Source organism: Microcebus murinus, chromosome 8 (assembly GCF_040939455.1).
Source record: "Microcebus murinus isolate Inina chromosome 8, M.murinus_Inina_mat1.0, whole genome shotgun sequence".
Lineage (NCBI taxonomy): Eukaryota > Metazoa > Chordata > Mammalia > Primates > Cheirogaleidae > Microcebus > Microcebus murinus.
The window spans coordinates 65,650,436-65,722,524 of NC_134111.1; the positions used below are offsets into that span (position 1 = coordinate 65,650,436).

General features: G+C 38.8%; 2 pseudogenes; both read left to right on the forward strand.

The window, feature by feature from the left end:
- The first annotated feature begins 41,990 nt into the window (after positions 1–41,990).
- Positions 41,991–42,054, forward strand: LOC142872797 (uncharacterized; annotated as a pseudogene).
- Positions 42,055–42,329: 275 nt separating this feature from the next.
- On the forward strand, positions 42,330–42,445 carry LOC142872793 (uncharacterized; annotated as a pseudogene).
- The last annotated feature ends 29,644 nt before the right edge of the window (positions 42,446–72,089 follow it).

A 72,089-nucleotide genomic window follows, 5' to 3' on the forward strand; every position in this document is an offset into this window, starting at 1 on the left:
CATCTCCTCTCCTTCACACAGGTAGACACATTCACACTCCCACTGCTCAGCAGACTAAGCACAAGAATGGTCTAGGGGGAAAAATTTTTTTTTCTAATGACCATTTTGTTTTTCTCCTTAATTAACAAGCTTCATCCACAAATGAGTGGTTGATAAACAGTTATTTTATTCTTAGTTTATTTTTTCAAAACTTCCTCATACACAAGAATTGGATATTCTATTTTTGAAAACTCTACCAAAGTGTGTGTGTGTATATAGATATATACACTTTGAGCATTGCAGCTTTTTTCCAGTGAAAACAGATGTCCAATCTTTTGTCCAAATTGAAATATTTTACTCACATTTTGAAGTGAATGAGTGCACCAATGAGATAATGGGTCATTGGGAGGGTTATTTGTAATGATGGTGTCTGGGCTATAGCTAGAATAAACAGGCCGCCTGACAAGATTAATTGGCTGTGAATTATGCAGGAGCAATTCCAGAGCCAACACCAGAAACAAGGGCCAGCCCACTCATCAAAGCCCTGCCAAGGCAGGCCCACTGTGTGGGGCTGGCCCTGGCGACACCAGCCTCTAGTACTTGTGTTTGTTCTTAAGGCCACTAGAAAGGCCTGCTCCAAATGACCCTCACATTGCTATGCCTAACGTTCTAGAATTAAAGTAATTCCTGAACCCCCTCAGTATGTAAAGTATAGCGAATTAGAAAGATATTGCTGGAGTTTCTTCCCATTCATGGCAACTATTTTTATCTTTTTAAGGAGTTCAGCTCATATGCCACAAAGTATGAACAGAATCTATTCTGCAATATTACAAATCTAATCTCTAAGAGGAAATAGCATAATAGTGGATTTTAAGGAGTATACAATCGATTTTGTATTTATGTGTTTTTTGGTTTTGTTGTTTTGCTTTCTCCATATCATAACTGATGTGAACTCCTTGATGGAAGGCAGGGACCATTTCTCCTCCTCTTTTACCTCTCCAAGGTGTAGCACCATGCCTGACAGGTCATAGCACTCAATCTATGACTAGAGAATTGCTTCATATCCCTGGAAATTTCTCTTGCCAGTACTAAGCTTTGGGGCCAATTTTATTTCACTTTATAGGTACCAGTCTTTTACTCTTTATTTTGAATGTAACTACTCTTTCCTTTAAATTTCCATAAAATTTGATCTGCTCTCTTATGTATTTTATCACTTTTTCTCTTGTATCATTTTCAATTTTAAAACCCTTAAAAGGCTCATAAGGACTTTGAAGGCAGATCTCTACATGATTTAATTTTATATCCTCACCTAAAGCAATGCTTCTCACATAAAATCTCCTCAAATAAAATGGTGCAAGCTGGGTGCAAAAGCAAGAAACCACTGCCTCCTGGCCCATTCCACAGTCACAGTGGTGATATGATAGCCATCAAGTTTCTAGTTGTTGGCTTCTAGCTAAAGGAAGCAGAATGAACACAAGCATATCTCTCTTCTCAGTGGAGAACAGGAGAGGGGTGATGAGTGGATGAGACATTTCATAAATATTTGTTGGGAAGAGAATGGAGGAGGGTTAACTGCCCTAATGGGAGAGGAAGTCACAATGTAAAGTGTGTGCAGTGAGGTGAACTGAAGATAAGTAAGGCATTTCACCTTGAAGAACCTGAAGGAAGCTCAAGACTGGGAGTCACCAGTTTTGGCAGAGAGTGGGGATGAGGTAAGGGGTGCAAGGTTTGAGATAAGTTGAAAGCTTATATATGAAATTGTCAACTACTCTTGGTCCTCAGGCACAGAAAAGCAGCAGCCAGGCCACTTTCTCCTGCCCCAGGAGGAGATGAGAGGCTTATTCTCAGGAGACACTCAGTGGGAAAGGCCTGGGCATCAGGGAAACTAAGACTGATAGAAGAAAGGATAAGGCACGGGGGCATAAAGAGTGAAATGAATTGGAAGTCTGCACTGGGGATGGTGCTATCAAGCACTGTTAGTCACTCTAGGCCAGTGTTTTCCAAACAGTGGGTCATGTACTCAGTTATGATTAGTGGATTATGAAATCAGTTCAATGGGTCATAACCAATATGTTCTTGAGTTGGATTCCTTCAGAAGCAGACTTTGAGATGGAGTTGAGAATTTAAAATGTTTATTAGAGTGTGTCCTTGGGGTCAATCTCTGTAGAAGGATATGGAATTGGACAAAGGAGAAGGGGAGCTGGGATGAGAGCCCACTGACCACCGAGGACAACCTCGTGGGGAGCAATGAAGCTAGAATGGCTCTTCAGAATTGTCCCAAGCCAGGCCTTTATCCTCTGTTATGGGCTAAATTCTGTCCCCCAAAATTCTTATGTTGAAGTCCAAACTTGCAGTGCCTCAAATGTAACCTTGTTTGGAGATAAGCTCTTTGAAGAGATGATTAATTTAAAATGAGGTCATTAGGGTAGGGCCCTAAAACAATAGGATTGGTGTCCTTATAAGAAGAAAAAGACACACTAGGGCACACATGCACAAAGAAAAGGCCATGTGAGAACACAGTGAAGGGTGGCCATCTGCAAGACTAGGATAGAGGCCTCTGAAGAAACCAAATCTGCCAACATCTTAGACTTCCAGCCACCAGAACTGTGAGAAAAGCCCTAGCAAACTAACACATCACCCCTTGTTGGATATGGTCACAGGAAGTGTGACATTGGGCAAGGCAGCTCTGCACTGAAACAATCCCTGGAAAGGATGTCAACTGAAGATTCCCCACTGGCAGCACCCCCAGAGACTGGGGCAACTAGTCCCTTCATTGCAGAGTATTTAGTTGGTACATCACAAGGTCCTTAACAAGCATTAGAGAAAATAAAATTCAGTAGACTAGATAGTAAATATCAGAGTACATCTGTCTTAGTCCATTTGTGTTGCAATAATGGAATGCCTGAGGCTAAGTAATTAATAAAGAAAAGAGGTTTGTTTTGGCTCATGGTTCTGCAAGCTGTATAAGAAGCATGGCACCAGCATCTGCTTTTGGTGCAGGTTTCAGGAAACCTCCACTCATGGTGGAAGGCAAAGGGGAGCTGGTGTGTTACATGATGGGACAGGGAGCAAGAGAGAAAGGAGGAGATGCCAAGCTTATTTCAACAGAATGATACTAGGCCCTTCATGTGGATCTGCCCTGACAACCCAAACACTTCCCACCAGGCCCCACCTCCAACACTGTGGATCAAATTTCAACATGACATTTGGAGGGGACAAATAATCTAAACTATATAAGCATCATATGTAGAAAAACAATAGTGTTTTACAAAACTTTTTACATTTACATACGTGTGTGTGTGCATGCACATGTGTGTGTGTATGTGTGTTGACTGGGACTTGATGGAAAATAAGGAAGGTAATATTTTACTGTCAAAAATGTTCAAAAGCAGTTGAGTACAGTGGCTCACACCTATAATCTCAGTGCTTTGGGAGGCCAAAAAAGGAGGATCACTTGAGGCCAGGAGTTTGAGACTAGCCAAGTCAACATAGTGAGACCTCGTCTCTACTAAAAACATTTTAAAATTAGCTTGGCATGGTGGCATGGGTCCATGGTTCCAAACACTTTAGAACACGAGGCAGGAGGATCACTTGAGCCCAGGAATTGGAGGCTGCAGTGATCTGTGATCATGCCACTGCACTCTAGCCTGGGCAACAGAAAGAGTTCCTGCCTCTTAAATAAAAAAATAAAAATTTAAAAATTAAAAAAAATCATTTAAAAGTCACTTTCCAAGGCAAGAAATTAGAGGATTTTTTTTTTAAAAAAAAGCTGAACAGACCCAGAGAAGAAACAAAATGTTTTCTCTACCATCCAAAAGTGAAGGCCACATAGAGCTTTTTAGCAACTCATTCTTTAATATAAATGGACAAAAAAAGATCACCAGGCATGTAAAGCACAGGCTTTACATGTGCTAAAAAGAGGACTCAATGTGAAAAACAGAAAATAGAACATGAGGGGAAACTATAGAGAATAGAAAAATACTATTTAAATGCTAATTTATAGCCTTAGAAATCATGAGATTTGTATCTATAAAATAAAAGCAGAATGCTTTTATAAAAGAATCATTAACAAAAAGCAAGAGAAGGCTCTTGAAAACTGAAAATATAACTTAATAATCTTCAGGAGAAGGATTAGAAGATAAAGTTAAGGAAATCTGCTGAAAATGGAGTCAAAAGATGAGTAAACAATAAAGAAGAAAAGATATGAGACTTAGAGAACATATCCAGTAGGCACAATATCTGACTACAAGGAGCTCTGGAAAGAGAAGAAATGGAGGAAAAATTATACAAGTTCCCAGAGGCCTGGCAGGGTGGCTCATGCCTATAATCCTAGCACTCTGGGAGGCTGAGGCAGGCGGATCGTTTGAGCTCAGGAGTTCAAGACCAGCCTGAGCAAGAGCGAGACCCTGTCTCCACTAAAAAATAGAAAGAAATTAATTGGCCAACTACAAATATATAGAAAAAATTAGCCAGGCATGATGGCACATGCCTATAGTCCCAGCTACTTGGGAGGCTGAAGCAGGAGGATCGCTTGAGCCCAGGAGTTTGAGGTTGCTGTGAGCTAGGCTGACGCCACGGCACTCTAGCCGGGGCAACAAGAGTGAGACTGTGCCTCCAAAAAAAAAAAGAAAAGTTCCCAGAAAGGGAGACTGTAAGTCTCCATATTGAATGTGCCTACCCAGTATTTAGCACAACAAATAAAAAAGGGCCCACACCAAGATGCATCATTGAGAAGTGTTAGACCATTGGGAATAATGAGAGAATCTCAAACGCTTCCAGAAAAAGAAAAAAGAATGAGTCTTATGTTAGAAGTAAGAATCAGACTGCATCAGACTTATGAACTATAATATTAGACTGCAGAAAGCAAAAAGCAATGTCTTTTATGAGGGATACTATTTTTAAAAAACCTAGACTGTAATACCCAAACTGCCAATAAAATGTGAGGGCAGAATAAAGATAATTTCAGACACAGAAGGATTCACATAATCTACCTCTCATGTGTCCTTTTGTATGAAGCTACTAAAGGGTATGATCTAGGAATATAAGGTAAAAAGATAGGAAAGAGTTAGACATAGATCCAAGAAATAGAGGATCAATTGCACTGCAGAAGAAAAGGGAATCTGATCATTGAGAAGGTGATTTGAGCACAGCAGCTCTTGAAGTACTGTAGAGAACACGTTGAGATTGATAGAGGAGGACAGGGCTCTAGTAAGAGTATCTCCAAGGAAATTTAAAAAATTGTAGAATGCTTCATGGATCTGAATGTAGTGATAGGAGATTTACATTTCTGGTAGAGAATAGGAAATGAATTTGTGATATGTACACAGAAAACTAAGCAAACTAATTAAGATAATCATCAATTCCAGGGAAAATAGAAATTCGTACCAAAAACAGCAGTATAATCATATTATATTATAAGCCTCAGCCTTGAATAATACTTATGTCATCTTAATTATGTAAAAACTGAATAATGATCAGAGAAAAACATAACAGAACTATTGAAAGAATAAGAGGAGAATGTAACAGACTAAATCCAGTTCTTCCACTGAAGGAAGTCCTAGATAATAATATCTAGAAGTGAAAAATCAAGAAATAGCTGCTTGAAATATGGAGATAAATACGAAAAAACAAAACGAAGCAAACAAAAAACTAGCTGAAAGAGTTGAACATGTTCACTTTTGAGTATGAAAATAGAACTAGACTTGCAGGTTGTGTAGGAAACAGAGCTGCTTCTGTCCTTTTAGGCTTTGAAGAGCTATTTGGCTTTTTATACTCTACACATTTACAACTTAGATGAAAATATAAACAATTTTAGAAAGAAAAATGACAATATACTTATTTTCATGACATGGAGGCAAACATCCTAAGAGCTAAAAGGAGAAAAAACTTGAAAGGGGTTTCCTTTGGGGAGCAGGACAGGAGTTGATCTTCACTGTAACCATTATTAAACCATTTTATTTTGTACAGTTGTGAGGACATTACATTGGAGAGAAATTTTAAAACAAAAATAAAAACAAGAAATTACTGGAATGAATTCAGGCATGGGGACATTTAAGAAGGCTTTGAATTTTAGCTCTGTTGCTTGCAGTTTTCCTGATCTTTAAAAGGTTTAACAACTTCCTTATGGGGGTAAGGAGTAAATGAGAAAATACATTTGGGAGCTCTTGGTAGACTCAAAATGATCAAGGAGGAATCCGTTCTTTCCTTTTACAGATAAAACCAGGGCCTTGGTTTTCAGTAATATAGACTCAACCTTTGAAAAACCCCTCTCTTTTGCATGACTCACAAGGACCCTTCTATTACACCTTAGGTAGAAAAGGAATCATTGACGTAGTGTACACGTGAATAATGAAGTCATTTAAAAAAAATGCCCTATGTGAAATAAGAAATGCCCTTTGTGTAATTTGACTAGCCTTGCAATGAGACCCTTTTCCCAACAATAAAGTACAATAAATAGTTTACTCACTTGACTTTTCTCAAGTGTTAATGATTCTTAAAATGAGTTCCAGATTCAACCTCTATCTGATAGTAATTAGAACCAATGCACTCATTGTGGAATGCCATCAGAGCTGGGCTGGGGTTAATGGGTTAGGAGTAGGGAATTGAAAAATTGATCCCCACAGCTCTTGGGGTAGGCAACCCCCTGAATCAGAAGCCTCTGGTTAAGACCAGCCAAACTGTTTTACCAAGCACTGTACAATTAATATTCTTTGGGTATCAGGTTGTGACAAAGGTTGGGAAGCACTGCCTTAAATGGGTGCCATAAAAATCCCTTAAAGGGGCTGATAGTCTTTTAGGTAAAGTCTTGCTTAGCTGTTTACCAGTAAAATTTATAAGAAGAGTAGTTAAATTTGCATGTTTTTAATAGTTTTTTTAATGTTTCCAAATCTGACTGAAAATCATGTAATGTTAGATTTATGAATGTTTGGGTTAAGTTCAGCTATAAGTAATTTAATAGAGACCCCAAGATAGTAATGTAAACAATTAGATCATTATTCTATGCTGTGAAAAAAATTCTGGAGAAAGCCAGTCTAAGGCTAGCTTGGTGAGCACATTGTCTTGAGAGATCCCAGTTACTTTTAGCTTTTGCTCTTACGTGCTACATGTGAGTCTCCTCCTCAGGAGCGAGAGCCAGCACACCCACACCCCAAAGAGTGGGATGCAGGAGAACAGTGTGCCCTTTCCTTTCCAGGGAGACTTCCCAGAAGTCACCATCCAATTTCCATTTAGGTCTCATTGTGTGGAACCCAGTCACATGACCACACATTGTTGCAAGCACGGTGTGCAAAATGTGGTCTTTTAGCTGGGTGGCAACATGTCTAGCTTAAAAATAGGAGTATTAATTTAAGAGAGAAGGAGAGAAGGGCTATTTGGTAGGCAACCAGAAATCTTCATATGTTTTAGTAACTGCCATATAATTCATTTTAAACAAAAACAATCTGTCAATTTGTTATTTTATATATATTGCTAGAAAGGTTAACAGAAGCATTAAGGAAGACCAATTAGCAAATTCATTGTTTGGGGTTCTGATTCCATACTTTCGTAGGATTTAACTTAATAATTAATGATTAAGGCAGTGTAGGTAGATTTTGCCTGGCTTCCATTTATTAGCTGTGTGACCTTGAGAAAGTTACCTCAATGCTCTGTGCCTTACTTTTCTTTTTTGTAAGATCGAGATAAAAATAATAGTATCCATATAATAGGATTTTAGAGGATTAAATAAGTTAATACAGTACATGTAAAGTACTTAAAATAGTGTTAGCTATTACTATATCTTACTCTTGAATTAAAACCTTTTTCATTAGTATCACAGGTACCTCTAACAACCCAATCCTCTGTTAAGAATTTCCAGGTATGCAGTATTTTCCTGGTTTTGCATTTGTAGGCACTTAAAAATGCTGATCCCTGGAGTCAAATCATAGGGCTTTGCTTGCACTAATAAATGTTATGTTTTATAGTAGCATTATGAAAAGGAAAGGAGTTGGCATTGGTAAAATTGAACAATAACTGGTTTGTCTCTTTTTGCTCCCTTTCTCCCACTTCTTCCTTTTAATAGACTGTACTGATGAGATCACCTCCCTGCCCTCTACACACACAGTCTCTCAGCCTCCTGTTGCCCCAGGGCTGCACAGGCTTGGTCTCTCCAACCCCCACTGCACTGCACCCTGCCTTTAGGCCTTCTCAGTCATGCTCCCTAATCATTTCTGGTTGTTTAAAGTGATAAAATTGCACAAATTGGGGCAAAAATGCCATTTCCACGTGCTTCCCTATTATTTTCTGTTTTTCTTTTTTAAGTTTTCTTCAAACATCTCCACAAATAGAGATGGTCTATTTTTCTTTTAGCAAAGCAATATTTAAGATAAATTTTGATGATTAATTGCAGTAAAACTGAAGCTAACATACTTTCTCAGCTTTTTTAAAAATAATAAAAATTGGATTAAGGAAGAAAAAAGAAAAAAAGTTCTTATTTCCATTCACTTGTGACTTTTCTCTTTGGACTTAAGGCAACAGCTTCAGTTATTGCTGTTTCTTTTCTGGGATGAGGGAGTAAATAAAGCATAGAATATGTGCCTCATCATTTGTCTGGGCAAAGCTGAGAAGTTCACATTCCTTCTGCTCATATTCTATTGGCAAGAACTTAGTCATATGGTGATACCTAGATACAAGGGAGGCTGGGAAATGTAGTCCATAGCTTGCATTGCTGTGACCAGCTAAAGCTGGAGGTGGGGGTTCTATGACTAAAAGTGAAAGGGGGGAGGAAATATGGAGATTGTTAGCAGTCTTTCCAGACAAATGTATCACACAGTTGCAATATAGTAAAGCAATTTTATTTTGCTTTTTACGTAAGGTTATATCAAGAGCATTTTTTGCCATGTTACTACATGGTCTTCATAATTATAAAGTACTGGCTTTATGATAATGCATTGAGTGTATAATCAATAAATTATTTAATTCTTCCTATTGTTGAAAGTGTAGATTCTTTCCAGTTCTTTGCTATTATAAACAATGTCATAATAGATCTTTTCATGAGTATATTTTTAAAAAATCTTTTGGGGATGATTCCCTTAGGATGAATTCCCAGAGCTAGGATTACTGGGTCAAAGAGTATGTGAACATTTTATGATTCTTAATGTTTTTGTTCCAAATTGGTTTCTGAGAAGGCAGTTACCAATTTGTTCCCAAAGGAAATATGCACATTTTTCTATAAATGCCGTGGTGGGAGTCATATTCACATATCCTTGTAGGTAGAATATTTTTAGTTTTTAGGGTCTGGCTGGAAGCAACACAGGACAACATAGGACTTGGGTCCAAATTCTCTTATTCTGCCACTTCATAGCTGTATAGCTGTAGGCAAGTATTAATATTTATTCTCCCTGTGCCTTAGATTCCTTATTTTAAAACTGAAGGAACAAATATTTCCTTCATAAGGTTGTGGGTAATTATTAAGGCTGTTGACAAATATTGTTTTCCCCATATTCTATGCATGTGTTAGAAATGCAATTCTCTGCCTCCTTGAAGGTAGATAAGACCTTATGACTTGTTTTATTAGCCAATGAAATGGAAGCAGAACTAACATGAGTTATTTCCAGGCATATGTTTTAAAAGTCTAAGTGTGGCTCTCTACTCTTTTTTTTTCCTTTTCCATATGACTAGAGATGTTCCAGATATTGCCAGCTCTTGATACCCAAGTCCTAGAGTAAAGATGGCACAGAGTGGAGCTCCAAGCCAACCTGCGATGGATGTGTAAATTGAGCTAGAAATAAATCTTTGGGTTTTTTGAAGGAGCTGAGACTTTGGTGTTGTCTGTTATTGCAACACAACCCTAGCATTATTAATGGGATAATATGCATAAGATGTTGGACCAATGGTAAAGCATTAATATATGTCTTTTGTGGTAATAATAACTACCAATCATTCAGTGCCTTCTATGTGTCAGGCATTTCTATACATTATTTCTAATCTTCAGAAAAATCTTGCATATTAGAAAAACTTCCACTTTATAAAGGAGAAAAACAAATCTTGGGATGGTTAGTGTTCTGCCTAAGGTATCCAGCTAGGAAGTTGTAGAGCTGGGATTCAGATCTGGTGTGTTTCTCCTCATCTTCATCTCTTTTCCTTGTCTTTGGAACTTTATGGCCTTATTTTATTGTTGTTTACATCATGGTGTGAATTTCTTTGCAACATTTGTTTATGAAATTCAAATTAATTCTTGTAACAAAATCTCTACCTTCTTGAACTTTTTGCAAGATAAACAGAAATAAATTGAGTTAAATGTACAGTAGCTTACTATATCAAGTCCCTGCTTGTTCTTCAGAAAGCTCATGAACTCAAGTACCTTTTTCATTTTTTCTTGGCTTGAATATGCCTGAGAGCAGTTAAGATTTACATGCTTATGAAAGGAAAAAATTGTTTCAAAATTAGAGTAGAGTGAGTCAGATTAGAATAAGTTAGATTCAGTAAATTCTCAAACCTGCATGTTTACAGTCTCTCCCTCTTTCTTATAACAGCTTTATGGAGTGTTCACGTACCATGCAATTCACCCATTTAAAGTGTATGGTTCAATGACCTTTAGTATATTCACAGAGTTGTGCATCCATCACCACAATCAATTTGAGAACATTTTTACTACCCCAAAAAGAAACCCCATGCATCTTAGCCATAACACCCAACTGCCTCACCCACTCCACCCACCCCCAGCCCTAGGCAACTACTGATCTACTTTCTGGAGTCTGTCTCTTTTTACAATGGCTCCCAAAATGACGGTTTCCCACCATCCCCAACAAATGGTTCTTCCTCCTTCCCACCCAATCCCACCTCCAACTCTGCAAAGCTTTGCTCAATTATGTTTTAATTCAAAGCTCAAATTCTAAAGTATCTGGTATAATAGACTAATTTTTTTTTCTAAATTTTTTTTACTTAAAATTTCCTTGTAGTGTAATACTAAAGGTTAAAAAAAGTACAATTTTTTTTTAAAGCTCTCATCTGTTCATGCTCTGATTATCCAGTTTATGGAGTTTTAAAAATCTTCTCTTTCATTGTTCTCTGTGAAATGAGCCATTTCACAGCTTGTTAGTACCTCTAACTGATAATATAAAGTGGTCAACCAGATGAGATTAAATTAAATTGCTCTCTTATATATAACTCTGGGTTTTAAAAAGTGTTAGGGGAAAGGCAGGAATTGAAATTAATGATTAAAAAAGAGTAAGGATGGCTGGGGGTGGTGGATCACACCTATAATCCCAGCACTTTAGGAGGCCCAGACAGGAAGATCACTTGAAGCCAGGAGTTTGAGACCAGCCTGAGCAACATAGCAAGACAGGAAGATAGCTTGAGGCCAGGAGTTATAGACCAGCCTGGGCAAGACCCTGTGCCAAAAAAAAAAAAAAAAAGGTGTAAGAATCATTTGTGAATTTTAGTGACCTATATTCACAATTACTATGAAGAATTTCTGGTTTATTTTTAATAATGTTCATTGCCATGGAAATTGACAAATTGTTAAATAAGGTTTCATTTGTTACTATGAGACTCAAATTATCTGAATGATATGGTTGGAAACAATAATTTCTAGAACTAGCACCAGCTTTCAAGGTTTGTTGATGGAAGGGAGTTTTTAAGCTAATAAATTTTATTCATGTTAAATAAAACAGGAAGCAACAAACTGCAGCTAAGCATTGAAAGGATGGGAGAGAGAAATTGTTTCCTAGGACAGAAAAAAATTAATGAAACATGAATCTTTGAATGAAACACTGAAGATGGTATTTCTACAGCACATTGAATTGAGGGTGAATTAACTCGTTTATGGGGGGTCTGATTCTAGTCTCTACTTGTGCTGTGCTGACTTGTTTCCTGTGTGTTTTGGATACGTGTGGTGATAGCAACCTGTTAGTCTCTGGTAAAACCCAGTCCAAAGATATGTGAGGCCTGGACATGTGAGGCTGAATAAGCACATCTTAGAGCCATGAAATATATTAACATTGTTGGGCAGTTATGGCAACGGAAAAACAGTGTTAATGAACAAGAATGCTTAAAGGGCGATGGCTTAATATATGGTACAAGCAGGCACCTTTATAGGCAGAGAGGACATGCCTGTTCTTTATTCAGTGAGCTTTGCAAATTCTAATTCTGCCCTAATTATAACTGCCTTGTTCTTGTGAAGCTTACTTTCAGCAAATATTTATTCAGGAACTAGGATATCATGCACTATGCTCTGGGCTAGGAACTGTGAGTGATATAGAATATAGAAATGGCAGGATCCCTGGCCTCAAGATTCTGTTGTTTTCAACAGCACAGATTAGATTATGTTTGGGATTCAATGAACCCATTACGTAGACCACAACGTTAGTGGGGAAAATGGGAGAGTTGAAACGTTCTATTAGAACCAGATTATTAGGTTCTTGAATACCAAATTTATATGTTAGGACTTTATTATTTGGAAAGTAAGGACCCACAGAATTGTTTAACATTAAAAGAAAGTGATTAAAGCTGGTTTTGGCTATCTATTCACATTTTTTGGCCTCACTGATATCTTTTTTTAGATGGTAAGTTTTCAGTGAACAAAAGCAATATGTATCTTGCTTAATGTCCAATGCAATGTTGTAGAATATGACTAATATTTAGTTCATGTAAATAGTAGCTATTACTAAAAATTCCTGTGCTCTTAGTGTGGAAGTCATAAAGGACCCTCTTTGTTCTTAGTATTTATTTAGCTAAACTATCTTCCACTTCATCACAGAATAATAAGAAATCCAGGCAACTGTGGCAAATCATTTGCCCAAAAAGATCACTTTTAAATCCTAGTGAAGCCATCAGGTACTATGAAATGTGAACATGCTATAAATCAATATGTTCTGTATTTTATCAATTCAGCATTTTTTTCAGTGTTATCTCTATGGATAGATTCCAGGGGATTAACATATATTTAAATTATTTAAAGTTCCAGTTAAATCAACAATCATAGCCCCCTCTTTCATTGCCCTTTATATCCTCCGGGTGCAGGGTGGAGTGGGGGGTCTCCTCATACCAGACAGGATGTGAAGGTTGCCACCACAGACTGACTCCGTATTGTAAATCTGAAGAACGGACAGAGGAAAACTTGCAACAGAGTTAGAGGGAAGGAGGAATGCTGGTGACTATTGCAAAGCCTGGAATGGTTCCCTTAGGAATTTAAGGAGGGAAAACAAGAGTTTTTGTAGTTTCCAGAAATAGAACTGCCTGCCAGCTTCCTTCCATCCTCCCTCTTAGCCTAGCTGCAGGAGAAGAACAGGCAGGCACATGCAGGCTGACAACTTTCCTGCTTGTGACAGTTCCAGATTACAAATGTGCAGAACAAGATTACAACGCCAGCATTCCCAGGCCCAAGGAGCAAAGAGGGGCGGGATGGGATGAGGTGAAGGAAAATTAAAATGAGAGGAAATAAGTAGGGGAGATAATGAGCAGAAGAGGAAGCATGGGGTGGTAGATGCGGTGGTAAAGGCCCGGTAGAGGCGAGAGGCAGATGGCATGAGACACAAAGCCCTGTGCTCCCTGGGTGTGTGTCTGAGAGATACGTGGGTGTGTTTGTAGAGGAAGTTGTGGGGGCATGTGTGTGCACAGAATGTATGTTAGGGAGGGGTTTTATGGGTGTAGGAGTGGGAGGGTGTGTGCAGTAGGGTGTGGAGTGCGGGGGTGGAGAGAAAAAAGAGAGTGGAGGGAGGGAGGACTTTTATGGTGCCAGGAACACCCATTTCACAAAAGAAATTTGCCAGCTGCCAGAGACTCAAATCTCCTTTGTGGGAACAAATCAGCTCCCCATGGTGGATTGTGGCCTCCGATCTGACCCCAGGATGTTTGCCAGATGTTTGACCCATGAAGGGAGGAACACAGTTTCTGGATTTTTACCACACCCTGATCCAGGATCTTTCCCAGGGACTGATGTTTTTGCTTACGTATTATCATAGTGCTGGTCACAGAGCAGCAATTCTTGGCAGACAGTCCAGTGAATAGAACTGTAAATTAGAAATAAATACTTTCCAGTCTTGGTTTCTTCATGTACTTTTTGGTGGCCTTTGAAACCCTACTGTACTATTTCTGTGCCTTGGTTCCCAATTTTTCTAGTAACAAGAAAGAATACATCAGCCAGCTAAGGGAAATATGGTATAGAATTAATAATTGCAAAAAATAAATAGTTATAAAGATCCATGGGTGACAAATTTTAATTCAGTATGACAAAGAACTTCTGCTAATTAGGATTGTTCAAAACTAGAAGAGATTAACACAGGAGGTAGTATGTGTCACATTATTATACATATTCAAATGGAGTTGGGATGACCAGTTGTTGGGTGTTAAAGGGCAAATAAAGGTGTACTTAAGATACGCTGAAGAATTATGCAAAAACCCCAAGACATTATGATTCTAGGACTATACAGTGCTTTAAGCAATATAGGATTATTTTGAATATTAAAGTTTCTTAGGTATGAAATAATATATTAAATGATCAACCAATAAAATGTCTACTGAGTGATTAGCACTATTATTGGACAGGCTGTATGTACAGCATATAAATGCAGAGAGAACTTGAGGCCCAAGTTTTCCATAGTAACCCCCAAAGAACTAAATTCAGAGAAAGAAGACTATGCCATGTAGCAGGGAGAAGTATTCAATCAAAACAGGCTAGAACTCTTATCAGTCATTCTGAAATAGCATCTATTTGTGAGAAATCCTGTACAATTCTGTGTAGTACTGAAGAATGCTAGGGACCACTTTCTCTTCGGTGATTAAAAACTTTGAGATGCTTGTTGATCACCCCGTTCAGACACATACTAGTGCTTGTTTGAGAAATGGTACGGAAGGCCTCAGAGCTTCCTTAGCTTTCCAAGCTAAGGAAGTCTTGATAAGACTTCTCAAAGTTATGTGCACTTGAGGCACCCAGGGCTCTATTAAAATGCAGATTCTCATTCAGTAGGCCTGGGGAGTTGCCTAAGAAGATTCCTGTTTCTAAGAGATGCTGATGAAGCTTGTCCACAGGCTACTCAAAGAAGCAAGGCTGGGTGAAAGCAGTGAGGAAACTCTAGGTGCTGACCTGTTTTCCTTGGCAAGGGCACACAATGCATCAGGGGAATGAGATTCAATACAATCCCATCCGTGGAATCACAAAATGTATTTATTTATTTAATTTTTTAGAGATGAGGTCTCACTTGGTCACCTAGGCTGGAGTGTAGTGGTAGGATCATAGCTCACTGTAGCCTCAAACTTCTGGGCTCAAGCAATCCTCCCACCTAAGACTCCCAAGCAGCTGGGACTAGAGGTACACCACCACATCTGGCTAATTTTTAAGTTTTTTGTAGAGACAAGATCTCACTATGTTGCTGGTCTCCACCTCCTGGCCTCAAGCAATCCTTCTCTCTCAGCCTCCCATTACAGGTGTGAGCCACGGCACCTGGCCAGAGTCAAAAAATTAATAGTGTGGAAGGAAAGAAGACTTGTGATGCCATCTAAAAACCATCATTTGGCACTTTCCAGTGGTGTAGGTGAGGGAGTAAGAGATCTGTGTGGGCTGTATTGGGGCCTCCTTAGGGTGATGATAACATGGTCTCTTAGGGTAAATGTCAGGGACTTCTTGGGAATTCCAGGCTACACTGTCAAGCAGATAAAGTTTGTTTTGGTCCCCTCTTCCCCTGCTTGTCTCACACTTCTTAGAACATTCCTTTTTCTAAGAGAGAACTTTGATCTTTACTTTGAAGACTTTGACATCAACTAATTGTCTTAATCTCCTAATCAGATGGTAAAGAATTTAAGGTGTGACCTTTCCCAGGGAACTCTTTAAGACTTTAGACTTTCAAGACACTACAGGATAAAGCTCTATCAGTGAAATGTCAGACTGTGACAAGTAGAAAAAGATATCATGGTTGGAAGACTTGGCTTAAATGGCCTTCTGATTCCTTCACAGACTGACCTTACCCAGGATAACAGGAGTGGGGAGAACTGTCAAGGAGGGGCCTAAGACGGGTCTCAACCTCATTCTAACCGATCAAGATTGAGAGGGTTTCAGGAGGAAAATCTTGGTGCAAAGGAAGGACATTCGAGGACATGGAATAGCTAAGGTTGTTAACCTTTTCCAAATGGTTACTTATTTATTTTGCTTCAGTGACTCAGAAATAATTGGATTCCACCCTGTTTCTCACCTCAGAACAGATAGTAACTAATGTTGTACCATATATTTTAAACTATACTAAGAATATAAGAATTACTTGCTTCAACCATCCACAATTCAGCTCGCCAGCAGTGTTGTCCATCTGGAACATAACTAAAAACCAAGAATTATGCAAAAAGATCCCTGAGTAGGCAAAATACATGTCACTAAACTCATGCACTAAAGCTCACAAGAGCTCAAGGTCTTAGAATTTATATAATCAACATTTCCCACTTAATGTCAGTAATCCATTACTGAAAATCAGATGTTCTACATTAAAAAAAAAAAGCTGACTAGAAGCTTATTTCCCATTATTTAAATGGGAAAAATTATAATGTGTTACACATCAGCCTTAAACCACCAACAAATTTCTTAAAAAGTAAATAAATCACAGTAAAATGCTATATCTGTAAGTAACAAACTACAATGTTATCATATAAAATGACTAAACAATGCTTGCTGATTAACAAAGAGTTGATACAGTTAATAACAGCTATTTTATATGCTGTGGTGTCTCTCTTAGTAGCAGTAAAAGAGAAACTTACCTTTGTTGACAATGCATACTTTTAAAAGTGTGTGCACATGATTCTGATTTTCTATTAATTATATTTCTTTTGTCATGTATTGTTTTATTAAAAATGTTCTATTGAGTTTTTTTTTTTTTTTTTTTTTTTGAGACAGAGTCTCGCTTTGTTGCCCAGGCTAGAGTGAGTGCCGTGGCATCAGCCTAGCTCACAGCAACCTCAAACTCCTGGGCTCGAGCAATCCTCCTGCCTCAGCCTCCCTGGTAGCTGGGACTACAGGCATGTGCCACCATGCCCGGCTAATTTTATATATATATATCAGTTGGCCAATTGATTTCTTTCTATTTATAGTAGAGACGGGGTCTCGCTCTTGCTCAGGCTGGTTTTGAACTCCTGACCTTGAGCAATCCGCCCGCCTCGGCCTCCCAGAGAGCTAGGATTACAGGCGTGAGCCACAGCGCCCGGCCTTTCTATTGAGTTTTGAGTGTGTAAATATATATTTTTCCTATAAAAACATAGTCAAAAATGATATTTTAAGAGACATATATGTTCTATGAAATTGGGTATTAAAAACCAAGAAATGTTCTATGAGAAAAATGTTAACTGGGGAGGTATTTGCAGTGTATGTCTAGTGCTGTGCTGGGGCCCATTTGTACTGGTTCACAAGAACCAGTTAAATTTTTTGGAATTTTGCAATCTGGTTAAAGTCACACTGGTAACTTGAAATTGGCCATAATGGGAGTATTAATACCACAAAAATAGGAAAATTCTACAAATCAGGGACTCCTCTCACTTCCACGAAACCTGGTTGTTATGCATTTACCAGCGCTACTGAGTATACCTATACTTTATCTCATCAAATGTAAGATGTCATGTGTTGTTGGATGGACTATATGATAGTAAGGATATGCTAGAATTGTGTTATATAAAAAGAACTTCCAAACACCAGTGGCTTTCACAATAGAAGTTTATGTCATGCTGCAATGAGAGTCAGCTGGGACTTCTTCTGCTCAGTGCTGATGGAGGCTCCATCATCTCCATAAGAGGCTTCAGGGTTTACCATGGCACGAGAAAAGGCATCTAGAGTCAAGAGCTAGTTTTTCCATGCTTTGATCCAGAAGTAGCACAAATCACTTTACACCCATATCCCTCTGGCCATAACTATAGTTACAGGCCATAACTATAGTTACAGGTAACTATAGTTACCTATAAGAGCACTGAGACATATGAGGAAACAGATGGAATATTGGGTGAGCACCACTGTTCCTATTACCCATACATCTTGATCTTATATGCCACTAAGGAAAAAACCCTACTATCAATTAACCTATCATTGAAGGCTTTTTTTTATAACTTAGAATGACATATTTGGACAGTAATTTTTAAAAAATCATTTTATTTTAAAAATCATTAATTACTCTTTTGTATACCAACTAAGGTAAATTAATCAAAATAAATTGGTTAAAGTGCTTTCTAAACCTGCTGCACATTTGAAAGCTGACTCTTCTGGATCAAGTTTGGATTCAGAGTCACTGGTATCTGTGTCTTTCTGCTGAGTTTTAGACTCTGTGCCACCAAGAGCATGGGCGAGGCAGCATTTCTTAAGAGTGCTCCATTATTGTCTCTAAGACTTTTGTCCAAACCACGAACCCCCAATATGCAAGCTTTGATTGTTGACATTTGTTGATCCAACTGGAAGGTGTTCAAGGAAGGGTTTCAAACGATAACAGACTCTCACTCTTTCCTCAATTGGCCTCAAAAGATTTGTTGTCTGGAACTTTGCAGCTGTCCAGTCAGGCCCTGACAGTAACCACCAAGTCACTACATTTTCAGCAAGCTTGGTTTTTTTCAAGTAGAGATGGGGTCTTGCTCTTGCTCAGGCTGGTCTCGAACTCCTGACCTCAAGTGATCCTCCCACCTCGGCCTCCCGGAATGGTTATGTGTGGTGGCTCACGGATTACACATGTGAGCCACCACACACAGCCCTAAGATTGTTCTTTAATGGACCAAGTTCTCATGTAACTATGAGGCAAATCTGTCATGAATGCTGCTTGGCTGAGTGTGCTTGTGAGAAGCCATAGACTATAAGACCCACCCTGAAGTCAGAGATCTTGAAATGTAAAGATAAATAAAATAAATTGTGTTTTAGAATCTATTAAATATCATACTTAAGGGGGAGTTTGAACTGAAACTCAGCCTTAACAATCTTTTAAAGCTTGATGGGCAGAAGGAGGGGGAAAACCCTGTAATTTAAAAGCTATAGGCAATTTTTATTTTAATCCCTAGAGATCACAGCTGGTAGTTACCTTTAGAGAAGATTATTCTTTCATTTTGGGGAAATGATCAGAATGAGTCATTTAGGCATGCAAACATCAGTGAAGGCCTTGTTCTCAACTGCGATTTTCAATCAGGTGACTTTAAGTTGTTAAACAACTATATTATAACTCAACAACAAATGCCTGTTTTATAATCTATGGGATTATATCTCTGCATGTGTGTTTTCTTTAGGTAAATACTAATTTTCTTCAAAGAGTAAATTTAGACTATACTGGGACTTAAAGTATCACTTATTCATTTGGAGATTTGTGTATCTTCTTGTTTAGAAGCAAAACCCAGAGATTTCATGAAGGATGAACAGGCAAGATTTGCATCTCATGCTAGCAGGCAGACCACACAAAGGAACAGTACTGGACTTAGTAGAGTTCAACGAGGCTTGGACTGTCATCTGTGGGCTGTATCAGGTCGAATAATCTACAGTGTATTGATGTTAGACTATTGTGTTTTGATGTATTGTCCTACTGGGCACCATCGGACAAGTTCATGATTCTGCTGGTCTGTCATCTTAAGAAAAGTAATAAGATGCTGGTAGCAATAAATGATGATTGGAGAAGTGGGCCTTCCTATCTCTGGAGCCTGGCTATGGGCTTGTGCTTGGAGTCATGGATACCTTTGGTCTGCTTCCGAGGTTGAACTGAGCTGGACAGGGATGGGAACCAAACAGAATGGGTCTGAGCCCCCTAGGTTAAGGGGTAGGCTCATCTCTTGCCAAACTAGCAGCAGTACCAAAATGTGCTTCTCTTCTGTTATTCTCCAACTTTCACTTATGAGTGTTAAAACTACACCTGGTCTCTGGGAGCCAGAGTGAAGTAAGGGAAGGTCTGTTTCATGTTGAGATGACATGACAAAGAAGGGAGTTAGGATGCTTTCCTCTGCGATCCAAGAAGTGGGAGCAGCAGGAATAAAAGGTTTTTCATGCACACCTATTCACAATAGGGAACACGGAAGCCTGAAGAACAGGGGAAACAAAACATTTTATTTGAAGGAGACACAAACACTGAAAGAAATGAAAAGAAATATCCACTATAGCTCCCAGGTACCAGGTCATGGTCAAATAGTGCCACATATCTCAGTGGATGCTCTGGTCCCAAGAAATCACTCTCTTACAGGTCAGTACAATGATGGGTGTTCATCATGACAGCTCCAAGTCCTCAAGAAAAGGTTATGTTTGGCAAACTCAGTTTAAGATCACATAAAAGTTCATACCATCATTGAGAAAGATTTTTTTACATAATTTGTTACATATAAAGAAAATCAATATAGTAGTTCAACCCCCAGTTACTTGGAAAACTTGTTATTATGGATATTGATTTCCCCGAGAAACCTGGATAGCCTGAGATTGGCTGTGTTCAATTCATGGCCCTGGCACTGCAGGACATTTTGGAGACAAACACGGTATTTTCCCTGAAAGCATTTGGAGATGTTCCCTGTGTGTTTCTAACAATGCTCTAGCAGCTCATATGAATCTAACAAGCATGAATTTATCTAAATCTTTCTTTATCCTATTTATATTTGTGGACTATGCAACATCTTGAGGATAATGAGTTCCATATGTTTACTACCCACTGTATAAAGTAATGCCATCTTTTATTTATCTTTAAACTACTTTCATAGAATTTCAATGGGTGCCCCTGAGTTTTAGCATTCCAGGATTTGAGGATGTTCTCATTTCAGCTGTAGCTAGTCCATGTAGGCCTTTATGCAGATAAGACACAGCACCCACTCTGGGCACTCAATTTAGCAATGGGCATTCCCTCTTTTGGACAGATCAGTCCTGTGCCAGGCGTATGGCTCAGTGAGTAGAATATGGGCTAGATTTCAACTCCAGCCTGCTGCCCCTGCCTCATGTCCTTGGCTGGGTGCCCTTGCAAGATACAACTGGTACAATGGTGTATAGCAGCTCTGGGCCTCACCATGTAGGTCCTTAAAGATTTTGCAGATTTTGATAATATCCTCTCTCGGGTATCATCTTCCTAAGGGATCTTAGTCTTTCTGGTAATTCCTCATTTAGAGCCATTGACCCTTCTCCACCATTCTTGAGATGTGGGGCTCAGGCTGAAGGTAGCCCAGGCACTGTCTATACTTTCCTTGGGACCCTTTGCACCCAGTGACAATCAGCAGGCTGTTGGGCTCTGTGGGCAGCTACAAAACGGGGGCCAGAGGAATGAATCAATCACAGGTTAAATTTCTAGGGTTTCAAATGGATAATCTGGAGATGATCATCTTATAATTGCAACTTAGGTTAATTTTCCCGAGATTCACTGTCCACTTACTGCCCATGTAGGGAGTTGTCAGAAACTTTTCTATCCATGAGGTCTTCCTTCATTTTTATCTTCATCTGTTCAGAACTGTACCAACTGTACCTGTTACCTTTCAGACTTCATTTTGCACTTCCCTTCCAAAAATATGTTCAAAGCCTAAATAATATAAGAACTAGCACTAATATAAGGACAATACAACTTATGGAAAATACTGAAGGCCATTCCTGTAATCCCAGCACTTTGTGAGGCCAAGGCAAGAGGATCACCTGAGCCCAGGAGTTTGAGGCTGCGGTGAGCTATGACTGCAGTACTGCACTTTAGGCTGAGCAACAGAGCAAGACCCTGTCTGTAAAAAAAAAAAAAAAAAATAGATCATGATTTTTTTTTTTAAAGTCTAATCCTGTTTTCTTTTTGGATACATACACTTACCTAGCACAGTGTCTGACACATGGTTGATACTCACCAAAAGAATGAGTGGCTCGATCCCCTCAAAGTCAGTTTTGTTTTGGTTCTGTTTGTTGTTATATATAGGTGGTGTGTTGTAAACATGTGCAAGATCTACATTCTCCCTGTTCTTTCAGTGAATGTTGAACTTTAGTGATGTGCAGATTATGTATTAGATCATTCCAGCATGTTGCACACAGCAGTTAGTAATCCAGTGAAATTTAATGTGATTATCCAACTTTCTTTCATCCCAGGTCTTTGGTACCATATTTTAAATATACCAAGTATGTCTAAAACTAAAATTTCAAATTCAGTTATATCTATAGAAAGAAATGCTTATATATTTTTCTTCCCTCTTCTATTGTAGAGATTATTGGCGGGAGAACTGTTCCGTACCAACCCCAACTCATAAACGCTTTTATCTCAAGCACCTTCTCTTCAATGGAGAATTCTGCTATTTCAAATTAATTTTACAAATGTTAAATTTTATTATAAAAGATTTTAAATACATAAAATTAGGTTGGAAAATAGTAAAAGGAACCTCCAGATACCTGGCATACTGGTTCAACAATTATCAACATCTCTTAAATTTAATATATTTTTTTTAACCTGCCTTGACTTCTGTTGCCCCTTCAAAGCTGAAATTCTCAGCTTCTTCTTACTCATTTTTTTTTTTTTTTTTTTGAGACAGAGTCTCGCTCTGTTGCCCAGGCTAGAGTGAGTGCCATGGCGTCAGCCTAGCTCACAGCAACCTCAAACTCCTAAGCTCAAGCGATCCTGCTGCCTCAGCCTCCTGAGTAGCTGGGACTACAGGCATGTGCCACCATGCCTGGCTAATTTTTTCTATATATATTAGTTGGCCAATTAATTTATTTCTATTTATAGTAGTGATGGGGTCTCGCTCTTGCTGAGGCTGGTTCCGAACTCCTGACCTCGAGCAATCTGCCCGCCTCGGCCTCTCAGAGTGCTAGGATTACAGGTGTGAGCCACCGCGCCTGGCCTTCTTTTTACCCTTGTGGAGATTTTTATTTTAACTTCTTGTGGAAGGTTGAAAATTGATTTATGCAATCATAAGCTCTTACTACTTCCATGTATATTATACACATAATGAATGATATGAGATCCTGATTCAACTCCATTCACTTGCTGTTTGAGTGTCATACCTATGGTATTGCTAGGTAGTTCTCTGTTCTAATGGAGGCACTTCTCCATGGGTCTCTCATATTTATGCACACCTTGTGAGCAAAGCCCAAACTTGCCCTTTATTCCTTTAAAGGGATCTTTGTATAGTAAAGAGTTTTGAAAGTTAAAGGTAGTGTCTCACTCTGGAGCAAAGGGCAGGCATTCTTACTAACCATTACATAAGACTTGGGTTCCCTAAGCTCACGTTCTCCTCCTATAACCCAACGTACTGCCTGGGCAGATGTCACCTTATGCTCTGTGTCACCCTGTTGGAATTGAGAATGAGGACTAGCTGCAAAAATACAGATACTCTGATGATTTCTATTGCTGTGAATAATAAACATTTTTTTCATCTCTGATCTAGGAATCTTGGCTTTTCTACCAGCATCCATGAAACTATGGAAGGCTAACTTCTTGGTTTGCAAGCAGGGTAAATACCAGACTCTTTACATTTCCTGACAGTTTGGCAGTGATGGCAAGGTATTGACAGACACATGGCTCTCTGGAAGAAAAAGGAAGAGCGCCCCACAAGCCTATTAACAGAATTTGGGGAAGTACATTTGGAAATCAGTAGTAAATAGATCAAATTATGGCCCACTGGGGAAGAAGTCCTCTACTTTATTGCCTGCAAATGAGAAGGAATTGGGAATGTGAATTGCAGGAATTGCAGATTGAGTATCAGGAAGTAGGTTTGGAGAGAGTTGTCTGAACAGTGCCCTGCTTATTGGCAACTCTCCTCTGTGTGGGGGAGCTTCCTCACCAAACAAGGAGTCAACTTCAAATCTCTCCCATTCTAACAGCCAGTACTAAGGTTCATCCTGGGTGGCAGAAGGTTCCACCCTCTTTCAGACAAGTTAGAGAGACACATCTCTAATGAGCATGAAAGGAGGAAAATTTGCTACCACTGTGGGCAAAAATCATACTAATCATTAGGACTCTGGCTGGTTTGCTTAGGAAATGAGAGGGTGGGTATGGAAAACTTATTAAGGAAGAATGGCAACAGCTGGGCTTTGTTACCACTCACACCCTCCTGCAATCTATAATGCTAATCTTAGATCCATTTGAAGATGACAGTAAAAGGCCTCAAAACTTTTTTGTAGCAGGTCCTGGCTGCTATAGGGAACTTTGGCCTTCTTGGGGGTGATTTTCCTGAAAGAGAAAAACTCCTGTGGGAAACCATAAATGAGGTATTGACTAGAATCCAGGCAGTTAATGGCCTGAATTGGGTTTATAATGCTGGTGGATGAGAATGAGAAAATGATCTCTCTCTCTCTCTCTTTTTCCCCCTTCCCTGACCTCAGCCATGTTAAGGAGAAATTATTAGAAATGGGGCCAAGTCTTCCTATCCCCAAGGGGGACTGAAGACCAAACACATCCATATCAGTAAGTTGGGGAATCTTGGCGAGAGAAAGGAAATCAAACTTTTATGACCCTGTTGGATACAGAACTTACTACCTGGACCTGTGGAAGGAAAAGCAGGCAGATTCAGCTAGTGGAGTTTAGGAAGGGTTAACAGTATGGAAGGAAAGCTAGCCTGATCTTATGGTGGGGCCCTTTCAGTCAATTCAATGTACTGTTGTTGCTGCTTCTATATCTTTTCTAATGTAAATAGGAATTGATGTTTATACTTGCCTTTCCCATAAGTGCCAGAAAATAGATTATCCTGACTAAGAAGAGCTGTCCAAAGCTTTCATTATATAGATACTATCTTGTTGATTGGCAAATCAGAAGCCTCAGATCAAATCACCTTGATGGCAGTGTTATCATACCTCCATTTTTAGAGGTGGTTGATATACCTTGACAAATTTCAGGGCCCTGTTGGCCAATCAAGTTTCTTGGAACTATGTGGTTGGAGTCATAACAGTCAATTTCTTTGGCAGTCAAGGAAAAACTGCTGTCTCTTGATCTCTACCACCAAAAAGGAGGCCCATGTTGGACACTTTGAGTGTTAGAGACAGTGTGTGCCTCATTTGGGGATTCTTGACTCTTTATATGGGCTAACTTACAAATCAGCATCCTTTGAATGGGACCCAAACAAACAGGCTTCATTGGAAGCTGTCTTGAAAGTTATAACACTCTTTCTACTTTGGAGTCCTGTAACTCTAATGTCCTCTCTGGGTTATAAGTCTCTGTGATGATTTCGTTGATTGGAGCCTCTAGCAAAGGTCCCCTTGGGGTTTTGGACTCATTAGTTTTCTGATACAGCTGCCAGGAACAACCCTTTTGAAAAAGTAGCTATTAACTTGCTATTGTGTTCTTGTCAAAACAAAATGCCTGACCCATGGAAGCCTTGTGATTTTCTAGTGTGATATTCCTATCTGGGGGTGAGTCAACTTGGATTCAATGCTTAACAAGCATGGAAGAGCCCAGCAAGCTTCACTACTCAAATGAAAATGGTAGTAGAGGAACACAACCAGCTTGGCCTCAGCAGCATCAAAGCTTTGCATGTAAGAGTGGTATCTACTCCTGTAGGGGAAAACTCTATCTCCGCTATACTGAAACAAAGTTACTGGCTTCACAGGGTCCTCAGTTTGAAGCAGTTTCCCTAAAATCCTGGGCCTGATTGTTCAGTTAAGCTGAAACCTGGTGGTATTCACTGGGCTGCTGTGGCTGTTCAACCTCAGTGCCAGCAATATGAAACCAAAATGAATGAAGTTGCTCCACTCGTGGGCAGAACTCAAGACTGTTCTCATAGCTCTGGCCAACACTTTAAAGAACCTTGTTATATTTTTTACTGATCCTTGGGCTATTACCCACGACCTACCTATTTAGTCTGCGACTTAGCAACTAAAGATGGGCAGAGTCAGACACTCGTATCTAGGGCTGCAAACTGTGGAAATAGATTGTGGCTGCTGATCGGACTGTCTAGATCAAGCCCATGCCAAGAGTCTATTCTCTGATGAGATCGCCTGACTCATGCTGCTGATTAAGCCTGCACAGCCCAGATTGCCAGCATTGCTGCCTAGGTCTGTCCCCGTACTGGGCACAGAAACACATCCATTGTCACAGACTGGGCACAAGTCTGCTGTGTGCCAGACTTGGAACTCCTGCCAAAAGTTGACCTGTTTGTCTTACAGTGAAGGAGGACACATCACAATATGCGATGGCAGATTGACAACATTTGACTTTTTATTCCCTCGCAGGGATATCCTGGAACCTCACTGCTGTCATCCCTTTCCAGGTTAAGGTGTTTCTGTTCCAGTCCAATCAGCCAACTCTGGCCACACCATTATTGCCCTCGAAACTAATCCATATCATGTTTTGAGCCGTCTGAGCCATTTACAGTCTGACAATAGTATGCCTTTTATCACACAAAAGCCATTCAACAATGGGCTCCTAGTCAAGGTATGTGATGAACCTTCCATGCTCTCTGCCACCCATGGGCATCTGGTATTGTGGAACACTGGAATGGTCTCCTTAACAATATTTCTATGTTTCCTCCTTCACCTTCTCCTGTTCTACACACCTTAGCAAAACAGTTGGAATATTGAATGCAACTCTCCCCAGAAAGGAATGCTTTTCTTTCAATTGCTTCCTGGATAATGATTAGGATGAAAAGGAATAGGGAGTTATTTAGTCCTATTTTGGAAATTCAATACTCTGCCCAAACCATTCCTGAGCATGATGCTTTTATTTTTCTCCTAATTGCAATCCCAGGCCAGTCTGGTTGGTTCACCTGCTACTGCTGCAGTAATAAACTGTCCTTTGTATCTGATTTCTTCCTGTTTTCTTATTTCTTCTACCAGAATTCATAAAACTATGGCGGGCTACCTTGCTAGCTCGCAAGTAGGGCAAAATAGAATAGTCTTCATAGTTCTTGACACTGTCCCCACACTAAAAGAACAGCCTGGATTGTTAAACAAGCACAGCATAGAGCTCTACACCATGATGCTTGTTTTTTTGTTTTACCTTTCTGTCTGGTGCTGCCCAATCTAATAGTGAGAACTCTGTTATATGCTCTTACGGACTCAGCAAGATTATACCAAGAATGTTTTGACAAAAAATGAAAATGAGTAGGACTCGGGCACTATTTCTTCCCCTTTGTGTTACCATGCAGGGGAAGAAATTTTGTATTTTCTTTGCCAGCTGCCATCATACTTATAGGATCCAGGGTGTGATTACCTAGGAGACTGTGCCTCTTAATGACACAATGTGTACCATAAAGAAACTAATTACAGTAAAGATTGTTGCAGCTCAAATCAAGTTGCCTAATTGAATGTAATATCATTGCTGATAGCTATGAATATGTGTAAAGAATTCGTTGTGAAAGCTCCTCTCATGTTTACTGTTGTGATTCCGCCTCCATGCAGTGAGATTACAGTTCAGGAGGTTTCTGGTGCCATAGGTATAATGTTAGCTTGCATTGTGTATGTGTGTGTGTGTGTGTGTGTGTGTGCATGTGTGCACACATGTGCTGCCCTTCAGAACCTTTTCATGCACTCAAACCCAGGCAGAGTGAAAGAGCTGTTTTCTCATTTACTAACAAGGGTTTCTGTGATCACCAAAGGTCATATTAGCCAATGTGTGGCAGTTGTGACATACAGTTCTTCACGTTTTTACACATGTGTGATAGCTACTGCTCATGGAAGCCTTGTCAGGCTTGGGGCCTGGAGACTGAAGAGAGCTCAAAGATAGACCTGGAAATTGTCAAGGCCAACAGCTCAGTAACTGGACTATGACACATTACTGTTGTTACGGAATTTGTGGATTTTTCAATAAATATTTGTTGAGTGTCTACTCTCTGTACTGGACACTAAGAATACACAGATGCTATAATGTTTACCCATGAAAAGCTAGCAGTCTAGTGGGGCCAACCATAGATTGGCATATAAACCAACAATTACTCTACATGTGGGTTTATATGCAAAATGTTAAATAGGAATACAGAAAAGGAAATGATTAATTCTGGTTTGAATTTAAAAAGAAACTTGAGAGTGGGAAGTGGTTTTGGGATCCACTACCATGCTCAAGAGTGTTGTATATAATCCTATTTTCTATGCACCATGTGGCTTAGACCTCCCTAGAGGTACAGGGGGAAAGGTAAGCTTTGGGCTTGAATTTCAGCTTTGCCATTAACAACCACTTTGTTTTGTGACTGAGTAAGGAATTTAAGCTCCGTTGAAATCCAGTGTCTTTACCATTAAAATAGGAGTGATGGTATCGCCTCCTTGAGTTATGAGGATCACAGAAGACAACCAATCTGAAGTTTACCCATAGCAGCTGTTCCATAAGTGTTAGTCTTCCTTCCCCTCCACTCTTCACTCCCATCCCAATACTGAATGATGTAGGAAAGTCGAGTTTCATGTTTGAATGATCATTTGATCATTCTCTCAGGGATTCAAGGCAGATTTTAGACTGTTGTGGGATTTGAAAGCTAAATAATTAACTGAATGTAGGCAAAGGAGAAACTAACAATAACAACAACAATAATTTTTGCTACTTTGCTGTTTTACATATGTTCTCTTTTTAAACTCTCACAAAAATTCCACAAGAGAGGTAGTGTTTTCCCCATATTTCATGATGATTTTCTTACATACTGTAATATTTATTAATAGTATGACTTTATTAGTCATTTTAGTGTGTGTGTGTGTGTGTTACTTTTCAGAACCTTGAGACAGATTTTTTTTTTCCCTGAGTAAGGCTTCCAGGTTTAGGTCTACTGCAACCAGATGAGAACAGTTGGCTAGAGCCACCCAATACAGATGGAGTAAGAAAGCTTGATGAATGTGCTTGATTGACTTAAAGCTTGATATATTTTTCATATTTGTAGAGTGAAGGCATACTTCTTCATTAAGAGTAATTAATTCAAAATGTAAAAATTCTTAAAAGTAACTGGTAAAAGAAAATAAATCTGTTACTTTTTGGTTTCTTTTTGATCAGCATATCACAAACTTAATGTTATTGAGAGTTCATAAGTGGAATGATCCTTTATTCCTCACCCTGAATCTTAGCTGGAAGTCAGAATTCTCCTAAGGTTTGGATATGGCCTCAGGGCTTCTGACTAGATTGGTATCAAGATGCTCTTCCCTCAGTTGGCTATGCTTTTTTCCAATATCAAGCAAGAGGGCATTGAAAAGAAGACTTATTTATGTTTTTAAAACCCCCAATCAGCTGCAAAGACTGCCATACCCTAGCTTCCTTGTTTAAATGCTCTGTGGGTTTCCTCATATTACTTAGGATATAGGATAGGTGATTCTAAACAAATGACCCAGAATACAGCATGACTGTAAAAAGAAAGTAAGACATAGATTGAAGGTGAGCACTGGAGGCCAGCCAGAGGGCTCTGACCCATGAGGTCATTAGGGGAGCAGGTCCCTGCAGCTTGTTCTGCACCACACCACAGGGTGATGACCTGGCCAAAGCTAGGTTAATGCCATGTCTGAGTTCCAGCCCAGGGGAAGAGTGAAGAGTCTTCACTCTTGTGGCTGTGTCCTTTAGGAGATGACCAAGAAGCTGCACACATTACTTCTGTTCATTTCCCCGTGGTCTGAACTTAGGCCCAAGGTCACTCTTCGCTGCAAGGAAAGCTGGGAGATCAGTTTATAACCAAATGGCCATGTGTCTGGCTAGAACTCAGAGAATTCTACAAGAAAAACAAGGGGAGAATGGATACTGAGAGTTGGCAATCTCAGCTGTACTCTATAAGACAAAAGTTGAAAGAGAACAGTAGCTATATAATGGAAGGACAGAACCTCCTCATTGCTTTCTTGTCCCCAATCAGGAGGCATTTTCCCAATTTAAAGATTTTAATATCTCTCCAATGTTATCCTTTTTACGTGGCAGCTTCTAGCTGCATCCTCCACAGCATCCTGACTGGCATCTGCCTATACTGTTATCTTTCCCAAATCTACTGTTAACTCAGAAGCTAGTAAGACCTGTATCAGATGTAAACTAGGCAACATCACTTTTCTACTTATAACCCACCAGTGACTTCTCATCACCAAGAGAATCAAATTTAAACTTTTCCCGTGGCCTGAAGGCTCTGCCTTCTCTGCTCTCTGCCACTGTCTTTTGTTTTTTCTTTTGTTTTTGTCCCTTGAATATACTGAGCTTATTCTCATCTCTAGTCTTTCCCTCTTGCCGTTCTTTCTGCTCCAGCTGCCTACTCCAGCTAAGGCAGCCACCCCTCCCAGTCACCATCTGTGACATCACCCAAAGGGGTCTTCTACATGTTTATAGTAATAAGCTTCTGGAGACAGGGACACTGTCTTGTTCACCACTGTATCCAGAGCTCCTAGCGGCTATAAACACAAAACAGGCACTCTGTGAATATCTGTTAATTGACAGGCTTGATCTTTGTATTAATAATAGTAAATCTATTTATCTGCCAATGGACTTGCACATGGTAGGCAGTCAATAAATATTTATTGAATGAATGGAAGTAGCTGCAAATTCCAGTGCATCAGAGGGATAAGGAGTGCCATTTGAGAAGTCTTTACATAAACATTTTTGTGCTTAATTAGCACTTTTTTCTGAATTTTAAAGAAGTAAATAAGCTTTGTAAAAAATACAGATAAGTATAAAGAAAAGTCCTCCCACTGAAAGAAAACCATTGTTATAATAAAATTGTGATAAGCATTTATATAGACTCTTTTCCTATATGCATGTACACACATACAATTTTTAAAAATTGGTATATCACATATGCAGTTTAAATAGAAAGCTTGCCAAGTATACTTGCCAAGAAATAATGCTTAAAGTATGGAGATGAACATGAAAATAAATTAGGTTGTGTGCTTTACTTATATATTTTAGGTGGTAATTATAGAAAGCACAGGAATAAGGTTTGCATAGATACATCTATCAGTGGCTGGACCTATGCCCCTTTCCAAGGGCTCTCTGCAGAGCAGAGGAAAAAGAATTCTCTGCTTATTTTTATTTAGATCTAAATCTTCTTCCTTTCCACAGAAAAACATTGGTTGCTTATCTTTTCATCTTTTCTAACAAAAGATGAGGAATATTACTGGAAGGAAACTATCAAGATACAGTATTTTTACCTTTACCATAAATTTGTATAGACTCCAAACTCTCCCAATGAAATCGTATGGTGATGGCTATGCTATCAAAATGTCAGGGGGACTGTTGTCTTTCTGGCAGATAAGGGAAAACAACCAGATTTGGAAATCTGGTATACAAATGCATATGAATATACAAATGACATTTATAGATCCCAACTTACCCATCCAGCCACGAACATATATATAGTTGGCATCAAGTCACTAAGCATAAAAATGTTGTAGGTGTTTACAACTTTTAAAAAAGGCATTATTTGCATTTAAAAAGTTGTCCAATTTCTAAAATAGTCTGTGTAAGTAGTTGGGAATTTGGGCTAAGAGATAAAGAGGAGGAAAAATAAACACTGGGAGAAAAAAAATTGCAAAAGTATGCATATAAATATCAGTCTGTGTTTTTGGTTGGAAGTGCCCTTGAGATTGTGAATGATATTCCATTCCTATCCACAAAACAACTTTCTTGAAAGAAAACATGTTACCTGAACATTACTGCTATCGTGAACAGGCCTTGGAGAATGAGAAGAAAAAAACAACAGCCAATGGAAAGAGATGGAATATGGAATGTCCATGTAGTAGTCACTGTTAAAATATACAGTAATATCCTCCAGGACAGGATGAACAAAAACAAAACCTCATGGAGGCACCCAATACAGTAGTCAGGAATCCCAGGCTAAGACACAGCCATACTTCTAAAACTTTCAAAACCTTGATTGAATAAAATAAACAACCCCTCCAATTATTTTCCACAATGCTTTCTTTAGAACTTTTACTTGAGGAGATGGGGTGGGGCAAAGAATAAAAAAGTCCTTTCTGAGCATTCCTCGCATATCCCATTTGAAAGTAGAATTTCTCTACTAGAACTGCTGATCTGTAAGTTTACGTGGGTTTCAAAGGGCTTTTGGAGTTCAATTATGAAAATATTCTACTTGTTTGTGTGCCAATACCACACACACACACACACACACCATTTATACCTCTAGGCCAGTGTTTCCTCGTCTCCAAACTACTGATGTTTTGGGACAGATAATTCTTCACTGTGGGACTGGCCTGTGCCTTGTAGGACGCTTAGTAGCGTCCCTGGCCTCTACCCACTCGATACTAGTAGTATCTTCTCTCTCCCCCTACTGCAGCATCCATGCAACAACCAAAAATATTTCTAGACATTGCCAAATGTCTCTTGGGGGACAAAATCACCCCCAGTTGAAAACCACTGTTTCAGGCTGAGATGAAGACTTTAACTGAGAGAGAAGACTAAGAGAGAGTGAGGAAAATGAGGGCTTTCTCCAGAATTCAGATATTTATTCTCCAAATTATTCTATTTATGGAAGTTATTCAAAGAGGCTTACAAGTATTTTCAGGAAATTGATCTTATTCCAAGGCAAGCCAATATTACAAGTATTATTTTAGACTGTAACTTATAACTGCTTTTCTACAGAATGTCTTAATGGATGCAAGTTTTGTCTTGCAGAATGCTATTGATTCATTGTTTTCATAACTTGTGGCACTGCCGGCCTTCCACTTGGAATAGCACCAAGTGGTGTTTTGCTTTCCTCCCCAAAACCTTGCAAACCACTTTGATGCACTGCTGAAAATACATTAACAGAATAAGTTATGTTTTACTGCGACTCTCAAATTTAAGAACCCATTTTGTCTAGTAGCTAGTAGAGCAACCATTTTAATTGGAATGTAATAGTTACCTATATCCATTTTACCATATTGCTACACAGGATTAAAATATTTTACTACCAGCAAAATTGTACTTTGCATAAAATACTGACCTTACCAAATAACCTATGACCAAACCTACCTTAAAGTGGGATTAAAATTAATATACCATAATCTGAAGTTTGATACACTCTTACTCAGGATTTACATCTTGACTTGTATTTTGCTCTCAAAGAACAGAAAAACACTACAAAGGGTAAGTTTTGTTTTGTTTCAATGGTTCATATAGTCCTCTCCTTCTATAAAATTGAACACTGACTATGAGCCCTGGCTTGTGCCAATTTTAATCTGATTTTTATTTTAGTGGTAAAATCAGATGCATTTCTTTAAAAATCGTGCCGTAATTCATCTTTTCTCCATTATTTTGATATTAATGAAGATTACTACAAAAGTTATCAGTTTCTCCATCTATAAATGCAAGATAGAAATCAAGAAATAGGAGAAGGAAGTACAAATGTCAGGCTGGATTTTGGTAAAGCCAAACATGTAGCTTATACGATTCAAAGCTGTGGTGACAATTCTGTTTCCTAACACTTACTACTTGGCATCAAGTATATGGAAAACAGCTGAAGCTCTTGAGCTAAACTTTTATTTTCACCTGGATGGATGGCAGGCCAAGAAGAACGTCACAAGAAAACTTTTGAAATGTCTGGAATTTCAGATGAGTTCTTTTTTTTTTTATATATAGTTTTTTTGTTGTTGTTGTTTTGAGACAGAGTCTTGCTTTGTGGCCCAGGCTAGAGTGAGTGCCGTGGCATCAGCCTAGCTCACAGCAACCTCACACTCCTGGGCTCAAGCGATCCTCCTGCCTCAGCCTCCCGAGTAGCTGGGACTACAGGCATGCGCCACCATGCCCAGCTAATGTTTTCTATATATATTAGTTGGCCGATTAATTTCTTTCTATTTATAGTAGAGACGGGGTCTCGCTCTTGCTCAGGCTGGTTTTGAACTCCTGACCCCGAGCAATCCGCCCACCTTGGCCTCCCAGAATGCTAGGATTACAGGCGTGAGCCACCACGCCCGGCCCAGATGAGTTCTTGACAAAATATATACCTTCTGGCCTATAAATTGTTCACCATATTTTTCCATATTTGCTATTGATTTATTCGTAAGATGTTAAGTATCAGGCAGTAGGAATAGCATTAATATTGGCAATCCATTTAAAAATTTTAATTTTAACTTTAATTCTTACTTGCTTTTAGATTCTGTCTTTTAAGTTAGGTGCTGGGCTCCTAATCCAGTATTGATTTGCTCAGCTGTGTAGGAGTTATGCAAAAATTTCCAACTGTTCTAAGCCAGGTGTTCACAGCTCTCTATGCATCAGGGACTACACTGGAAGCTCTCTGAGAGTAGGTGTCTGTGACCTATAGCAAGCATGACAAAGATGGCATGTGGGTCTATTTTCTCTGTCCCTTAAGCAAGATGTCTCTGCCAAGTCTCCGAACTCCTGGCAGCACCCTCTCTCCCACCCCCTCCCAATCACGTTCCCTCTCCCCATCACCTGGGAGAACTGTCAGATCCAATGGCCTCTTTCTGTGCTGCTGTGAAGGGTTAGTAGGAGCATAAGGGCCTTCACGCCCTCCCACTGTGGAGTGCCATACTGGCAGCTACTGTGTGTGTCACCTCCCACACCTCTAGCTGGTCTGGGTGTTCCAAAGCCACTAGAACCTTAGAAAACTACTTTTTGGAGGTTTCTTATCTTAGCTCTATATGTCACAGGAAACAACACATTTGCCATATTTAACAAACTGTGATTTTGAAACATTCTCTCTCATTCTTCCTCATATTCCTTTCTTTTCCTGTTGTTCCTAATTCTTGTTTCTTGATTATTTGCTCTTCAAGGAGAAGGAAGAAATAGGTTCAAAACCAACTAGAAGATGTGAGGGAGGAGAAGAGGACTCACTAGGGTAGGGTACAATGGGAGAGTTACCAGCACTAGTATTAGAACAAAGCTGGTGCTGACAGAATGGAAATGATTCCTTCGGCATATGCTACATTTGGAGGTTTGGACGCGGTTTGTCTCTCACCAAAACTCATGTTGAAACTTGATCCTCAATGTGGTAGAGGTGGGAGGGGGCCTAGTGGGAGGTGTTTGGGTCATGGGGCAGATCCCTCATGAATAGATTAATGCCCTCCTGGGCATGAGTGAGCTCTCTCTCTCTCACGGGAAAGCATTAGTTCTGTGAGAGAGAAGAGTCTGGCTTCCATAGTCTGTTCCTCTTGCTTCCTTTCCTCACCATGTGATCTCTTGGTACTCCCTAGCTCCCCTTCATCTGCCATAAGTTGAAGCAGCCTGAGGCCTTCACCATATATAGCTGCCCAATCTTGTACCTTCCACCCACCAAACTCTTGAACCAAATATACCTCTTTTCTTTATAAATTACCCAGCCTCACGTATGCTGTTAGAGCAACACAAAATGGACTCAGCACGGAAATGTGTTGCTGTTAGAGCAACACAGAATGGACTCAGCACGGAAATGTGTTGCTGTTAGAGCAACACAGAATGGACTCAGCACGGAAATGTGTGGCAGCAGCCATGGGGCCAACACATGGTTGGAGTCTTAGCAGTGTATTCCCAGCTCTGGCGGCCGGGACCCCTGTCCTCCTGGCACTTACACAGGCTGGTGCTAGTTGCTTCCTGAGAAGAGTGTTGAGAACGTTGAGGAAGTACAAACAATTGCTGTGGGTTGAATTGTGTCCCTAAAATTCATGTTGAAATCCTAACCCTTAGTACCTCAGAAAGTGATCTTATGTGGAAATAGGTTCATTGCAAGTGTAATTAGTTAAGATGAGGTCATATTGGAGTAGAGTGAGTGTGTCATCCAATACGAGCGGTATTCCTTATAAAAGAGGGGATTTGCAGACATCACGTACACAGAGAGGATGCCATGCAAAGTTTGAAGTTATGCTGCCATAAGCCAAGGAGCCACCAGAAACTAGGAGAAAGGCCCGAATGATCCTTCCCAAGTGCCTCCAGAGAGAGCATGCCCTGCCTACACGTTGATCCTGGATTTCTAGCATCCAGAACTATGAGACAATAGATTTCTGTTGTTTAAGCCTCTCAGTTTGTGGTACCCTGTTATGGCAGCCCTATAAAACTAATATTGTACAACAACATGGCAGTGGTCAACCTGTGCTGGTCTTGAATAGAATCTCCAGGGAAGGGTGCTGGTTTGATGGAGCTAAAAAGTGTGCACATGCCAATCCAAACATCTAGAATCAGACCTGTGTATATTGATAATAGACATATACATATAAGGACATAAATAAACATACATTGTAACAATTTCTGAGTAATTCCCTGAAAATATTTGATTGCTGAACCTACTTGCTATGGTACATAACCTAAATGACAAAAACCTGTGGTTACTGTTGGTCTCCTTAAATGTCAAAGGATCTGCATCTCCAGGTAGCAGGGCAATCCCAAGAGCTAAGCACTCTAGGCCACCTCCTTCTATATAATTCAGTTCAACTAACATTTATTAAACTAACCAAGTGCCAAGAATTCTAAGCAATGGCAGTAGAAAAAAGCCAAGCATCAGACATAACCCCTGCCTTGAAGTAGCTTGTTGCATAGTAACTAATAAGGAAGGCTGAATTCTGGGGTAATCTTTCAATTATTAACCTACAGGGGATTCCATCCACTTACACCCAGAACTGTTCGAGACTCTTTTAGTTACAGGTGAGGAAAAAAAAAAAAAAAACTCAAGCTGGCTACAACAAACACACAAATAAAACTCTGGTAATTCAAAGATGAAAATATGACTTCAGTTAGTGTATTAGTCAGGGTTTTCCAGAGACAGAATCAGTAGGAGAGAGCGAGGGAGGGAGAGAGAGAGATTAGGAGATGAGGAGGAAGGGAGAGAAGGAAGGAGAGAGAGAAAGAAAGATTTATTTTAAGAAATTTGCTCACGTGATTATGGGGGCAATTTGTAGGCCAGGCTGGCAGGCTAGAAATCCAGGTAAGAGTTGATATGGTCTTAAGTCCAAATTCTGCAGGGTAGCAGGCTGGAAACTTAGACAGTGTTTCCATATTGCAGTTTGGAGAATTTCTTCTTCCAGAAACCTCAGTCTTTGCCCTTATGGCCTTCAGTAGATTGGATGAGGCCCACCTACGTTATAGAGGGTAATCTGCTTCACCTGAAATCTACTGATTTAAATGTTAATCATATCTTTAAAAATTACCCTCACAGCAACATCTTAACTGGTGTCTGACCAAACAACTGGACACCATAGCCTATGCAAGTTGACCTATAGAATTAACCACCACAGGGAGAGTAGAATTCAGGGAGTGCCCTAAACTCATCAGCACCCCAATCCATCTTTCTACTCTGCTTCTTCCTTGGTGAAGGCTTGGACTGACCCATCTTTGGGTACATGCCCAAGCCTGAACCAATCATTGTGGCCAAGAAAGTGTCATTTTCTGGCTGGGGTAGAAAATGGGGAGAGAGGCTCTTGGTTTAGAAGAAGGGATGCTAGGCAGCAAAAATCAAGAGCTGTTCCTTAGAAGAAGCTCACCAACCAGAGGTTAGGGGTAGAGGAGTGCAGTTTTGAAGGAAATGAAAACATTTTGTGCCAAATCAGTCCTTGGGCTCTCAAAGGTGGGAAGGAAAAGGGAGCAACCATCTGTAAGAATTGAAGGCTTCTTGCTGGAATGTTGTATATACTTCTGCCGCTGGAGGTAGGCAGCTACATTAGTGGTCACCAGAGACCATATGTAACCGATGAGCTTATATCCATTAGCTTGTTTTAAATTATTAAAAACCTTTGAATCTCATGAAATTTTTTTTTGAGGAAAATTCAGTTTCTCTCATTGATTTAAAGTCAGTAATCTCTGTTCCTCTGAACACAGAATTGCTTTTAATTATAAATGCATGACATTTAAAATTATTTAAATACAAATATTTTTACACCAAGGGGTGTGGAATGTGGGGTGTGGGATGTGGGGATGGAAGCAATGAATTTTTTTTCCTGTGCAAAAACCCTGCTGGAAAAATATTTTCCCTTAGTCATCGTTCTGAAAATCATCCCTCTCAGGGATGCTTGTTATTTAAAATTAAATGGAATTGGCATTTGGAGATTTTTGAATAATTTATCTGGACTTGTTTCAGTGATTATGTAATGGTTGCAAATGGGTCAAGGCCCCAGTCAGTTAGGGGAATTAATAAATATATTTGTTTACGTGGCCATTGTTCATCTTCCCCCCGCCCCTCCTTCGTCTCCTTCCACCCCCACAGCTACCTCCACTTCTCTGGAAGCTCCTAGAGGGCAGGGACTACCTTTTATTCACCTTACTCCCCAGTGAGGTGTCTGGCATCTAGAGTACAATGCATCAGCGTGTGTTGAATTGCACTGAACTTTTTGATGCCTGGGAAGCTCCAGCATTCAGGAAGGTAGAGAGTGCTGTGACAGTTCTGTAAATCTCAGAGAACAAAGCTCCTTTAGAACGAAGTCAACAACATTTACAACAACAACAGCTTAGCAAATTTCTAGACGCACAGCTGCCATTGTTGGCAGCCGTGTGCAAGAATCTTACATGCAGCTAATGTCTGTCAAATATTGGAAAGCAACTCCAGGCAAACTCCGAAGTGTGTTTCCTGTGTCCTCACTCTTCACCTTTTTCTTTTTAAAATAATGCTCTCAATCGTCCATCTGTTTTCAATGTTCAAATCTCCCCTACCCTTTTCATTCCTTCCTCTTATCAAAATAGGAAAGGACCTCCTCTGAATCATTTTTACTTAATCAACTGAATAGAATTAATTAATTTCACTTACATTTTGCTCTATTACAAAATGAAAGAATGTGTCACACCTGAAAGGAAATCCAGGTATGAATAAGCAGACAGGGATAGTCTGTCTGTCTGTCTAGAGGTGCCTCCCTCCCTTTCTCCCTTCATTTATTCTTTCTTTCTTGGAGAGTGAGTGAGAAAAAGGCATGGTTAAATTTACCCTGAAGACCAGCCCTAACAGTACAATGATTGTAATCCTTTGAAGGTGACTCGAAGGGATCGAATGGAAAAGGTGGTATGGGCATTTTCCTACCCCAAACACCTACTTCTGGGACCAGAAGATCCCTCTCTGTGGGGATGGTAAGTCCACCTTGCCTTACCCAGACACATGAGGCAAATAGTTTCTTCCTTTGCCTCTTTTTCTTTCTACTGAACACAGCTCAGGCCCCTCCCTCCACTTTAACCCAACCCTTTCCACCCATGTGCTTAAACAGCAAAAACTACTATGTGCCAACTCAGCCTAGTGCTGTAAGGAGTTTGCATACATTTTTGCTAATTTGAACACAACCCTGAAGATAGGTTAATAATGTTTCTGTTTCACATGTAAGATTCACAGAGGCTGGGTCACCTCCTCAAAGTCACAGCACTAAGTGGCCATTTCAAGGAGCTTGGGTCTCTTCAGTTCCTAAACTCATGTCCACTACACCTGCCTCGAAGGTGTGTTTTAATGTCTTCTGGCAGTCTGGCATTCATTGTTTTTAAAAATGATAATATTGTTATTCTGCTCTCTCCCTAACCTGACCTCTTGGATCACATCATCATGCTTACTATATTATTTCTAGCCCTACAAGAATGTCTCTGGGGTACTTTACACACCATGTGATCAACATCGAATGTAAAACTGCTTCTGTGTTCTCAATTTTTGTTAATTCAATTAAATCACTTAGTTGCTTAAACTAGAAACCTGGGACTTTTGGCTTTTCCCTTTTTCTAACTCTCCTTGTTCAGCTAGTCACCCAGTTCTACAGATTCTTTCTCACACATACATATACACAAACATATATGTATCCATGTACATATACACATATACAGTGTACATCTACCCCTGGACTCCCATTTTTTGTTTTGCAAGAGTCCTAAACTGTTCTCTCATTAAAACTTCCATATTGCCATCAAAGTAATTTTTTTCTAAAATATACATTTAATTATGTCATTCTCTTGCTTATAAGAATAAGGTCATATTTCCTTAGCATGGCATAGAAGATCCTCCCCCCATCTGTCCCCATTCCCCACCCCATTGTTCCCTGCCATGACCTTGACTCCCTGGCTGGTTCACAACCTACCATGTCCTTTGAGTTGCTTTTGCAACTGTTAAACTTTCATTTTCTTGTTCCTTGTGGCCATCTTCTATTCAAATATCAAGGCCAAGTTCAAATGTCAGTTCTGCTGTAAAATCTCCCTGATTTGTCTGTTAGTTTCTCTGTACTTTCCTTTGATTATAAGAATACACACCACTGTACTTAGAATGTCTGTCAACGGTGGCCCCACTATAGTGCAAACTCTTTAGGGGCAAAGATCTAGTGTTATCTGTACTTGAAACTCAGACATCTTGCACTGTTTCTGGCACAGAATAGATCTTCAATAAATACTGTTGGGTTGAACATAATTTAAGTGTATCTGGGGAACAAGAGTTTCATGGTGTCATCTCCTAGTCTTGTGATTAGATACATACTCAAATTTAAGGTGAGGGCTGACCAAACTAGGGAAAATTGCAAAGTTTTGTCTTTTCTGTCTGTGGCTTTGTGTGTTGTTTTTGTTTTTGTTTTTTTAACTTGCTTTTTACTACCCTGTTTCCTAGAGCCCCTCTCCTCCTGTTAGACTCCCAGTGACCATCTACATTTTTGCTCTGTCCCCTTCTCCAAATCAGGAAGGCTCTGGAAGCCTCACTTGTATACCAGCTGACACTCCCAGCTCTGCTGCACACTAGCTGTGATCCTGGGTAAGTTCTTCACCTGTCTAAAATTATTTTCTCACTTCTGACATGGAGACTGTGATATCTGCATCATCCTAGGGTTGCTGTGGGGATTCAACAAGAAACTCAAGTAACACAATCCCAGGCACATAATAATGGCTTAGTTAATGTTTTTTAAAAATTGTCCTCTTTTAAAAACAGATATGCTAATTCTTCCCAATGCATTTACTGTAAAAATTGCTATTTAATTGTGAAATGAATGATCTGCTACTAAGAAACTGATTTGTTCAACTACTACCTTGTACTTCCTACCTTGTACTGGGAATGCAAGGAGGAAGACTCGATCCCTGCACTGGGAAGTGTGCAGATCCACAGAATCCTCAGTACGGGGGCTGACAAGTGAAGCATTCCCAGAGTTCAGAGCAGAGGCACCTAGCATAGCCCATGAGGGATGCTAGGGGCAAGTTTCCCAAGAAGGAGTCCACTAGGGCTGCAGTCAGAGGAGGGCAATCTTGTCAGAGGAAACATGAGCAAAGGGACAGAAGTCAGAGTTTGATGGGAGAGAAGAAGTGACAAGTCATCTGGTTCAGCTGTAGTGTAGGTGTTGTGTAGGAGTGAGTCAGAAAGATGAGGCTAGGAAGATAAGCAGGTGGCTAAATCTCAGGGGCAACAGCAAGTGGGTGGGGAAAGGGTGGCTGGGGTTCTTTTAGCCCAGGAAATCTCAACTGTGTTTGACTATTGGTATCACTAGGAGCTTTCAAAAATGCCAAAGCCAAGGCCTCTGGTCAATTACATATGAATCAGTACAGATGGAACTGAAGTGTCATTTTTTTTTAAAGCTTCCAAAGTGATTCTAAGATGCAGCCAAAATTGAGAATTGCTATTATCTAACCGGTGAAATCACACCACCTGAAACCAGGGCGTGAAGGTAACTCAGAAAGGAGAGGAAAGTTAAAGCACATCTGATCCTACCCCTGTATGTTTTAAATTAATCAACTAAATTTTTATTGTGGTAAAATATATATAATATAAAATTTACCATTTTTACTATTTTCAAGTGTACAATTCAGTGGCATTAAGTACACTCATTTGTTGTCCAACCATCACCTCTATCCATTTCCAGAACTTTTCATCATCCCAAACTGAAACTCTGTACCCATTAAACACTAATTTCCTATTCCTCCCTCCCCCCAGCCCCTGTGAGCATACTTCTTTCTGTCTCTATAGATTTGACTATTCTGGATACATTATACAGGTGGAATCACACAGTATTTGTCCTTTTGTGACAGGCTTATTGCACTTAGCGTAATGTCCTTAAGGTTCATCCATGTTGTAACGTGTCAGAATTTCCTTCCTTTTAATGGCTGAACAATATTCAACTTTGTTGATATACCATATTGTGTTTAATTATTCATCTGTCAATGGACATTTGAGTTGTTCCCACCTTTTGGCTGTTGTGAACAGTTCTGTCAAATTGGTATGCAAATATCTGTTTGAGTCCCTGTTTTAAATTATTTTGGGTATGTGTACCTAGAAGTGGAATTGCTGTATCATACAATAATTCTATTCTAATTTTGGGAGACACTTTCATACCATTTTCTACAGTGGCTGCACCATCTTACATTCCCACCAGCAGTGCACAAGAATTCCAGTTTCTCAGCTTTGCACAGTGGCAGTATCGTAGCCAATGAGGTTTATCCGAGGCGAGATTATTGCTAATTTTTTTTTTTTTTTTTTTTTTGAGACAGAGTCTCACTTTGTTGCCTAGGCTAGAGTGAGTGCCATGGCGTCAGCCTAGCTCACAGCAACCTCAAACTCCTGGGCTCAAGCAATCCTTCTGCCTCAGCCTCCCAAGTAGCTGGGACTACAGGCATGCGCCACCATGCCCGGCTAATTTTTTCTGTATATATTAGTTGGCCAATTAATTTCTTTCTATTTATAGTAGAGACAGGGTCTCGCTCTTGCTCAGGCTGGTTTTGAACTCCTGACCTCGAGCAATCTGCCCGCCTTGGCCTCCCAGAGATTATTGCTAATTGAAAACTTTTCCCAATACCCCGCCATGACAACTTGAAATATAGTCGGCATTGGCAATTTTTGACAGTCTCTATGGAGACTGAAAAAAAAAAAAAAAAGAATTCCAGTTTCTCTAAATCCTTGTAAAATAACCATACTTGTTATTTTCTGTTTCTGTTTTATTTTTATAATAGCCATCCTAATGAATGTGAAGCGGTGTCTCATTGTGGTTTTGATTTCCATTTCCCTAATGATCAGTGTAGTTGAGCATCTTTTTATGTGGTTATTGCCATCTGTATATCTTCTTTACAGAAATGCCTATTAAAGTCTTTTACCCATTTTTAAATTGGGTCGTTTGGGTTTTTTGTTGTTGTTGTCGAGTCATAGGAGTTCTTCATATATTCTAGATATTAGCCTGTATCAGATATATGGCTTGCAAATATCTTCTCCCATTCCATGGGTTGCCTTTTCATTCTGTTGATAATATTCTTTGATACACAAAAGTTTTTCATTTTGAAGTCCAATTTATCTATTTTTCTTTTGTTGCTTGTGCTTTTGGTATCATAACCCCTGTATTTTATAGATGTACATACTCACTACCCCAGGTTGGGCTCCCTGGGAAACAGACTCTGAGATGGAGATTGGTATACAATAGTCCCCCCTTTATTTTCAGTTTTGTTTTCTGCAGTTTCAGTCACCCATGGTCAACTGCAGTATGAAAATATTAAATGGAAAATTCCAGAAATAAACAATTCATGAATTTTAAATTGCACACCTTTCTGAGTAGTGTGATGAAATCTCAAGGCATCCTGCTCTGTCCTGCCTGGGACATGAATCATCCTTCTGTCCAGGGTATCCACGCTGTCTACATTCCCTGCCTGTTAGTAGCCATCTTCATTATCAGATTGACTATCATGGTATCATAGTGCTTGTATTCCAGTAACTCTTATTTTACTTAATAATGGCCCCAAAGCACAAGAGTAGTGATGCTGGCACTACAAATATGCCAAAGAGAAGCTGTAAAGTTCTTCCTTTAAGTGAAAAGGTAAAAGTTCTGAACTTAATACAGAAAGAAAAAAAATTTTATACTGAGATTGCTAAGAACAAATCTTCTATCCATGAAATTGTGAAGAAGGAAAAAGAAATTTATTCTGGTTTTGCTGTTGCGCCTAAAACTGCAAGAGTCACAGCCACAGTACACGATAAGTGCTTAGCTATGATGGAAAAGTCATTAAATTTGTGGGTGGACGACATGAACAGAAACATGTTCCGATTGGCAGCGCGTTGCACCAGAAAGCATTAAGCCCATACGAAGATTTTAGCAAAGGATCCCCTGACGCGAGTGACACCAAGCCATTTCGTGCCAGTGAGAGATGGTTATACAGATTCAGAAATAGGCTTGAACTGAAAAATATAAAAATTACTGGAAAGGCTGCATCTGCCGATGAAGTTGCTGCCACATGAGTATAGTACAGTAAGATATTTTGAGAGAGAGAGACCACATTCACGTAAATTTTATTACAGTATATTGTTCTTTATTTTTCTAATAAATTGTATATTATTTATTACAGTTATAATTGTTCTATTTTATTATGTATTGTTAATCTCACTGTGCCTAATTTATAACAAACTTTATCACAGGTGTGAATGTATAGGAAAAAAGCATAGTACATATAGGGTTCTGGTACTGTCTGTGGTTTCAGGCATCCACGGGGGCTGTTGGAAGGCACCCCTTGTGGATGAGGGGACACTGCACAGAGGGTGCTAGGGAGTGCTGCTGGCATCACCACCTGTGGGGGGAGGGAAGGAAGCATGGGCAGAGGGAGAAGCTGGGCTGTGCTGAAGTCTCAGAGAAAGCCTCAGCTGACCCCCATGGAGAACTCTGAAGCTGAGATGGATGTCCCTTGTGGGGGGTGGGGAGGGGGAAGGCCTTTATATTTGACCAGTCATTGGATACAGGGTGCCACAAAAAGGGACTGTGACCAAATGCAAAGCAGCTCTCTTTAGTTCAAGCAATTCCAAAAAGTACTAACAGCTGAGGGCTGTCAGCTAGTAGCACTCCTGGCATCTGGAGGGAATAAGGTTTTTATTCCTGAAAGGGGATCTGCATCACATTATCCATTACAGTTCCAAAGAGTTCTCCTGCACAAGAGGAAAACAAACTAACTCTTTTCTTCTACTATACTCTGAACACAGAACACTTTCCATCACCAAAATGTATGTGTGTGTGGGTTTTTTTCCACATTGACCAATTCTCCAACACCAGTTAGTTGGGTGTCCTACTGTTTAATTCATTTCTGACATTGAGTAGTAAAGATCCTATAGGTTAAGAGATCAGTCCCACAAGACTTCCCCCCATTTCAGACGCCAATCACAAGCCCCAGGTTGTCACCTATGCTTCTGACCAACCAGCTATAAATCAGGAGGTCCCACAACGTCCTTCTTGGGTGCGATCATTTGCTAGAATAGTTCACAGAAATTAGGGAAAATTTTACTTATGCTTATCAGTTTACCAGGTTAACACTTAATTTACCAATGTATTATAAAATATATTACAAAGGATACATATGAACACCCAGAGGAAAGAGATGAGTAGGACAAGCCATGGAGGAGGTGCTGGTGAGCCACCTGCCAGGCACCTCCATGTGTTCAGCCACCTGGAGGCTCCCTGAACCATGTCCCTTGGGGTTTTTATGGAGGCTTCATTACATAGGCATGAGAGATCAAATCACTGGCCATTAGTGATTAACTCAACCTTCAGCCCCCTATCCTCTCCCTTCTCTGGACATTAGGAGGTGGGGAGGAAAGTTCCAACCCTCTAATCACAAGGTTGGTTCATTGGCAACCAGCTCCCATCCTGAAGCCACTCAAGACCACCTGGCCACCAGTCATCTCATGAGCACACAAAAAGACACTGCTTTGGAGATTTCAAAGGCTTTAGGAATCGTGTGCCAAGAAACAGGGCAGTGACCAAATATATATTTCTTGTTATGTCATATCTCCTCTCACTTGCTTTGGGGCTGGGGCTCCACTGTTACTTTAATATAATTTAGAGAGGGATCTAAGGTCTCTGGCAATCCCCAGCCTATTCTCACCAGGTCCACTCCCTCTCTTTCCTCCTCATCTTTCATTTCTCCTTCCTGGTCTCTCTTTTCCCCACACCACGGTAATGGTGCTGCTGCCCTTCTATTGAAATCTACAATTTAACTTCACGGCCCAGAGTTCTTGCCACTCAAAACTTGCACCACCTGAGACACAGGTGGTAGGAGTGGGGGCAGAAAGTAGCTGCTCAAATCCTTAAGTATGGGGTGAGGGCAGAGGCCATGGATGTGGGGATAAAATACTTAGACATGGAGAACCCTGGCCCAGTGGCATGGCTTCAGGTATGAGGAGCAGATCCTGAGTTATATAAGCACGTAGATGATGAGAATGTTAAGAAAAAGGATGATGGTTAAATGGTACTTAGCATTACGGACATGATAAACACTGACTTTGGTTTTAGATGTTGAAGAAATGACAACATAAGAATAAAAAATATTGAGTTAATATGTGTTCAATTATGATGCAGTATAATTCTGTTTATTAAAGATGCATTAAAAGTTTTGTATTAAATGTGTTTACACAAAATTTTTCTCAAGTTGTATTTGGTTAGAACAGTAAACCCTTCCATAACAAACACCGAGCTTCATAAATTGGGGCTCACACAGCATGGACATCTGCCCACAACCCCAAAACATCAGAAGGAATGCTCACTGCAATGTATCCTCTTTTAAATAGAAGGAAACTACACTTTTGGATACCTCTCGACCTCCCTTGGAGCTCACAGAGACCTGCTGAGATTCTAATCCTAAACTCTGAGACTTGTTTCTCATCAACATTTTTCCTTAATACTCTTTTTGGTATACTATATCCATGTTTTGTGACAGTTTTTCCTAAAAATATTTCCCTCAAAAATTAGATGTTTGAAATATTGGATTTATTTTCTTAAAAAATAAAATATTTAAATAATTGGATTTAGGAACATATCCATTCCCAGCCCTGGGCAACCCCAACAGTTTTAATTGAAGTCCACTCCCCAGAGGTCTTCCCAAGGCCTTCCTGTCACCTAAAGTGAGGCTGTATTTGGAGACTGAGTAATCTTTTTGGGAGAAGTATTCCTGAAAAAGTATTATCTTTTTGGAAATGGTTTAGGACAATCTAGAAGAGGAAGAAAAGGTAGATTATAATTATATTCTTCTTTTCCCTTTCTAGTCTCATCATTTTAAGAATATCAGAATTTCCCCTTAACCCCACTCTACCACCTCCCACTCCTATCCCTGCCACAAAATTAAATTACCCCTTTCAGAGAGATTAGGAATACTCCCCAGATTAAACAGTACCTCACCTGCACAGAGTTTCCATTTGACCCTGATTTAATTTTTGAGTGTCATTTTCATTTCTTGCTCTGACCCTATTTATATTCTCTACATCCCCAGACATTTCTCTGGGGAAATTTACTCAGAATAAACCCACAAATGCAAATTCTCTGGAATATAACAAAATTATACTTTAATAAAACCAAGTTTTGAGATTTCTTTTAGGCTACAGCTTCATGTCTCTTAGAGCATCCATGTGGGAATTGAACTTTCTTTGGTTGCAGTTGTCTTCTTCTTTTTTTTTTTTTTTTTTTGAGACAGAGTCTCACTCTGTTGCCCAGGCTAGAGTGAGTGCTGTGGCGTCAGCCTGGCTCACAGCAACCTCAATCTCCGGGGCTCAGCCATCCTACTGCCTCAGCCTCCCGAGTAGCTGGGACTACAGGCATGCGCCACCATGCCCGGCTAATTTTTTGTATATATATATATTTTAGTTGGTCAATTAATTTATTTCTATTTTTGGTAGAGACGGGGTCTCGCTCAGGCTGGTTTCGAACTCCTGACCTTGAGCAATCCGCCCGCCTCGGCCTCCCAAAGTGCTAAGTTGTCTTCTTTATACCATCATTATCACTATTCAGTATTTAGCCACATTTTTATGATTCAGTCGTGGAAATGGCTTTTAGAGTTTCATGATGACTTCCTTAATTGTTCCCATTTTTCAGGATTTTACTATATTTGCTACTGCCCATTCTTTAAGCTGCCTAAAAATTAGGACTTAAATTTTATTATCAGGTAGCTAAATGGAAAATCCCTCTCCTAGCATTCTAGTGGGCACCACAGGAGAGGCCTCTAAGGATATGCAGTGTCATCAAAGAGCTGGCTCAGAGGCCCAAGACCTGAGCAGTTTCTCCACTTTGGCTTACAGTTTGTCAGTGTGATAACTCACCAAGGCCTTAGCAAAATCAGCCTGCCATTTGACTGTTCTGTCTCATTGTTTGTTTAGTGCAGGCCAAGTTATAAATGAAGTCTTATCTCCCTTTGTCTATCAGTTCCTCCCCTTTGCCAAGTGTTCTAGTGCTTGCCACAAAAAAGTGCTTGCCAACTTTTTTGGCACCAGGGACTGGTTACATGGAAGACAAATTTTCCACTGGGGCGGGTGCAAAGCTCAGGTAGTGATGCATGGCCAGGCTCCTAACAGACTGGCATTGGACAGTGGCCCCAGGGGTTGAGGACCGTAGTTCTAGGCAGTTCTTTACTTCTTATCAGTTTCTTGCCGTTCCTGGACTCTTCAGGACAGCACAGAGCGCTACGATGCATCTCTCACAGGGATCAATGACGCTTTATGAGAAACACCCAAACTCCCTGATATAGTTCAGATATTTGTCACCTTCAAATCTCATATTGAAATTTCATCACCAATGCTGGAGGTGGGGCTTAGAGGGAGGTATTTAGGCTATGAGAGTGGCTCCCTCATGATAGGCTTGGTGAACTCGCTCTATTAGTTACCTTGAGATCTGATTATTGAGAACAGCCTGGCACCTCCTTCCCTTTCTCTTGCTCCCTCTCTTGCCATGTGATACATCAGCTCCTCTTTGCCTTCCGCCATGAATGGAAGCTTCCTGAGGCTCTCACCAGAAACAGATGCTGACACCACGCTTCATGTACAGCCTGCAGAGCCAATAGTCAAATAAACATTTTTTCCTTATAAATTACCCCACCTCAGGTACTCCTTTGTAGCAACACAAATGAACAAATACACTCCCCGACTAAGACCTGGGAAAGGTATAATACTTTTGTGTGTTTTCATGTATCCCAATCCCTTCTGCTTCTCCCATCCTTCTTCCTCTCCCTTCCACTGAGCAGAAATTATTAGCCAGGGATAAATGATGTCATCTTTGGACAAAGGAGATAACTCACAGTTACCTACCTCTTAACTTACTCTGTGATTGTGTTTATAGTTTCATCTAAAATGAAAGAAGATTCTTTGCTCTTTTGAAGTTATTTTTTAACCCTATAATTCTTGCCTAAAATGTTGGAGTTGGTGAAATGGAAATAAGCAAAGGATAATCTCTCTTCTATCAGAGACAGCAAAGCTAGTTCTGAATTCAAAGAACAGAATTAGGCTTCTATTAAGACTCATACATAGCAACCTGTTTGTCACTTGGCTCTGTAAATTCTTTAAGGATGAACTTTAAAGATTTTTTAAAAAATGGTGTGTTTTGCTTTTCAGACTGTGACTGTCATACACAAATAATGCATGGCTGAACAGAGTTGAACCTGGGATGTGTTCAGGGTCATTCCAGAAAATAAGAGGCATGTTTTTTTTATTCTGCCATATAAGGGAGAGATTCTTGGGGTAGCCAATGGCAGTGCTTCTTGGTCTCTAGATATAACATCAAGCTAAAGCCAAAGTGCTAAAAGTTGAGAGTGAAAGATAAAGATACAGGCCACTGGGAAAAATGGCAAGCTGATAGGCAACAGGAAGTTGGAGAATACTCACCAAAGCCATTCAATTAATTCTGCCATACTGCATTTTCCTTGGTTGGACTGTTTTTAACTAGGTGGCCAGTCCTGCATTGGCTCTTGGGTCACAGCTTCGTAAAGGTACCATTTAGCCCCTGGTAGCTCTTACTCTGTAAATTGATGCTGCATCACCATTAGCATCAAATCAGCAATTCTTTCTTCCAGGATGCAAACCAAGTCCTAATTTGCCAGATCTCCTGGGAACTAAACTCTCTGTTCAATTTGATAGTGTCTTTTCCTCTTGCAAGTTTGTTGAGATGGTTTTCTGAAGTTGACACCTTTACTAACTTCCTGCAGCTATTTTATATAACATGCATGGCATATGTATTATCAAAATTCATGCGCAAATGTACTACATCCTACAAGCATAAGGATAGAATGAAAAGAAGCTATTATATTCCCCCACCGCAATCAGTTGTTTGCTCTCATATGAGAGAGATAAGGGAGAGTGCTTAGGGGATAGGAAAAGAGAAAGAGAAAAGTTCCTTCTTGCAACATCCATTCTTTTCCAAGAAAAAGGAAAAAAGAGAGAAAGAAAACCTGTCTCTGTCTCTAGTGAGCATTGTTTCCATACTTTATTATAAACAATGACAAGACTATAAAGTCCCAAATGACTTTCATATGTCATGTGTTTTAACAATTCAGCCCTGTCCCTCAATGGCATTTAAAGAGAGCTACACAAGGGAACTTCCTTAACTGATAAAGGTCAATTAAAAAAAAAACAACACAACTAGCATCATAGTGAAAGACTGGATGCTTTTCTTTTTCAGGAAAAAGAAAAAAATGTCCACTCTTGCCATTTTTATCCAATAATGTATTGGAGACTCTAGACAGGCAAGTGGGCACAATAACAACAGAAAAAGGCATCCAGATTGGAGAGAAAAAAATAAAACTATCTCTATTTGAAGATGACATATTATATATAGAAAATCCCCACAAATCCATTAAAAACTATTAGAACTAATAAATTCAGAATGGTTGTAAGATAAAAGATCAATATACAAATATCAATACACTTCTACACATTGGCAATGAACAGTGAAAATGAAATGAAAAAAACAATTTCACTTATAGTAGTATCAAAAGGATAAAATAGGAATAAATTTAACAAAATAAGTGACAGATTTCAACACTGAAAACTACAAAATATCATTGAAAGAAATTAAAGATCTAAATATAGCCATGTGTTGCTTGATGATAGGGCTATGTCCTGAGAAATGTGTCATTAGATGTAGGTGATTTCATCATTAGGTGAACATTATACAAGTACACATCATGCATACTTAAACAAGATGGTATAGCATACTACACACCTAGGCTATACCGAATAGCCTATTGCTCCCAGGGTCCAAACCTGTACAGCATGTGACTGCACTGAATACTGTAGGCAATTATAACACAGTGTTAAATATTTGTGTATCTAAACATAGAAAATGAACAGTAAAAATACAGTATTATAATCTTATGGTACCACCATTGTTTATATGGTCCTTCATTAACCAAAATGTCATTGTATGCACATGACTGTAAATGGAAAGGTACCCCATGTTCATAGATTGAAAGACTTAATATTGTGAAGATGGTAATACTCACCAAATTGATCTACAGATTCAATGCAATACATATCAAAATTCCAGATGACTTTTTTTGCAGAAACAATTTCAAAACTTACTAAAAAGCTACAGTAATCAAGACAGTATAGTAATGACATAATGATAGACATATAGATCAATAAAACAGATTTGAGAGACCAGAATTAAACCTTAAAATTTATGGTCAATTAATATTCTACAAAGGAGCCAGTCAAGACAATTCAAGGGGAAGAGTAGTCTTTTTAACAAACAGTGCTGAAACATCTAGATATTTTCATGCAAAAGAAAGAAGTTGGATATTGACCTTGCATTTTATAGAGCAATTAACTCAAAATGAATCCAAGACCTAAATGTAAGAGTGAAAATTTCTTATAACAAAACATTAGAGTAAATTTCATGACACCAAAGCACAAGCAACAACAACAAAAACTAAACATCATCCACATTAAAAACTTTTGTGCTTCACTCAATAACGTGAAAAAAAACACCTACAAAATGGGACAAAATATTTGTAAACTGAATATCTAATAAGGAATTTATATCAGAATATATAAAGAATTCTTATAAATCAAAAAGAAAAAGAAAATAACCCAATTTAAAAATGGGCAAAGACTTTTATTCAACATAGTACTGGAAGTCCTAGCCAGAGCAATTAGGCAAGAGAAAATAAATAAATAAATAAAGGGCATCCAAATTGGAAAGGAAGAAGTCAAACTATCTTGTTCACAGATGACATGATATGATATTTAAAAAAACCTAAAGATTCCTCCAAAAAAAACTGTTAGTACTGATAAACCAATTCAATAAAGTTGCAGGAAACAAAATCAACTTATAAAAATCAGTAGCAATTATATATACCAACAGCAAACAATCTGAAAAAGAAATCAAGAAAGCAATCCCATTTACAATATAAAATACCTAGGAATAAATTTAACCATTGAAATTAAAGATCTCTACAATGAAAACTATAAAGCACTGATGCAAGAAATTGAAGAGGACACAAAAAAATGGAAAGATATTCCATGCTCATGGAGTGGAAGAATTCCCACAGAAAGACAAATACCATATGTTCCCACTCATATGTGGGAGCTAAAAAGGGGGATCTTATGGAGGTAGAGAGTTGATTGGGGGTTACAGAGGCTGGGAAGGATAGGGGGGATGGGGAGATAAAGAGAAGTTGGTTAATGCATATACAAAAATATAGTTAGATAGAATAATATCTAGTGTTTGATAGTATAGTAGGGTGAATATAGTTAACAATTTATTGTATAGTTGAAAATAGCTAGAAGAGAACTGAAATGTTCCCAAAATAAAGAAAAGATAAATGTTTGAGGTGATGGATATCCCAATTACCCTGCTTTGATCATTACACATGGTATGCATGTATCAAAATATCATATGTACCCCCCAAATATATACAACTATTATATGTAAATTAAAAAATGGGCAAAGGACTTGAATAGAAATTTCTTCAAAGAAGATACACAAATGGCCAATGATGATGTGAAAAGATACTCAACAGAATTAGTCATTAAGGAAATGCAAACCAAACCACAAAATACCTCTTCACATCCAATAGAAAGGCTATCATCAAAAAGATGGACAACAAGTGTTGACAAGGATGTGGAAAATTTGAACTCTTATTCATTGTTGGTGAGAATGTAAAATGATACAGTCACTTTGAAAAACAGTTTGGCAGTTCTTCAAAAAGTTAGACATTAACTTAAACATTGCTATGATATAGCAATGCTACTTCTAGCTATACACCCAGGAGAACTGAAAATATGTCTACACAAAAAACTTGTACAGTAATGTTCATAGCAACATGATTCATAGTAGCTAAATTGTGGAAACAACCCAAATGCCCATTAACTGATGAATGGACAGTGTGGTATACCTATACAATTGAATATTATTTGGCCATAAAATGGAATGAAGATGGATAGACCTTGAAAACATTATGTGGAATGAAAGAATCTACTGTCCATTTATATAAACTGTCCAGAAATAGGCAAATCTATAGGGACAGAAAGTAGACTAGTGGTTGCCAGGGGGTCCAGGAAAGAGGGGTGGGGATTGATTGCTAATGGGTATGAGGTTTCTTTTCAGGTGATGAAAATGTTCTGGTTAGTGTTGATGGTTACACAACATTGTGCATATACTAGAAACACAAAATTGCACACTTTGAAAGGGTGCACTTTTTGTATGTGAAATTACACCTCAATAATGCTGTTATTTTAAAAGTGAAGAAAAAAAGAGAGCTACACAGAAATTATTCTATGATGGTTTAGGCCACTGTCATCCCTGGCTGCTTCCATGCTGTCAGGTATTTGCACTGATTAGCTTGTTTAGTTGTGCTCTTTTCTTTTTTTAAAATTTTGAGGCTTCAATCCAAGTCATCTAGCCAAATAGACTCCCAAACATGTGTTTCTGACATATCTGATTCCACAGCCAAATGATCTGGATTCAGATAGGAAATCATGACCCAATTCATTTTAGTCATAAATTAACAGACTGGGGAGAGACATAAATATGTATCTTTTTCTAACATGGTGATTGTCTTAGTCCTTTTAGGCAGCTATAACAAAAATACTATAGACTGGTTGGCTTAAAAAAAATTTATTTCTCATAGTTCTGGAGGCTGGGAAGTCCAAGATCAAGGCACAGACAGATCTGATGTCTGTGGTGTCCTGCTTACTAGTTCATAAATAATGGTCTTCTCACTATGTCCTTACATGGTGGAAAGGGGTGAGAGAGCTCTCTGGGGTCTTTTTATAATGGTACTAAACCCATTTATGAGGCTCTGCCCTCAAGACCTCATCACCTCCTAAAGGCCCCACTTCTCAAAACTATCGCATTGGGGGTAAGGATTTCAATATATGAATTTTGGGGGGACACAAACATTCAGTCTATAGCAGTGACATATAATTATTAAATTAATAATAGTTTTCCTTTAGTGCCAAATTAATATCCTGAAAATAATAATTCATTTAAAAGTTAGAATAACAAATGGAATGAAACACATACAGAAATTTAAATATACTCCGAGGAATGCCCTTTTATATTACCATATTAAGAATATCAAAAAATAAAAAAGAGAAAGACAGTGCTGTACCTGTGGGAGTATAATGATTTTGGGTAATTAAGCAGCACCCTTCTTTTGAATTGCTCACAATGCTTTACAGCATCTACTTCAGCAATTGTCACAACACCCTTGTCCTTTGTAGGTGGCAGGCATTGTGCTAACAGTACAGTACAACTGTAGGTCAGACAACAAAGGGACACACAGTTGTCACATAAACAGTTTAGAGCACAGGTAGGTGTGGAACCCAGATAGTCCACATCTGATGGAAGTGGCATCTTCTTGGACTGATAACCTCTTGAACCAATAACAGTTTTGAGTTCCCGTTATTCTGGATCTTCCAAGTGTGTCTGCCATATCTTAAACAGATGGGCAGTATTACACGATATGACTGTTTTTAATGGTAGTAGGAATCACATGGCTAACACTTCCTGAAAAAAACTGGGTTAGTGAAAATTGGACCTCAGCTTTTTAAAAAAATATTATTTGATTTCCTGTTTCATTTCCAGAAAATCATAGGAATATCAAAAGTCTGTAAAGAGCATTTTGAGATGGACTGACATCTATATTTGTTATAAGTCATACAATTTGAAAATTTTAAAAGAACCTATAAGACAAGAAATGCTTACTTGTTTTAGAGAGCAAAAATAGGCCAAGAGCACAGCCAGTTTGATGAATACAACATTATGGGCCTCAGTTTCTTCATTTATAAAATAAAAGTTTGGACTAACTGGTATCTTAGGCTTCATCTAGCTATTTAATTAATTTGCTGATTATGATATTTTCAAAGCTTGTGGAGGGACATGCTGTAGGGACAGCATTCATTTTATTTGCCAGTGTATCTCCGTGTGTAGCACACTGCCTGGCACATAGCATGTGCTCAGAAATACTTCTTGAATGAATGAATCTCATAGTATTCTGTTTTATATGATTTTTCTTTGACTGTATGGCACTACGATCAAAGTTCAGTTTATCATAACCACCCTTCCCAGGAATGTATTTGTATTTATAATGTGTTTTCATTTTTCCATATTTCTTTCATTCCTTGTTTACTCTGACCACCAACAAAATGATATTAAGCTTTGAAGATTTCCAAATACCTGTGGGGAGGGAATTTCTATAAGTGTTCACGTGTTTCTTGACAAAATTTAAAAAAAAAATTATATCTGCAGTATTTTTGGCACTTGACAAATAATAACATTCATATAACGTCAACACTTCATTGTTTTTCTTTAAAAGTACTTTTAAGAAAACATGGAACACTTTCCCTGATTTTATTTCCCTCATCTCCATTAGTAACCAGCGCTGACTCTATTCTTTTTTTATTGCCAATATTCCTCCAGAAAACTTAGAGATGGCCTATTTGTCCTTGATTTTTGCTTCCAAATATGTGCCACCAAAGAATAGAAACTTGTTATAGAATGCATACGCTTTAGGGGCATCTGTCTCTGTCTTTAACTTTACAAAAAAAAACACACACACACACAATAAAGTTATGTGTTTCCTTCACACATTCGAAAGCCAGAAATAGATTCAGACGTACATTTCTCAATTCGCGTGCCAAGCTAATAAGCGCAGTGCAACAGACTGCGGGGCGCGGGCCACGCGGGCCCTCGCGCTGCTCCTCCTCCGCGCCACCTCCCTGCGACTGGGGCCCCGGCCCGCAGCCCCCGGCCCAGCCCGCCAGCTGCTCCCTGGCGGCTAGCTGCACGCTCGCCTCTGGGGTAGTCGTGCCGCTTCGTGTTTCTGGGTGCCATCAGAATCATAGAATCGCAGCGTTTTAGAGCTGAGTGACTTTGGACCGGCACCTTTGACACCACCGAATTTATGCAGACCATTTTCTCAGTTTTAGATGCGCAGCACTTCACCATCTGGATGGGCTTGGAGAGGGAGCTGAGACTAGCAAGCTGTCTGCTGTGTTATCTTGGGCACATTTAGTGACCTCCTCTTGAAGCTCGGGTCAATGGGACGTGTTCTAGGTGCCCAGAGAGAAGAGGCCTGGGGAAGGACACCTGTCTGAGGCTACTTCTTCACCCTTCAAGGAAGGAAACCTCCAAGACATCTGAGGATATGGAACGCAACAGCATAGCAGGCTTTAGCTAGCAGTTTGTATGTTGCACGTTCTTCCTTTGAAAATATAAAATCAATTCTGTAATACCTGTTACTCCGAATGATTGAGTAAAGAGTATCTCCCAGCCTAAGCTGGGCTGATCAGAGCCTCTCTAGGAGTTTGGGATTGAGACAGAAATGCTCATCTCAGTCTGTCCTGGTTTCTCCTACTGGAAAGACGGGCATGGGGAGCTGTGGATGAGCAGTGTTTGGGGCTGTGTGCCTTGAGGCAGTGAAAATGAGAGGGGAAAAAAAATCTACAGTGAGAAAAATAGAGGCGAGAAAGAGAGATAGAGCTTCCTGGCTTCCTAGAGGCTTCCTGGCTCTTGGCTCTCTTCCCTCGGGAGACTGGGCTGCTTCCTATCCCTGGCCTGAAGTTAGTTTCTCTTACATGCGATGAAAATTCTTTTCTTAAGACATGGACTTCACAAGGTTTCTGACCACAAAACATAATCGTCATCCTTTTATCAAGTTTAATTATCCAAAATCTCAAGACTCTGAACTACAATGAAGAACCCAGAAGTAATGAAACCATATATCCAAATACTGGAAGCTATGATTTTGACTCCTAACTGTGCCTGACCCTGCTCACTATTGCCTCCTGAGAAAACAATTCACCAGGTATCTATCTAGCAGATACTACATGCCCTGCACCAGGTCAAACACTGAAGTTTTGAAAGCCATCATGACACAGCCCCTGCCTCCTATAAGCTTCCGAACCAGTGGAGAAGTTAGACAAGTAGTGTATCATATGAGGGGTCTTCAAAAAGTTCATGGAAAATACATATTATGAAGGATTTCAAAGCTTTTTTTGCACCAAAATAATCTCATACCAAATTGTCATAATATGTCTGAACAGAATCTGGTTTGAGACACAAGGAAGGATAAGACATCAGTTTGAAAAGAGCCCCTTATCATAGCAATGATTTCTGCTAAAGTTGAAGCAAGACAAGCATCAAATTTATGGTGAAGCTTGAGTGAAAGAAGGGTGAAACTGTTGATGCTGTATGAAAAGCTTATGGGGACAATGCCCCAGTGAAATCAGCAGTTTGCAAACAGATAACTTACTTTAAAATGAGACAATGTTGAAGATGAAGGCTACACAGCAAACCATCATATCAATTCGCAAGGAAAAAATTCATCTTGTTCGTGCCCTACTAATGATTAACAGCACAAACAATAGCCAACATCATAGCAGTCTTAATTGGTTCAGCTAATGCAACTCTGACTGAAAAATTAAAGTTGAGCAAACTTTCCACTCTATGGGTGTTAAAACTGTTGTGCCCAGATCAGCTGCCGACAAGAGCAAAGCTTTCAAGGGAAATTTCAAACAAGTGGGATCAAGATCCTGAAGCATGTCTTCAAAGAATCATAACAGAAGATGAAACATGGCTTTACCAGTACGCTCCTGAAGGCAGAGCACAATTAGTGCCATAGCTACCAAGAGGTAGAAGTGGTCCAGTCAAAGCAAAAGCAAACTGGACAAAAGCAAAGGTCATGGTGGCTGTTTTGGGAGATGCTTAAGGCATTTTGCTTGCAGACTTTCTGAAAGGCTAAAGAACAATAACATCTACTTATCGTGAGAGTGTTTTGAGAAAGTTAGCCAAAGCTTTAGCAGAAAAACACCTGGGAAATCTTCTCCAGAGAGTCCTTCTCCACCACAATGCTCCTGCTAATTCTTCTCATCAAACAAGGATGATTTTGTGAGAGTTTTGATGAGGATTCATTAGACATTCACTTTACAGTCCTAATTTGGCTCCTCTGACTCTCTTTTGTTTCCTAATCTTAAAAATTTTTAAAGAACACTCATTTTGCTTCAGTTAATAATGTAAAAAAGACTGCATTGACATGGTTAAATCCCCAGGACCCTCAGTTCTTTAGGGATGGACTACATGGCTGGTATCATCACTTACAAAAGTGTCTTGAACTTGTGGAGCTTAGGTTGAGAAATAAAATTTAAATTTTTCACTTTTATCTTTTAATTCCATTTTTCATGAACTTGTGAGCGAACTGTCTTCCTTAATTTCGCTCTCAGTTTAAACCTCAGTGTTGTTTAAGACATGATAATACTACTTTGCAGATTTTATTTGTTTAATATTTCAAGAGGCGAAGCATGAGCATCAACTACAAACATTTCAAGAATTTTAAAGATACGATGAGCTTAAATTCTTTTGAATACATTGGATGAGGGTTGCAGAGTTCTAGATGAGGAAGAAACAGTGCCTTTCAAGACACTTACATGTCCAACCAGAAGAAGCAGATTAGAATGCAGTGGGCCTATCAGATAACCTAACTTCATTCTGCTGGTTGGGTGAATGGGTCTTACAGAACATAGTCATCTTTGATATGATCATGTTGAATTTTTAACCAGGTTAAGTTGACAGCATAGCAAAGTACTTTCTGTCAAAGAAACAAAACCTTACTTAGACACTGTCAGAGACCAGTTGTAAGATCAAGTGATTTTATAAGATTAATATGTACACATTTTAATACTAATATATTTATTACTTTTATATTGATTATGTATCAAAGATCATATGTGTTTTAAAGTTAACTTGGTGTTCAGAATAGGATTTACAAAAGGAACTTTTATCTGATAAATTAGCACTTACTGATTTCAGAATATTTGGATAATATAGATCAATAGTGTATGACCTAATCCACAAAACTTTATTGTTATAGTCATAAATTTTTTTCAAATATATTTATTTATCACATTCTTCACATATGCAGTAATTTGCCACTTTCTGTGTATACAAATTTAAAAATGTTTAAATTAATGCTAATACAATACATACTAATCAAAGTATTGGGACCAGTGATTAGACAAACAGGGATTTGCAGGACAGAATAGGAATTCAGGAAAACAGCCAACAACAATGAATTAGAAAAGATATCTTTAATTAAAATGAAAACCTTTAAAAACAACTTCAGATTTATGTGACCTTTCTGTTGTTTTCAGAACACTATGGATTAACATACAGACTGGAAAGACACAGGAACAGGAAGGTGCTGCTCTATCCCAACATAAATTTTATTTTTATAATTAATTTCACAGATCCTTACTTGTCGTATCAGCAGAAATTGTAATATTGACTCTCCCCTGAATTGTCTAAAGACTCCAGGGGCTCACTCAGTCCCAAGAGTGACAAGGGTGAGTTGTTTCCAATGCCAAGTTTAGAGGGAAGTGGGAAGCTTGACCGTTTCGCTAGTGCTTTCCTTCCTAACCACCTCACAGGGCTCTCTGAAAGTGTGGTCCTGCGTGGTCCATGCTGCGGCAATGCACCTGCAGGATCTGGTCCCTGCCCGGCCATGGTGGGGTCCTGACCTGAGGCCCTACAGTTACAGCTCTCTGGGAGTCCCCCACACTCACTGATAGTCACTGTTTTCCTCTAATCCTCAGCACACGGCCTGAATGGCTGGGTCCCAAGGAACTTCTAGCTTAGACATGTGCTGTGCTTCCACCAAGAATGCCTAGGCCCTTAGGTTTATCCCAGGACATCAACTTTGGTTTGCCCATTACTAATGATAATTTTATTTCAGGTCCTCATGACTCTTCTCTGATAATGGGCTTTGGCCAGGCTATGCTGATAAATCTTGAGAAGAGCAGGGTAAAGTGTTTGTCCTTTCCAGATGGTCAGAGCTCCGTATTCAAATTGTCTAACCACTTCATCAGAGATCAATTTTGTTTATTCTGGGCTTCAGAGAATGCCATAATACCAGAAGGATGGGTAAACTCTATACCTAACAACATTTCCCTAACTAAGGGGGCAGCCTGGAGTGGCAGGCTAAAAATAAAATCATCTTATTTCAATTAAAAAAAATCCATAACCAAATAGTAATATATGGTCATTGTAGAATATGTTGAATATATAGAATATTACAAAGAAGAAAATCAAAATCACCCACAATCCCATCCATAGATAACCTCTGTTAATGTTGTATAGAAAGATTTTTGCCATAACTTACCTTCTCACCTCCCTAATGCACTTCCCTTACTCTTCCCTGACACAACAATTGGGAAGAGCTGATACTCTGAGCACTCCTTAGTTTACTTCTCTGCCCATTGTATTTCCTTGTACTGCAATCCTTTCCTTACTATTTTTGCCTGTTGAAATCTACTTGAAAGGCCACAGTCTAATGTCACCTCCCTCTTAAAAGTGTTCTGATCTTACCCTCTGGTAGAAGGTCCACGTACTACTCTGACCTGCCACAATCTGTACTTCTCTTGAGTCACCTATATTATGCCCTTGAATTATACTAATTTTTGCATCAGTCTCAATTCCATAACTGAACTGCAAACTTTAGAATAATTCCTTCTAGAGAGTAAGAATTTTATTTTATTAAACTTTTCATCCCCCATGTCAAATGGTACAGTGCCTTCCTTGCAAATAGTATGTATTCAGCAAATATTTGTTGAAAAATATATGTAAGCACCAGCAATAGAAAGATGACGTATCAGTGGAGTTAGCCTAGTCAAATTCTTTAACTTTATTAAAATAAAATAAGTATCAAGTGCCTATTACATGTAAGTCTCCATGTATTTACTATTTCAAACTTTAACTTGTTTTTAAAAAGTTCAGATGCACAATAAATAATTATAAAGAACAATTTAATAAATACTCATATCCTCACGATCCACATTAATAAAATATTACAAACATAATTAAAGTTCTGTGAATCCCATCCTGAACACATCTCTTTCCCTTTCTACTATAGTTGGCCAAATCCTGAACTTGGAGATTACTCTTTGTAAGCATTTATTTTTATTTTAACCATATTATACATGTTATAGTACATGTATAATATATTATATATATACATATATAATGTTTGATGAATTATTTAATAATATTCATTTCTGCTATAGAAAATAAGAGAAATAAATACATAGGGAGAAAAATGAAACTAAGAATCTAAGCAAATAGCTTATGAGACAGACAAAATTCATAAAATGTTAAATAATAAGTAATCTGTGAGGCATATTAGACATATACAGTTCATTTATGTAATGAACATAATTAGAAAGGGATGGAAAGATCAAGAAATACCTAATAGTCATGATATACTAAATATACATGAGGCCCTGAGTCATCCAATTTTCATGATGCACTGAAGATACTTCAGGCATATGAGGCATTTGCTGTTTACAAGGTTTTAATATGGCCATTTATTGGCTCCTCACATCCTCTACAAAAGGAATGTGAATAAAATCCATGGCTGCTCATGAGCCAGCGAGGCACACTTATCAGCCAGACACACTTGCTCCCAAGACTGTAGAACAAGTGTGTGTTTTGACCTCAAGCACCTTCTGTGTTTTGGGCTGCTCTGCTCAAATCTCAACTCTGATTCTTGCAAATATACCCTTGGCCAGGAAGGCTGATGTGTCAGAGAAAGAGAGAGAGAGAAAGGGCTAAAAATTCAAGTAGTGTCATCCTTCTACCCTGCCTATACCATATGTTAACTCTGTTTAGCTCTCTTTCACCTTGCTTCTTATAGTGTGTTTGGAATTGACTTAATATGATTTCAGTGTCTTATTTTGGTCCATGAGCCCTTTTGTGCTGTGATCTCTTGAACAGCTTGCCTATACAACTTATAAGCTTTCCTTGCAAGGTAATTTCTCATGCAGCAATGGTATTTACATGTTTTTAACCTGGATATAAATTCTACACATTCTTCTCCAACTTGATGTTTGATCAACTTGATCAAGATCATATTTGTGAAATTATTCCATGGGAGATATATAGATCTATCTCATTCATTTTCACAGATATATCTATTATATGAATATTTCACAACTTATTCATGAATTCCTCTGTTGATCTAATGTAAGTTGTCTCCAATTTTTTACTATTGCAATCAATGTTGCTGTGAATATTCTTTTACAAGATCTCTTGGGCACAGATAAGAGAACTTCTCTGAGAATATACCTAGGAGTGCAATTTCTGGGTCAACGAGTCTGAACACCTCTAACTTAACTAAACATTGCCAAATTGCTCTCCAAAGTGGTAGTACCAATTTATACTCTTACCAGAAATATGTAAGTTCCTATATTCTTAATCCTCGCCAACACTTTGTGTTGTCAGACTAAAACTTTTGCAGATCTGATGAATGGATGCACTCTGTTCACACAGAATAATTATGGCAATGGAAAAGTCTTATGGCATTTCGTCAGCACTTCAATTACAAGGAAAAAGCCTGTGCAAATTTTGTGTCAGATTTTTGGACTTTCTCAGTCTCTGTATAAGGCCAAGTAAGGTTTCCTCTTTCTATTTCCAACACTGTCAGCACCAAAGGAAAAACAACTTTGCAACAAAATTTGTCATATTTTTTCCATAAGGATTAGAGTTTGGAAGAATACCATGTTGGATGCTTTATGTCACAAAAATATCCCTCTGATTATACAGGGGCATAAGAATAAGAATTTAGCTGCACCCATGCAAATCAACCCTCACTAAGCATATGTTGTAAAGATGGTGGGTCAGTAGCAGAACGAGTATTACTCACAGGCTGAGAATGCACTCATTTAAAAAACTCTACAAAGTTGCTCCCTACTCTAGAATGTCTACTCCAGGGGGGCTTGCTCCATGTCTAAAACCCAACTATTAATGTGCTGGGGTCAAAATTTTTCATATTTAAGTAAACTTCAAAAGAAAACACATCTCAAAAGCTATATTTAGTACTGGTAAATCATCAGCACCTTATTGGTCACATCTCTTTCAAAAGCACAAAAGGAACAGGACATAGGACCCCTCAAGGGGTAACGGGTATCAGATGGAGGCCATCCTTGACTTCTTCCTCTCCCTTTATCCAGCACAGGCAAAACTTTGTTCTTAATATCCACCTTAAATCTTTTGAATGGCTCCCCAACAGCCCTAGCCGTGTTCTCAAAGTGTGGTCTTGGGGGCCCTTCTGGCTTCAGATCCCCTAAGGTAATTGATTTAAAAACACAGATTCCTGAGTCCCAGCCCAGGCCTACTCAATCAGTATGTCTGAGGGTGAGACCCTGCAATCTGTGTTTTCAACAAATAATGCTGCTTGATATTTTAAAAAACCTTTTTAACAATTGAGAAGTATAGCACACAGTAATACAGAAAAATAAGTGTGCAATTCAATGCATTATAACAAAGTGAACATCCATATAGCCATGGCCCAGAACAAGAAAGCCTTGCCAGCACTTCAGAAGCTCCCTTGCTCCCCTTCCAATCACTTCTCTTCCTTTACTTGTATCTACAATTCCCATGTCTGACACTCTCAGCTTGATCCTTGCACTCACTGAAGGTGAGAACCACATCTACAGGATAAAGTCCAGGCTGCTTAGCATGTCAGATGAGGCCCCTGCATAACTTGGTCCCTGCACCTTCTTCTGCCTCTGCCCTCTTCACATCTCATTCTCAAGTCATTTGGAACCAGTTATGTTTCATTTTACAATTATTTCTGTAAGTCCCTGCTCATGCTCATGTTTTACTGCCTTTTGCACTTGCTGAGGAATGCCTGCACTTCCTGATTCTTTCTATTAAAGTCATCCTTCCAGACCTGCCCAATTGTTGCTTGTTTATAAGGCCTCCTGACTTTCACCCCTCGGCCCCACCCAAGATAAAACCTTCGCTCTTTCTTTATGTGACTAAGAACATCTTATAATGTGTACAACTGCTCATTGATATGTCTATTCCCCTTTCTAGACCAGCAATTAGGGCAGAGACTTTTAAAAACAATTTTCTTGTGCATGTAGGCTTAGTGTGCATCCCTTAGCTGGTGCTTGATTGTTGAACAAGCAAATAACCTCCAGGTATAGACATCTTTGGAAAAGTAGCACACTGCAACCTTAACACCTCCAGGATCAGATCATGTTCTTTCTTGTCAGGGAAAAAACTCAAACATCAGTGGCACACTGGTTGCTTGAGAGAGTGGTGAGAGGAAAGGAAAGGGGAGGTGGGGAGTTAGCAATGTTGCCTGAAGGCCTGCAAGAGCCTGCTGAGTAAGGAGCAATCAGACTTCTGGCAGTGCTGAGCTGCCCTCCTTTTTCAGAGAGGACTCCCAGTTGTCAGCCCACTGTGCTGTGTGGGATGCCTGGACGGTTCCAAATTTCTTTATAACATCTTTTCCTGTGTCTGATTGTCCTTACACCATCCATCTGCTTCTCTGAGTGTCCATTCTTGCCTGGTGCCCAGAGGATCTGGATAGTAAGCATGTGGGCAGCCTGGTATGGGACACTTCACAGCATTGCCAATAGTCTCAAGGAAAATTAACCTTGACAGTTGGGCAAACAGAGATTGGAAGGACAGGAATGAGGAGAGTGGCTCAAAATCAATTGAAGTGAGAAAAGATGCTGCAAGACAAAATTAAAATCTATCAAAAAGTAGTCAATAAATTCAGACTACTTTTAATGTACAAGTCTGAAAGAGAGCTGTCACTGGTGGTTTGGTGCCTGGATGGGAAGTGGGGGCAGCTTTGGGTTTGGAGCCAGCACTCTTGGGAGATGGTTTCTGAAATGAAGAAAAAGCTGAGCCTGCAAGCTTCAGTCTTGGAGAGAGTGGGCTCCACTGTTCTCCCCTAAAGAACCATAGCAGCCCGTGGATGGGTCTCGACCAGCACACCTGTACTGCACCTGGTGGGCCCAGTTCTCTGCAGCTAATCAGGGACAGCACGAAACAGGGGCATCAGAGACGGCCCAGATGCCAGTTATGTCATTGTTTGGGTGTGGAAGCCCAGAGAATGTCACATTTTGAACTGCAAATGTCCCTGGGAAGACACAGGGCCCTGCAGTTGGAGGACCCTCAAGAAGAAGATACAAGTGGATACGTGCTTGAATGATTTATCAGAGATAAAGAGAATGTATTTATGATATCAGATTAAAGGAGTTCAAGCAAGCAATGTGTGTGTGTGTGTGTGTATCTGACACATGGAAGATTCTCAAGACATATAGTTCTACAGGACAGATTATATACTAAGTGCTCAATACATATTTGCTGGATAAGCTCCTGGTTTTTATTGCCATCTTCAAACAAGTGGATGAACATAGTACAATTTTATTTTCATTTCATTGTAAATTGTTTTTGAAGCAGGATCTTTTTTCAAAGTAACATTTAAATTTTTTCTGATTTTCAAAGTAATACATGTTTACTGTTGAAATTTCTAAAAACTGAAAGTATAAAGAAGAAAATAAAAATTATTTATGATATCCACCCAGAGATAACTATTGCTAACATTTAGTAAATTTCCCTCCACATTTATTTAGGTAGAGAGAGTATAGATTGTTCTATTTTTACCTGTAATGTTATATTATTAATATATGAGCAGTTCCCATTATTACTTGAACATAATTCCACAGTATAGATATGATAAAACTTATTTAACCAATACATTATTTTTGATGTTTCTATGATAAATATTCTCCGTAAATGTTTATAAACATAAGATAATATTCTAGAAGTGAATCTTTTGGATGAAATGATGTGAACACTCTGAAACTCTTGGTTCAATTTGCCAAAACTGCCCTTCTAAACGTTTATCTTTTTACAAGCAATAAAGAGCCCCTAACCTCACCAACACTGGGATGATTTAGAACATTTTATTGAAGGAATATATTCTATAGTTGGAGAAAACCCTCACTCTGCCACTATTAGAAATGGTTGTTACAGTAGGAAATGAAAAAAATATAGCAATAGAGACCTTAAACTTTTTGACTGCGACATGTATTGCCAGTCCTGGGTAAGCTGATGAGTCAGGATGTGTAAGTCTGGGTAAGCGCAACAACATAATTCAAACTGTTAAGATGTAACTTTGCAATTATAGGTGAACAGAACTATGTTTGATTGATCTTTGTTGCAGTAGTTAAAAAATCTCTTATTGTAAAATACATGCATTGTGCATTGTCCTTTCTAAGCGTCTGCTCCTAGAAGGTAGTCAGTGTTGAGTAATTGTGACAGTACAACTTGTCAACATTCACACATTCGATTTCTTTGTAGCTGGTTGGGTGATAAGGCAACTCTGGAAAATATTTGAACAAGCATGATGGAAACACTTGGTGTGGTGGGGTAGTTTTTGAACCTATTGTTTTTCTTTCCTTTTCTTGATACATACCTGTACCTGATACACATACCACCTCTCCGAATCCAACTAAAAAATAAGAGAAGTGAAGAAAGAAGATAGACTGTTTGTTCCCTCTCCCTGCAAATCTGTCCCGTCCCAGCTCTTCCATCCTAGCACTCCTGTCACAGGCCAAGAACATGAACTTGTGGCTAGCTTGGGGGAGTTTATGTGAGGAAGATCTCTTCTCTGCCTCCTCTGCCCTTCTTTCTTTTCTTCTTCTTCTTCTTCTTCAGGTGAGTCATATGCTTGGTACTTTTTCTTTGGTTTTCCACTTCTCCCAGAATAGTTATGTCCACTGTAATCAGTGTCTTGCAAGCACACAGGTATCTTCTTTAATCTCCTTGCTCTCTGCCCACTTTCTTCCAATTCTTGCCCATTTATTTCAAGAAGAGCTCTCTTCCTTTACATGCCCTCTTCCTACTTCTTGGAGACTTCTTTGAACTAGTAAAAGTCCCACATCTTGGCTGATGTGTCACACACCTTTGTCAAAGAAATAAAGAAATTCTCCATCCATCCTATGTGGAGTGCTCATAAGGGGTACTCCAGCTGGTGGGTCCCTTGGCTGCAGAGTGTACACCTGGAGAAAGAGACAAGCTTAGAGACTGAGGTAGGAAAGTGAGAGTTGATGTCGGTCTCAGCAAATGGGGCGGAGAAGGGCAAAGCCAAACATGGAGGTGTGAGGAACAAGAAAGCGGAAATGAAGTGTGCAAATGGAAGATGGTTTGAATAAATTCCAGAGATGGTGAGCAGAGCATTTTTTTTTTACCTACTCTCCACCTTGGCTTGGGTAATTATTCAAGAATTATTAATTGCCAGGAATGAGTTGACAGTAGTAGCCTGTGTGATTGGGACCTAAAACAGTGTTACAGAACAGTAAACTATACAAGTCCTGCACAGAGAAAAGGGAAGGCTTTATAAGAGAAGAGAGAGTAGATGAGTTGTAATCACAGTTGCCAAAGAGAAAGAATAGAGGAAAAAGAAAAACATGGCTCCAATCCTCAAAATATATCCAGAAACTCTCTGTAGAAAGTCTTCAAAAATTTCCATTTAGATTCTCTTTTGTCTTAAACATAAACTTTTAAAATAAAACCATAATTATTCTTCATTCAATTGACTGTTGTATTTACTGCCTAATATTATGTTTTTCTGCTCTTTATATTAGCAACGTATGGTATAAATTTCCTTATCTGTAGAAGGCAACTGGATTAGATGATTTCTAAAATCTCACCCAGTCTCCTAAAAGTCTGTAATATAATATTTTCACTTGCATTTTACAAGCATTGGTAGCCCATCCAATCTGGGAATCTAACCATCTTATTCATTTGTTTCTACCAACAAGGATTGCATTATAAGTTCAAAATAACCAACTTATAAAGAAATAAATAATTGGAAACTAAACCAGTTGTATGTTGAATTTCTTCAAAGTATTTGAATATATTTTGAATATATAAAGGATGTTGAACTGGGTGAGCTCTAAATCCTTTTCACCTTATAATTCTATAGTATTGAAATAAAATGTAATGCTTAAAGGTTTATTTTTTAGAAGAGCAATTATCTTGAAATGATCAGTTATTGTATACTCCTATTAATTTGTCTTTAAGAAACTTGTTTATAATCTCCATATATTTAAAAATACTCAGATCTTCATACATTTAAAAATCTATTTTAATCTACAATATCCTTCCAAAATTTTAAATTTCATATTGCAAAATAAGGAAAATTTTAATTATATTTCTGGCAATATGAACACTGTATATGACTCAGTTAATTGCAAGGCCACCACCACACAGAGTGGAAAATTTGATAAGTATAGAATTGTTCTGAAGCAATAACAGGATAACACTAGGAGAGAATTATATTGTATCTCAGATCTTGTAGGTCATAGGCCATAAAATTATTCTTTCTTTTCTCTAAGAACATTTTAAATCTATTATGCTTTCTTTTATTTTGAATCATTGAAGCATTTTAAAGGAATCTTCCTGAAAGTAATAAATTAATGCTCTTTCAGTGAAATTTTCACTCAAATGTCACAACCACTACCACCTTTCTACATTTTTTCACTAAAAACTTTTAGTTTTATGATGCAGAAATGGGTTTTTTTATGGTCAAAAGAATTCCTTATTTTTGCAAATGCACTAATCAGTAAGCAGTTTTGATAACAATTTTTAAAAAATCCTGTTAAACATATATTTACTCCATTAAAGAGAAGTATAAGAGACAGTTCCTGTCCCCAAGGGGGATTACACTATATTTAGGATGAACACAAATGAAGCGACTAAAAATGCATAAATAAATATGAGCCTTCCATGTGGCAAAAAGGTAAGTGTAATGGGAAAGTAGAAGATATTGAAAGATATTGAGAAGATATGGTGGTCCGGGTGCTCTTCAGGGAAGGTGTGGCAGGACCTTTAAAAATGGGAGAAATGTGTTAGGCATTGTTTCTGAAACCACCAGCACTGAGTTGGCATCTTGGGGCCATTAGTGTAAAGGCCTGGACATGGGCTCTGGGACAGAGTTTTTGGCCTCATAGCCTATCTCTCCCAAGTGTCTCCTTAGACGCAGTACCACACATCTCAATTTCCTCATTTCTACAATAGAATGGTGGTGTGAATAATAGGACATACTTCATAGTGTTGTTTCAAGGATCTAATGAATTAATAAAATGGTACAGCACATATTAGGTTCTCAATACATGTTGCTATTATTTCTTGCAACTTTATAATAGTATTTACTTAATAGTTTTCTTTTAGACATTCAGGTTTTTTTTTTGTTTTTTTTTTACTCAAGTAAGTATATTTAAAAGATATTTTGATTATCCTAAGTAAATAATGAATCTCATTTGCCTCTATAGAAGATGACCATAAAAACAAACACAAGGAAAACAATGCTATTAAATTCTAGTTATATACTGAGGCCTGTCAAAGGCTCTGAGCTAAAGCCTGTTTTCTCTTTGTAAAAAAAACAGATTCAGCAAGTTTTAGGGGGATTGGAGAGATACTGGCACCAACTTAGATTTCTTCCTTCAGAAGGACTGAAAGAGAATTGAAAAGGGAATACCTTGTTCTGTATGTGATTTACTGCTACTTAATGCCACTGTGCACTTTCCATCACGAATCATCTCTACACATGTCCCATGCTTTGACAGGGCCATTAGAAGATAAAGAGAAGAACTGTTTGTTTACTATTGACCAGTCTTGTTTTCAAAGGTGGGTTATGTGTACTGATTGTATATTTTCAATGGTACACATTATATTCTATTTTCTATCAATTTCAACTCCCATTCAGAACCAGAAAAAAATTATTCTTTATCTCTAATTTTTAAACTCAAGAGGGAAAATCTGGGCCGGGCGCGGTGGCTCACGCCTGTAATCCTAGCTCTCTGGGAGGCCGAGGCGGGCGGATTGCTCAAGGTCGGGAGTTCGAAACCAGCTTGAGCAAGAGTGAGACCCGTCTCTACTATAAATAGAAAGAAACTAATTGGCCAACTAATATATATAGAAAAAATTAGCCGGGCATGGTGGCTCATGCCTGTAGTCCCAGCTACTTGGGAGGCTGAGACAGAAGGATTGCTTGAGCCCAGGAGTTTGAGGTTGCTGTGAGCTAGGCTGACGCCACGGCACTCACTCTAGCCTAGGCAACAAAGCGAGACTCTGTCTCAAAAAAAAAAAAAAAAAAAAAGAGGGAAAATCTGGTTTTCCAAGAGGGGAAATACATACCATATTTGACTGTCTACTGTGACACATTCCACATTATGTGTTAAAATTATGAATAGACCTATAAAATAAGTTTCTCCCAAATCTATTCCTATCAGGTAAAAATAAAAAGTAAGTGAACAACCTGGAAGAAAGCTTTCAAATTTTTTAACAAGTGTTTTCAAAATTTAAAACTGTACAAATAGTATTTATTGAAGCCATCAGAAGTAGTTATGCATTACCTTGGCTTTTAAAGATAACAAATTAGGCCTGGGATGATATTTGCAAATGATGTTCCTAAGAATAAGCACAAATGAATAATGGGTAAAAACCAGAATTTGATATATTCCTCAGGGCACTTTTCAAATGGTGTTAAAATTTAAAATCTGGTATATTCATTCACTCTTTGCTAAAAGAAATTTGTTCCTGCAAATCTAATATGAATTACTTTAGTAAGATTCTAAAATTACTTTGCAATTTACACACTACTTTTACATATATTCTTACTCTTCATACTAAGAACATCTACAAAATACAAAAACTCTACTTCCTACTCAGTTCATATTTTCCATTTCATTCAATCAACAAATATTTATGAAGTACATCAGCTACTGACTGTTCTAGGCACTGAATATACAGTAGTGAATAAAAGACCACAACAGACAAAAACTTCTACCCTCTTGGAAATTAAACTCCAGTGTCCCTTAGGCTTTTATTGAAATATAGCATGAAACATGACATTTCCATTTTTAAGAAAATTATTTTTATTTTATTGTGATTTGGGTTCAAAGGGGTATTATGAAAAGAATATCATTATCTTATCCCTTAGTAGTTTTTATATTCATCTTTTAGAATGCATGAGAAAACAATAAAAATTGTACAAAGAAACACAAAATATATTCCTTTGTCTTTTAGATTTCCTTTTGTTCTCCTTCTTTTCACTGTTTTATAGAAAAGTCCTGGGGGCAGGGCACCATGACTTATCTGTGTCCCAAGCACAAAGCCCCAAACCTGGCACATAATTAGCACTTAACAAGCTGTACTGAATAAATGAGTAACTTCAACATATAGGTATTTATAGTAAAATCAAACCAGAGGAAACCAAAACTATTACATGGATGGTTAACAAAAGATATTAAAAGTCGTCTGAATGGGAACTATTTGTGTCACTACATTCTCTTATGCCTACCTGGGATTGCCTCCAAGAAAACTTTAAAACCCTGAAACTGTTTGATTTCTACCAGAGAGCCTTCAGAAAATAATCAGACACCATAATTGTTACCTTCCAGGATGCAATGCGCATCTCTTCTCTCTCCCTTAACAAATCCCCATGGTCTGGGAGAGGGAGAAGACTTTGTGTGCTGGAGGGGAGGAGGTACTGTTTAGGGATGGCATGAATGACAAAAAGTGGAAGGTGAAAAATGATATTCAGTGCTTCTTCATTATCTCAGATACAGGTGAATGACTCAATTCTTTTTCAGCAACCATACTGACTAGTGTTGTAATACAGACATACAGAATTGGATGCCTAAAAGCTTAAAATTTTATCTTTCCTTCATTTTCCTTCCTCCCACCACTTCCCCCACCACCATAGGGCGTTTAAGGCAAAGCAAAGTGGGCCAAAAATGCCATTCTTCATGTGGGAAGAATACACTATCTAAATGTGCCTGGAAAACAAACAAGGAGAGATTTTAGTGTTTAACTGTAGAAACAACCAGTAACAAGTCAGAATAAAAAGTATCTGCCTTGACACATTTCCTTTTCAGCATCATGTTCAGCCAGACATAGACAAGCTTGGGAAGAGGATTAAAAGTTGTTTCCTCCAACTCTGGAAACAATTCCACTTGAAGGCTCAATAGTTCAGGTAAGACTATTCATTTTGTGACTCATGAATCAGTGATTGTACATCTTTATGGAAGAAAGTTCTTTTTCTCTAGCTGTTCAGAACCAACAGTGTTTGCAAAACATCAGAATCCCAGAGAGGAATTAGAAGAGAATTTTGCAGATTTTGTTGCCTGAACATTCATTAACTTCTACCTTTCCCAACCAGCCAAGAAACTGCCTAAATAGTCTTTGTTTTACTGTAACAACCTATGTTAACTTTCTCTTTAGCAGAACATTCACAGCTACAAAAACCGTGACAATCACAGAGGCTAAGAGAAATTTCCAGCACTGATTTCAGTTGAAGAATTTGAGGAATTAAACATGCTTATTCATTTGAAATATCAACTCAACTACTCCAGACAGAACCTGTCATTAACAATAAAGAAATAGATTTTTAAATTTTATATATATATTCCAT